The sequence below is a fragment of the Protopterus annectens genome, chromosome 7.part0 (assembly GCF_019279795.1).
Source record: "Protopterus annectens isolate FY-2018-M chromosome 7.part0, PAN1.0, whole genome shotgun sequence".
Classification (NCBI taxonomy): domain Eukaryota; kingdom Metazoa; phylum Chordata; order Ceratodontiformes; family Protopteridae; genus Protopterus; species Protopterus annectens.
The window spans coordinates 494,602,493-494,674,581 of NC_056739.1; the positions used below are offsets into that span (position 1 = coordinate 494,602,493).

The 72,089-nt window shown below is 39.9% G+C and overlaps 1 protein-coding gene across 1 annotated transcript; it reads left to right on the plus strand.

The window, feature by feature from the left end:
- The first annotated feature begins 28,993 nt into the window (after positions 1–28,993).
- On the plus strand, positions 28,994–50,508 carry LOC122806563 (profilin-1-like). Its single transcript, XM_044077099.1, has 3 exons — positions 28,994–29,271; positions 47,048–47,240; positions 50,255–50,508. Exons 1-3 carry the CDS (start codon positions 29,140–29,142, stop codon positions 50,350–50,352), a joined length of 423 nt encoding a protein of 140 aa, XP_043933034.1. The 5' UTR covers positions 28,994–29,139; the 3' UTR covers positions 50,353–50,508.
- Positions 50,509–72,089: the final 21,581 nt, after the last annotated feature.

The following is a 72,089-nucleotide window of genomic DNA, read 5'->3' on the forward strand; positions in this document are numbered from 1 at the left end:
AACTTATTTTTTTCCTCAAAAGAAGAAAATAAGGCTGATATTCCCCTTGTGATCATGTGAGGTTTTGCCAGATATGCTCAGAGAAATAGGGCAGTGGATTTGTAACATACACAGGCATAGCTAGCTGGAGATTTGTAAAGAATTATATGTCATTTGTTTATTAAACTGATTTGTTCAGGTGCTTGAATTGGAAAATGCATTTGTAAAACCCCTTGTGTTAAAAATGTATGAACATTGGGTACTGTTGGACAGAAAAGAAATAAACCTCTATGTCAGACTATATTATAACTGTTGAAATGAATATATTGTAACAGAGGATACTGGAAGAGAAGAGATTAATCTCAGTCCAGATAACTCTGAAAAAATAGTCTGAAATTAAATTACCTGGTTTAGGCCATAAAGATTGTATTTTACAATTCTGATTGCAGCCAGAGACAAAATGTCTGTGAAAACCAGGATTAGAAATACTATTGTATTGTCCTTAGGGGTGAACTAATTGCTACTCTGGATGGGTGGAAGTTTTTGGAATGGTCTTATAGCTTCCAGATACTATAACATGCTATAACACATCTTAGCAAAACTCTATGTATGTGTATTATGACACATATTTGCTAGATTCTGGTTCAGTTGCTAGTAAAGGGGGTAGTTTTGGATCCAGATGTCAGATGACCAGATGCATGTGATGTCATTCTGTAATCCAGCACTGAAATGATGTTTTAATACTAGATGAGACAGAAGTCTTGGGGAAGTCTGTTTTTAAAACCTGACAAAAAAGGATGACTCACCCACTTCAGTAAGTAACTAGGGAATAGTAATTATATAGATCAGTCAGGAAAACATATTGAGAATAGTTAAGTACTGTTTTTCTGTATCTGTGTGAATCTAGCCATCAGTGTTATTTTTAATATTTCCTGTGACTGAAACTCTGGTGTATATTGTAAATAGATATTTAGTATTTTCATGTTTTTTTAAGATTTATTATTAAATATATTTAAACTTTTCACTGTGGCTGGTCTTTTAGATAATATTTTAAACTTTGAGAGTACTTATATTTATTTGGTGACACTGTTGTGACTTCTGAAAGCCTTGCTGCATTGGTCAAACACTATCATTTGTATTAGTATTAATTTTACTAAGTATAATTGGATACCTTGGTAACAGCCTTAGAGAAGCTGGCTTTGGAGTGTTTTGGCAGCAGTATCTACCTTATACTCTGGCAAAGGGGGCACGGCTGGTAAATCTGTGCCAGCTTTTCCCAGGGCTGTGTGTGTGTGTGTGTGTGTGTGTGTGTGTGTGTGTGTGTGTGTGTGTGTGTGTGTGTGTGTGTGTGTGTGTGTATGTGTGTGAAAAATCAAACCTCAAAGAGTGTGTGTCAGCTACTTGGAGCAAGAACACACAGCTCTGGTTTCAAAGAGATGGTGGTAGAGGACTTGGCTTGGAACACTCGACTGAAGACTCAACTCTAACAGCTCTGGTCAGTGTGGAGTTTTATTTAGGACCTGGTAAGAGAGAGTGAAACTCAGCCCTGCGGGGTGTTCCCTGTGTGCTCTTAAGTGAAACTGCTTAGTGCAGAGAGCTGCATCTGAAAATATTGTGTGTATCTATCCAAGTGAACTTCCCTCACTGGTGTCTGTGGTGAGGCTTGAGACTTTCCTTGATTGCTGGCCCAGAGGAGGGGCATCACACCCCTTAACTACACTTTTTGTTCAAGTTGTCATTGGATCAAAAGGTTAGAAAATATGCTGTAAAATGTATCTCAGAGCATCTAGAACTTCAGAATTCTGGGAGCCAGAAGGCTTCCAGAACACTGGCTTAATTCCGTTATTTTCTCCATAGTTGATACAGTGAAGTATTGGCCATTTAAGGTGTGTTGAAAGAATGAAGGAAATTTAGAGAGGAAAAAGCTGAAGAGTAAAGACAAACTGTGAAAAAAAAACAAGAAAAAGGTATTTTGGATGGTGTGAGGAGGGCAGAATGGAGGCAAAGTTGAGGGCCTATGGGGTTCTGTGGACACATAGGCAGCCTTAAGGTCTTTTGCTAGGGCTCCAAGTCACTTAAGTCTGGACTTGCTCACAAATGTTATTTTAAGTAAAAGGGGGATGTGGGAGGTGAACCCCTGCATGGAGGTGGGGGACCCCTACCCCACCAGTATCACCACAAACTTCACCCATGGCTGCTATGTTATTAGAATTATTAGTAGTAGCAGTAGTAATAATGATAAAACTCAGCAAAATGGCACAACAGTGAAGCATTATTCCATACAGATACTACCCTACAGATATAGATGCATATTATATAACTAAGTGACTGAAAATGCTGGCAAGAATTTTTAATTATGTCTTCTTACAGGTGACATGACTGTGTATACTATGGCCCCAGTCCTTTCTGCATTCTTAAAATTAAAAGGTTTGCAGCTCTACGAACAAGATTACATTTGATATAAATACTTTGGATAAAATACTGTAACTGGCACTTTAACAAAGGAATGAAAGTCAAGATAATTGATGTTGTAGAATGAAACTCAGCTGGGCAATACTGCTTTCATGAGATCATAACAGTTGCAAGGCAAGTCAAGCAAGACCATTTGCCCATTTCCATTCCAGCCCTCAAGATGTGTCTCCCATTTCCAGAAGTGCAAAACTCATCAGTCCAGGGACAATACCTCTTAACTGTACAAAATTTTGCAGAAGGTCCCTGTCTTTTTCCTTATAGTTTTGTCCTGTCCCTCTTTTTTTCTGTTAAATGATTGAGATCTACAGTCAGTCAATAATGCCAGGCATTAGAAATGTGCACCTTTTATTGTTTAGAAAATGCATGCTGAAGCAAAACCTGCTGTTCTAGTAAATTTTATGTAAATTAAAATGCAGTAACATTTACAAATGTCTCTTACTTTGGGCCTTTGTCCTCTGATTATTTTTGGTTGTCCTTCAGATGAGACATTCAACTAAGAATCATAAGCAGTTTCCATTACAACATTAATATTTCTACTTAGTAAATAAAAAAGTGAATCAAGAAAGAAAGAAAGAAAACTTTAACCACCCATCATTTTTCCATAATCACTTCTTAATGTTGTTAATTAAGCTAGTTCATAATATATTTGGTTAAATAATAATTCTTGACATATCATATCCAAACAACCCATAATGCCTCAACAATCAGTTTATCAGTAGAATCTAATTTTTGTTCAAATGTTCATACAAGTCATAAAGAATAATATTCATATTTAAATTTGAATAAAACAACTTATCACATTCCAGAAAAAAAGTTCTCCTTTGTCTCTTCCTTTTTTTAATAAATTACAAATTCTGTCCATTTCTAGTTTATATTCCATTTTGCCTTTAACTGGAAGTTTTCCCAGCATAACTTTCCACCAATGGCATGCATTTGAATTTCACATAAATTTTGTAGCCAAAATGGAATCCTGCAACGTTGAGCAATAAACTGGAACTCTGGAAAATCAAGGTGTCTACTAACTTGATAAATGGAATAAAAAGTCAAATTGTTCAAATTAAAATACAAGATGCAAATAAAAGTTTGTCATTATGATTTCATACCAGCCTCATCTATTATCTATAGTACCATTCCACTGAATATGCCATATTTTTAATATGAGCTCAAACCACTCTTTTTTCATATTTTAATTTTTTGTTCATTTTTGTATTTCTTAAATCCTAAACAGTTTATATTTTCTCCACATGTTTTCTCCAATATAATCCTTATTTTCATTCTTTAGGTGCAAAGATGCTAGATTAACTATTGGGTTAATTAATTTTAGACCTTCATCTTGCTCTTTACAATTCACTACACTACTTTAATTAGAGAAAGTCTTAACCCCCATATGAAAGAAAAAAATATTCTCAAACAATTATTTGTCAAAAGCTATCAGGAAAGGAAAAACTGCTCCCAAATATCCTAATTAGTCTAAAATATTGGCATGAATCAAATAAACTTTTTTCTTAAAAGATAGGATAAATAACTTTCATATATTAGTAAAATTTCTGATTTTATCTAAGATGACTTTCTATTGATGTACTATGGTATGTCTTATTCCAAATTTTATTCCTAAAACATTAAATTCAGATCTGGAAAAATAAATGCCACCAAGCTGAGTGACAAACTCAAACCCTTTAAACGTATTTTTTTATTTATAAACCTATTTTCAGTAAACACTCTTCTATATTTATTAGAGCTTTTGTAATCCATCCTTTCCTATTTGCAACCACAATTAAATAATAAGTATAAGTCATATAAATTAGAATTCAGTATTATTTATCTTCACTACTCCACCCAAAATCTTTTCTTTAGCATTTAATATAACAATATTCATGAGCAGAGCAAGCAAGGTACCACTAAAGTATCCATTAATAATTACTCTATTAAATGGTAATGCATAAATAAATCTGATTACCCTCATTTTTCATGGAAACCACACTGTAAAAGAATTTCCAGCATTTTACAATGCTTATATTGTCATATACCTTTTCTATATCACAAGCAACTATTGTGCAATCACCGTTTTTACTTATCATACTACTGTTTTTTTACTGCAAGCAGCATACCTTTGGTGCATTCTCCCTGTTCCACAGATATAATCATCTATCATATTTCTTAAGCGCTTATTCTAGCTAGTACAATTTTCATATATATTATTCAGTGTTGATGAATGTCATATTCAGAAATCTTTTATATCATCTTTATATATATATATATATATATATATATATGTGTGTGTGTGTGTGTGTGTGTGGGGGGGGTAAAAATATCGGGTCTATGTTATATATTCGAATGTCCAAAATGTTGAATACCATATGGTTGAGACCATATGGTCGACATTCGGAAGTTCGAATATATAATAAAAAAAAAAAAAAAAAAAAAAACCACACACCTTAGTGCAAGCAGGGGAGAAAGCAAGCCTCCCTGCACCCCCACACCCCCCTACTTAAATATACCAACTCCAAGACCGCACTTCTGTGCAGAAAAGGGAAATTCTCCCATTCTGCACTGTACGGCGCCGTTAAAAGTCAATCTTCGAACACTTGAAATGTCGATCATATGGTCTTGACCATATGACGTTCGACATTACAGCGTTCAAAGATTTGACATAGTCCCTAAATACCATGGTACCTTCACATATGTTCTTTCATGCATTCTATGATCAAGCTACCAGTTTATTAACATAACAATTATATACATTTTTTTCCTCAAAGTTCTTTATAAAAATCATATCCCAAACCACTGGGACCTGACATACTTATTGTTTTAACTTGTTATGATATATTTTTAATTCATTCACATCTAATGTTAACAATATATTTTGCCAGAGATTTATCAAGTGTTTTAATATTCGAAAAATCAGTTGCTTCTTTTGTTGAATAACCCAATTATGTTGGATACACAGCTTTTGATTCTGTTACAAATACTATATTTGTCAAAAAGTTCAGTACCATCCTCTAAATGAATACTGTTAATTTTCCCATATCTTTTCAAATTTTAAATGTCTTTCCTAGAAAAGGTGGCACTTTCTCCCTTTTGCCTCACAACAAATATTTTCATGTATATAATAAAATATTTATTCCATCCATCCATCCACAACCCCTTTTTCCTATTTTTGCATGAGGTCGGGGTGTCACTTCAAGAGTGACAATCTAAATTGATCACTTTTCCTTTATTAAAAAAATCCTCTTCATTTCCTACCAAAACTCTTTTCATACTCCAATAGCATATGACTGTATCTTTTTTTCCTTCATCCAAAAGTATTTTCTAATCTAGTATATTATTTTTATACTTCTCTTTAAATATAATCTCCATTTTTCTATATTTTCTTAAAAATCAGTCATTGCAATATAATCCATCCATAACTTTTCCATCTATTTTTAAAATCTAATTATTTTACTAACTCACTATTTAAAGATGTTAGCCCCTTAGCATCTCTTAAATAATGTTTCATATTAGTAATTTCTGCCGTAAGAACACAATATGAAACCACACATCAAAAGAATCTTCACTACTGTCTTCTAAGCCTTCTTAAATAATAACATACTCTATTCCTGCTCTTAAATTTAATCTTTTTTTACATATATTTTCTTTCATTTCCTAATTTTAGTTATCCCATATTAATCATTTGTTTACATAGAAAGATACCTTTCCATATTTTCCTGACTTCTTCCTTAAATTTCAGTTAGAGTTGCCAATGAAAATTATATTCATCTTTGGCATAACAAATTTCTTAATTTCTTTAAATAAAGTTTTGTTTTTTCATCAAAGCATAAACATGAATACTAATTACTCTCTAGACTGAAAAAACATATTGTAAATCACACACCACCTCACTCACAGGCTGAAATACCATGAAATCCAACATTTTAATGTTGTTATTCATAATTAAAATTGCCACACAAGAAAGTACAGTTGTGTACCTACCATAAATGTAGATGTTCGAGTGTATTCACTGTTGCAGTCATTACACTTGGGTTATCCGGCTGGCAGGCTACCCGCAGTTAGCCAGAATTCCAAAGTCTTGGTCTGGCATCGGTTGCTGTCACCTCTTCCCTGACGTCAGTGCGCCAGGGGTATAAAAGATGCAGCCGATGCCATTTTCTTCAGTTTTTCTTGCCCCAGATGTCAGGTGCCCCCAAATGGAAGGCTAAAAATTATGCCAATAAATATGCATGCACTGAAGTAAACATTTCCTTCCTCTACAAGCAAATACACCACATGGGTTGTATAGGATAGAGAAGTACAGATAAATCCCAACAAAGAAAAGGGGGATGATGGGTGGGTAACCTGGACTGTAACAGTGAATACACTCGAACATCTACATTTATGGTAGGTACACAACTGTACTATGTTCATCGTGTTTCACTGTTGCAGTCATTAAACTTGGGTTGAATCCCAAAGCTGAGGTTGGGTTGCTGGGTCTAAATAGGATTAGGAGAGGCTATAAGGCCCTGCAGAACTGCAGTGGCAAAGCCTGCTCTGGATTTAGCGTAGAGAGCTAGGTGGTAGTGTTTGGTAAAAGTGTGCACTGAACTTCAAGTGGCAGCCTCTAAAATGTCTTTGGTTGGTACTCCTCTGAGGAAGGCTGCTGAAGCGGCTGCTGCTCTGGTTGAATGTGGCCTAATGCCCTTAGGCACTGATTTGCCATGTTGTGAATTGCAGGAATGAATGCAGTGGCCTATCCATTTTGAAATAGTCTGCTTTGAGATAGCTTTTCCTTGTGATCCTGCAGCATATGCCACTAAGAGTTGCTCAGTCTTTCTGAAAGCTTTAGTTCTGTCCAAGTAGAAGCGTAGCTGTCTGTGTATGTCCAAAGAATCCAGGAGTCTCTCACCCTTATTCTATGGGTTTGGATAAAAGTAGGCAAATGAATGGTTTGATTAAGGGCCACACTGGACACTACCTTAGGCATAAAAGTTGGGTTCATCCTCAGAGAAACCCTGTCTGGATGGAAAATGATAAAAGGTTCCACAGCCATGAGTGCCTGTAACTCTGAGACTCATTTTGCAGAGGTTATTGCTAGGAGCAAAGCTGTTTTCCATGATAAGAACTTTATATCAGCTGTAGTGGCTGGCTCAAAAGGTGGCAGTGTGAGTTTTTCCAAGACATAATTGAGGTCCCATGCAGGTACTGGTGCTCTCCTTGGAGGTCTTATGTTTTTGGCCCCACTGAGGTACTGCCTTAGCAGTGGATGAGAAAAAATAGGTGGTTCTGCATTGTAATGAGCTGAAATGGCAGAGGCATGGCTTTTAATGGATGAAAAGGATAGGCCTTTGTCCAGCATCTCAGTTAGGTATTGTAAAATCTGTCAAATCCTTGTGCCTGGTTCCAAGCACTGAATCTCTTCCATTTTTCTGCATAAGATTTTCTGGTACTGAGCCTCCTGGCCTCCAAAATAACATCCATCACTGCTTTAGAGAGAGGAGTGTTCTGAATAGCTACATTATCTGCCATGCTGCCAGATTTAGGGTATTGAGTTGGCTGTGCAGGATCTGATTGTTTCGTTGGGTCAGTAAGTGAGGAATTAGAGGTAATGTCCAGGCTGGGCCTTGAGACAAGCTCTTTAGGATTGGGTACCAGTGCTGGTGGGGTCAGTCTGGGGCGATCAGAATAATTTTTGGCTTCTCTTGTCTGACCTTTAGGAGTACCTTGGGGAGGAGAGGCAGAGGAGGAAAGGCATATACTGTTAGGGGTTTTCCAGCTGAATGATAGAGCATCCACTTTCCATGCTTGCTTGTGATAAGTCCTTGTGCAGAATCTCTGTAGTTGGCAGTTGTGAGGGGAGGCAAATAGATCTATGTCTGGGTGTCCCCATTTCTTTGTTATCATGCTGAAGACTTGTGGATCCAGTTTCCACTCATTGGGATCTGTAAGGTTTCTGCTTAGTTCGTCTGCCAGAGTATTTATCTTTCCTGGCAGGAATTGTTCTTGCAGGTGTACTTGATAAGTCAATGCTGTGTCCCACAAATTCATGGCTTGTCTGCAGAGGGGGTAGAAATGTGTGCCTCCCTGCTTATTTATGTACCACATGACTGTAGTATTGTCCGTCCTTATCAGTAGTTGTCCTGGATGAAGCAGATCCTTGAAAGCTGTCAGGGCATTCTGAACAGCTAGCATCTCTTTTTGATTGATATGCAGATACCTTTGGCTTGTGGGCCATGTGCCCTGAATTCATTTTCCTGCCATGTGGGCTCCCCAGGCATAATCTGTTGCATCTGTTGTTATTGACTCCCTGGCTATGGGTAGGCTGAAAGGCTGTCCCTTGTTGTGGTGACAGGCCTGTGCCCTCCATCGAAACTCCTGTTGCAGGCAAGGAATGAGGGTAATTAATGTTTCCAGGCTGTGGCAATGTTGAGTCCAAACACTTTTTAGATACCATTGTAGTTTCCTCATATGCAGTCTGGCATATGGAATTAGCAGAATGCAGGATGCCATGAAGCCCAAAGCCTGCAGAATTTTTCTTGCAGATAACTGGGTCTTTGTTGCCAACATTTTGAAGTAAGAAGTCAGTTGCCTTTGCTTGTCTGGTGTGAGATAAGCCATCTGGGCAGTTGTATTTAAGCTTGCACCCAGGAATATTATCTCTTGAGAGGGTACTAGTTTTGATTTATTTTCGTTTACTGTGTGCCCTAGGCAAATTAATAATCTTTTTACAAATGCCAGATGCTTTAGTAGAATGTCTTTGTTCTCTGCTTGAATAAGGCAGTCGTCCAAGTAAGGATATATTTGAATTCGTCTTTGTCTGCAAAATGCAATTACTGGTGCCAGGTATTTTGTGAAGACCCTGGGTGCAGTAGATAAGCCAAAGGGCAGTGCAGAAAATTGGTAGTGCATTGAGCCAGCTATGAATATGAGGTATCTTCTGCAAGATTGTTTGATTGGGACATGCAGGTATGCCTCTTTTAGGTCCAAAGTTACAAGCCAAGCCTTCTTGCCCAGCATGGACAGAAGCTGTTGCAGAGTCAACATTTTGAATTTTGGAATGTCCAGGAATGTATTTAGAATAGACAGGTCCAGTATTGGTCTCCAGGCTTTGTCCTTTCTGGGTACCAAGAAAGGTCTTGAGTAAAATCCTTGTCCCTGCTCTTGCTGTGGTACTTGCTGAATGGCCCTCATGTCCATGAGGGATGAAACTTGTTTTTGTGCCTCTGCCCATTGATTGTGTGGCAGGTCTGGCATACATTTTGCCCTTGGCAGGGTGTGAAAGTGGAACCTGTAGCCCTGGGACACTATATTCAAGGCCCATTTGTCCTGGGTGATCATGTGCCAATTTTGAGAAAAAAGTGCTAGTTTCCCCTCTAAGGGGGCTGCCAAAAGATAACTGCTTGGTGCTGGCAGAGGAAGGTCATTGGGACTGTTTCCTGTATGGCTGTGATTTGTCTTCTCCGCTTTTGGAGGTAGAAGTGCCCCACTGTTTAGGCCTGTATGAGCCCTGGGGCTGGGATCTGCCTCTGTGGCGTCTGTATCTGCCTCTTTGTGGCCTGTCTGACACTGGAAAGGACCAATTCTTTGTAGGCCAGTTCCTGCTAAATCTGAGAGGCTGTACCTGTAAGAAATCCTTTACTGTTTGCATAGATTTCGCTTTGCCCTCCATTTTCTTCAACACCTTCTCTGCTTTAACACCAAATAAAGTATCATGTTGTAATGGAGCATCTAATAATTTTGCTTTAATATGATCAGGCAGATTCTGTTCCTTTAACCAAGCATGCCTCCTAATGACAGAACCCGTAACTGCGGCCCTGCACGAGGCCTCCAGAGAATCAAAACCACATTGCAATGTATGTTTTCCCACTTGTTCAGTTGCATGCACTAAATCCTGCATTTCCTTATTTTCTGCACAATCAGAATTTGTCAACATTTTCTGTTTAAGCAGTGACATTAAGTATTGCTGATATATAAGCATATTAAATTGACAATTTAAAGCCCTCACAGTCAAAGTAGCAGAAGTGTAAACCTTTTTCCCCTATCTGTCTAGTGCCCTTGAATCCCTGTCAGAGGGGATATTTTTGAAGTGGAAGCCTTGTCCCCTTTGGGACCCTGAGAAATAGTTTCTGGGTCAGCAGCAGGGTTTTTATAAAGAAATGTATGTGAATCTGGAATCCTGTAGTATCTGTCTGGTTTAACAGGGGCAGTGGGTAAAGAGTCAGGGGAAAGGCCGGACTCTGAAAATATATCATCTAAAATGTCTAACACAGGAGGAATAGCAAGAGGTCTGTGCTGAGGTAGTAAAAGAAAATCCCTAAGCCTTTTCTTTGATTCTGAGTAGTCGTGGCTCTCCCAGTGGAAGTGCTCCCTCATGGTATGCAGGGTTTCCCCAAAAGAATAATGCTCAGGAGGAGAGGCTGAAGGGATAGATTCTTCAGCATCAGAATCCTCATAGGGAGGAAGAGAGTATTCCTGTTCAGAAGAGGAGTCAGAGGAAATGGAAACCTGATCTGAAGATTCATATTCTGTCTCTTGCCTAGGCCTCTTATCAGGAGGGGGTTGGGAACCCCTGATCAAGGTAATTAGATCTTCGGCCATTTTGACCATCTGAGGGAATAGTTTCTGAGTGTCCAATACCTTGAGTATCCAGAGGCCTAGTTGGCTCCACGTGGGAGTCGGCAGTGGCCTGTGGCTCTGAGGTAGCGGGCGTCAGGGGCTGCGAAAACGCCTCACTGAGAACTAGCGAACCGGCGACTGGTTTAGCCGGAGCCTCGTCGTCAGTTTTGGACCTCGGATGCCTGTCCTTTTCTTTTTCCTTGTGCTTTTTATAAACTCTGGTCATTGGCTGTTCCGACGGCATTATATAATTGAATCTTCGGCCAAAGTAATGAAAGGCAAAATCATACTGACGCTTAATAGTGCGTTGGTTAAATCTAGCACAAAACCGACAGCTAGCAATGTTGTGATCAGGGCCTAGGCAAGGAATACAGTAAGAGTGAAAATCCTTATAAGGTATTTGCTTCCCACAAGAAATACAATTGTTAACTTTTTCTGACATCGGTCTGGAGCAAGAAAAACGTTTCCCCAGTGGGGTACTTAGCTTTAATGAAGACTTCGGATCTAAAATTAGTTTTTTGAAAATCTCAGGAGTCGGCCGACTGGCATTTGCGAACTGCTTTTGCTTCGGGCACCGCACAGCAAGAAAGACTAAAGAAAATGGCATCGGCTGCATCTTTTCTACCCCTGGCGCACTGACGTCAGGAAAGAGGCGACAGCAACCGACGCCGGACCAAGACTTTGGAATTCAGGTTGACTGCGGGTAGCCTGCCAGCAGGATAACCCAAGTGTAATGACTGCAACAGTGATACACGATGAACATCAAAGATCTTACCCAAAACAACCTCTTATTTAATTTCTCCATCTTGCCTCTGCTTGTATTTTTTGTTCCAGGTTTAAAGTGCAGACACCCACCAAACAAAAAAAAAAATCAACATTTTCTTTTTGTCACCATAATAAATAATCTTCTTTTTTCATGTATAAGACTATCAACATTCAGAGATAACACTTTTAAACTAACTCATCTATTTATTTATTCATTTTGAACTTTATTATTTTTTAATTTTTATGAAACCACCCAGTGGTTCCATATCAGCATTATTTTCACCTTCATACATTTCTTCCTCATTTGGACTTAAATTACTACATATGTTTTTCACATTAACATTCTATGTCACAGTCTTTACTCTTTCCTTGAAAATGTGTGTGTTCCTTTCCTTCATTTATTACTTAATTTTCCATTATCTCATCTATATCGATATTGTCTATCCTTTTGCTAGTACTATCAGTTTTATTGTCTTCTATTTTATTTCCAGTGTCTATGCCATCATGTTCTGTACACTCAAATCACTCACACACACACACACACACACACACACACACACACACACACACACACACACACACACACACACACCTTAAATTTCAACTTACAATTATTTTTACCATGTCCCAAGTCACTATATTGTGCACATTTTATGTTTGGACACTCAGTAATTAAATGTGCTAATGAACCACACTGAAAGCAGGTTTTTGGCTAGTTCCAATACCTCAAGAAACCTTCATGTTCCCTTACAAAAATAATAATTGTAAAATGCATAATTTTTCCATCAACACAATTCAATACTACATTCAATTCTCATCCCCATTCCACAGTATCCCAATGTCATACTTTGTTAATATCATATACAGTTTTACATCTGCTTTCTATAAACATCTGTAGCTCAATATCCGATACTTCAGCAGTCCTAAACTGTAGTTTAAATTTTCTAAGTAACACATGCATGTCTTTTATTATATAGTTATTCCTTGACGTGCAAAAAGATTTTTCATCAAGCGCTGAAACAAATTGTTCTGCTGAGCTAAAAGTCTCAAAAGTCAATTCACAAAAAGATTCAGCACCAATATGAATGAATACACGTATATCTTCTGCATGGAAACCCAAAGAGCCAACAACATTATCTCATATGAAATATCTATCTAGTTCACTACTCTTAATTGTCAGTCTTAAATTGGGCCTGTATTTTTATGGCAAATCTAAATTGTTTGTACTGTATTAACTGTACCTGTGCTTATAACTGAGGCATAAAATTGTTTTGCTAAAACTTAGCTCCCATCTTCTGTCTCAACCATGTTACCAACAGAATTCTGCATATACTCCCTCTTCATATCTCTCAACTGTACAGATTTTTGCCTCATATTTTTGATCTGTTCCTCATAAAAATTGTGCTTTTTTGACCAATCACAGGGATGATTTAAGGACTGAAGTCAATAGATACTGACAATCATTTGAGTTTCAGACTTCATATCCTTCATAAAATGTATAGTAATACAAATCCTGCTATTCTTACAACTTTTTAAGTTTATAAGAGCAATATTTAAAATGAGGCCCTATTTTTGGTCCTTTGTTCCCCCTGTTTTGTCAGGCTTTGTCCATATTTCTTGCATTGTGAGGTTGAAAGATATGCCCCTCTTCACATGTAAATTGTCGGCTGCAGCTACTTCTTTGCCTTCTGATAAATATTCTGCCACAATGTCTGACCACATAACAGCTACAAAGACATCAAGTTCTACCTCTTCAATAAGGCAAATCAAACATTGTTTTCCAAACCACCTTTCTTAAACTCTTTCACCTTGAAATGTGGTGTACCATGATCTTCACAGGTTCATAGTTAAGTACTAGGCTACTGCTCGTGTGGGCCATTTTAAGCCTAGCCAATTTTCCTTTCAAAGGTGAGAATCAAATTCTGTACATTGTGCCTGCAAAATGGCACAAAATACACTGAACCCACTGACATTACCAAAATCCTGGCAGACAGGTCCAGTGCAAACTTTACCCCCCCCCCCCAAAAGGGCCAGTGTCTATCCCAGAAGAATGCAGTCCCCCAGACATCACAGACACACAGGTGAAAGCAGCCCTTTCCAAAGTAAAAAACACAGCATCAATGGAACCGGATGGTATCCCAGGCTGCATCTTACACAAGCTCCAAAAAGAACTAAACCCTCACATAAATTCACTGTTCCAACTCAGCCTTACTACAGGTTATGTACCCAAAGAATGGCGTACAGCAACAGTAATCCCACTCCACAAAGGTGGTGCCACAATGGATCCAGGGAACTATCGCCCTATAAGACTGACTAGCTTGGTCTGCAAGGCTATGGAGCGCATCATCATGGATCTCACAAACAAAGACATTGGGAACCACCAGACACTGGACCGTACCCAATTCAGCTTTGTTAAAGGCAGATCTTGCCTCTTAAACCTGATTGACTTCTTTGAAACAGTTACCAAAGCCATAGATGAGGGAAAGGTAGTCCACACAGCCTACCTGGACCTCACAAAGGCCTTCGACACAATACCCCACTCTGGCATCATAAATAAGCTTACCAGCTTAAATATCAACCCGTACGTCATGAGATGGGTTGCAAACTGGCTCAGGGATAGAACTCACATGGTCAGAGTTGCGGGTGCCATGTCTGACTCTAAACCGGTTACAAGTGGTGTCCCACAGGGCTCAGTCCTGGGACTCCTCTTGTTCAGTATATACTTCTCTGAGGTACAGGCGAGCACGGGAGGACTGTGGCTGACCATGTTCGCAGATGATTGCAAACTGGGAGCCATAATCGCCTTTCCGGCTGACACAAGCATCCTCCAGAAGGGTCTTACAGAGACAGATACCTGGTGTCAGAACCATGGCCTCAAGCTAAATGCCAAAAAGTGCATAGTCATCCCCTTTGGGAAAAACAAAGTGCCCACAAACTACTACATAGGAGTTAATCCACTAAGTACGGAAGAAGTAATTAGAGATCTGGGGACCCAAGTAGATAGTAACCTCTCCTTTGACAATCACATTGCCAAAGTGGTTAGAAAAACCTTCTATATAGCTCACCTAATCACAAAAGGGTTCACATCTAGATCAAGAGAGGTCATTGTGCCCCTCTACTCATCGTTCATCAGGCCAATAATTGAGTACAATGCCCCATTTGGGATGTACCTTACCCGACACCTGCAAAAGCTGGAGACACTTCAAAAGTACCTCACCAAGAGGATCATGGGCCTCAAACAGATGCCCTACGCAGCTCGACTAAAGAAACTCCAGCTCTACTCAGTTGCTTACTGCCTACTCAGAGGTGATCTCTGCCTGACGTACAAGGCCATATCTAACCCGGAATTAATGGATATGCTCCACCTCAAAAAAACCAAATCCATTAGAGCTACACGCTCCAGAGATTTAAACCTCAGCACAACAATAAATAGGACATGCTGGAGGGATAGATTCATATCCCAGAGGCTTCCCTCACTCTGGAATAGAATCCCAGTCCATGTTAGGCAGAACCCCTCGCTGACCCTATTCAAGAGAAATCTTGATGAGTGGATGGGAAATTGTAAATTTACTCCTGAGATCACCTCTATGGCCCTGCTGGACAGAGGCTCAGGAATCTAGTCTAAAGGGAGGCGAAAGCCAACACATTCTGGCTAGGCTTATAAATGCCCTAGGGCAGATAGCCTAGTACCTATCTATGAACCTATGAACCTATTATCTGGATTATTTGTAACATTTTCTACATTATCATGTACATTACCATGTACAATAATATGTTGCAAAACAACTCCCTTCCAAAAACAGCCCTCTGGTCCAGTCTTCCATAAAACAGTAAGTGAAGTTCCTGGATGCCCTGGCCAAATTTCCCCAAGTAGTATAAATACTACCGCAAGTCTCCTCTGAAAAGAGGCCACTAGCCTAGTAGGACTAACCTTGTCAGCAAACAAATAAATAAATACATTCTTGAGCAACTCCAGTGGTGTAGAGGAATAAAATCCTGACTAAGAGCTAGGTGGGCTCAGGCATTTGATGGGGTTGACTGGGAGTGTGATGGCTGTGCTGTTAAGAGAAAAAGTTTTAAAACATACTGTTATTTGTCTCTCTCCCATCTAACAAAATGAATATGCTATTTGCTGAAGTGTTGGTAAGAAAAGGTCATTGAACCATGTTTATTAAAGATGGGCTTTATCTATGATAGATGTAGTTTGCTTATGAACTTGAATAACATCTGTTTTCTATACTTCTGAATAAGAGTTAATTTACTGAGGCAGGCTGTGGAAAATTCCAGCTACCACTGTAGAACTAAGTATTCTGTACTAACTGTGATTTTGAGGTAAACATTCTACACTAACTGTGGTTTTGAGGTAAACATTCTACACTAGCTGTGGTTTTGAGGTAAAGCATTCTTTTCTAAGGTAATTTGTGATCCTAGATGTTTTTCATAGCCAACTGTCAACTGTTAGAAATGTAACAAAAGCTATTTTGGCTAGTGACAGGAAAGTATAAAAGTTGATGTCAGTAAACAAGCTGATCAGATTGAGATCATCTTGACCAACATGCTGCTGTAATCTGGTTAGCTGCAAATAAAGAAGTTTTTCATCACCTGAGGCAGATGTGACTCACTTGAATTTTTTCTTCTGACATTTTGGTCCTTCGGACCGGAAACCTCTACAAAGATACGGATCAGACCGACAGAGAGACCGAAAAACCTGCGCAGGTGAGGGTTTCTTATCTTAAGATTCCCTCGACGGAAAGCCCTCCGACTGGTTTGTCGTTGGAAAGAGGCCGGCCGCTCTCTGATCCCTATCTGAGGGACGGTTTCCGAACCAAAAGGGGAAACGGAGTCTCATCTGGTTCAGGTAGGATGAAAACAATTTTCTTTTAATTTAATTTAACCTTGTCGGCAGGGGGGTTTATTTTTAGTTAAGGGTGGGTAGGAATAATTGTTAAGATTATTTTGTTAGGATCCCCGTTAAGATAGCCCCATTTTGTAATAAACCCTGTAAAAATAATTTTGATGCAGTCCTAAAATATACAGTCCTAAAATAAGAAATCTAGGAAAACATGGGTTCAAGTTGCTGCAAGTGTGAGAGTGATGCCTGTTTAAATGTTGATGCTAAGTATATGAAAGTATAAACAAAAATAATGTGAAATTTTTGAGAAAGTGGAAGTTGAAATATGGTTTTGATGGTACACTAAATAAGAATGCCTGTGCAAAATTGGTTAGAGAGTTGAAAAAGGATGCAGGAACTAGAACTAAAAAGCAAAGACAATTGGGATTTCCCCAAGCACAAAAATGGTTAGAAGAAGCAAATAAATGAGCTATAAAAGAAAAACAGTGTCAGGAAAAAGAGAAAATAAATCAAAAGGGATCACTGGTACCAAGTGGAAAAGTAGCTTTATTTTTAGATAAGGAGGATGAGCACACAGTTTGTGCAGTACAAAGGCAGGCAACCGCCCCACCGTATGGTGAAATTGCTGCTGCCATACCGGGGGAACCTCCTCAATATCAGTCTGAAGATGTGGGATCTGTACTGCAGGGTGGGTTATTAGCTGCTCAAGGAAATGTTGTGACCCCTCCAATTTACCCACAAATTCCCGTAGTACCTAAAGTTGCTTTGCAACAGGTAGACCAACCTATGCAGTTAAGGTCAGGACCAGCAGGGCAAGGACGTTGGGCTATTAAACTTTCTAACCATTCAGAAGCTCTTCCCTTAATACAAGTTGCAAACCCACAAGTAGGAGATGTTGGACAAGAACCAACTATTTTAGTTTATCGTCCCTGGGCTAGAGAGGATATAAAATGAGCCACGGATGGTATTCCTCATCCCAAGGTTAATTTTCAAAAGTTTTCTGAGGACATAGTTGGTATGCGTTTAAGTTATCATCTAAATGGTTTAGAAGTAGAACAAGTAGTGCGACAAATCTTAGGTCCAGATTGGCACTTAGTTTGTGGTACTTGGACATGTAAGGCAGATGACGGCACTACATTAAAGCATAATTCTGGGGTGTTAGACACACGAGTCACTGATCTGTTAAAGAGAATTTCTGATAAGTGGCGTCCAAGAGCAGATTGGACAGTAATAAATCAGTGCGTCCAAAATGATGATGAATCTGTAGATCATTATATTGTAAGACTGACAGAAGTGTTCAATAACCATTGTGGAATGATGATTCCGCAGGATCAGACTAATTATAGTCCGTATGAACAGCAATTAAAAAATGCTTTCCTTAAAGGTTGTAAGTCTCCGATAAGTAGTTTTATTACTAAGCACATGGTAGATCACAGAACATGTAGACTGCAGCCTTTGTTTGAATATGCACGGCATGCTAAGTGACATTTTAATCTAAAAAAGAAAAATAAAGTACAAGTGTTAGCAGTAGGGGATGATGGTGGTATATTCTTAGTACAGGACCAAAGGGGGCAAGGGCGCCGTGGTTGCGTAAAAAAACGTGGGGGGCCCGCAATGGGACACATTAAATGAACCAGGTGGACATTCAGCCTATAGGGAAAGGTTAAAACGTGGAGAATGTTTTAAATGCGGTAGACGTGGGCACTTCGCTGCCGGCTGTGAAGAGTGGCAACATCCCCCACAGCTTACGAACAAGGGCTCCGCATGACTATATGATAGTAAAGAAAGGCGCCATCTTCATTATGGGAATAATGGAGACAGACACTCTCTACGATGAATGTCAGAACACTCTAATGGAAGGGCGGGATTGTGACTGTGAAGTCATAAACGTGGCAAATTTGGATATTGCTATGCATCTAGGTCAGAAACCCATGATAGAGTTTTTGGTTGAGGGACAGAAAGTGGAGTTTTTATGTGATTCAGGTGCATCGCTTACACTTTTGGGTCCAGCAGTTCTGCCTCCGAACTGCGAAACAGATGAGTTTGTCCTTGTAAAAGCGGCAAACGGGAAAATTTATAAGGAACCACTGTCTCATCCTCTACTGTTCACAGATCCGCAAACAAACCAAACTGTTAGGTGTAGGGTAATTATATCAAAAGTTTGTCCAGTTAATTTGCTAGGAAGAGATTTGATGCATGTGTTTGGAATAGCGGCAATTCCCACACCTAAAGGTATTGAGGCAAAAAGGTTAGCGGATGGCTTAGTAGTACAGGGAGTACAAGACTTGTTTTACTGGTATAGCCTAGACTTGATTTCAGACGGCCCGGGGAGGGTTGATACAGAGTTGATCAATCTAGCTCTAAGTAAATCTAGGAGCGGGTCACCGTGAGGTTATGCACACTTACATTGTACAATGTTCTATAAGGCCCTTGGTCCGGATAAAGAATTTGAAAAAGAATTCTTTAAGCACAAGTGTGCAAGGATAATTTTGAATGATATGTTTTGGGATACGCAAGGTAATACAGTAGTAACCTGTACTTTGACTAAGGAAATTAGTTCTTTATATCGCTCAAGTTATAGACCGCATGTTTCAGTTACTAAAGCAGTGGGGACACATTGGGTAGATTTGGCGAAAAAGGTAACGATTTGGGACACAATGTCTGAAAATCAGTTAAAAGATCAACAGATCCAGGTACAAAGATTAAATTGGGTGACTTGGGCATGACCAAGCGTGCACTTCAGGGATGACAAAACAGAAAAGGCATGACAAATCCTCCTAACTCAAGAGGAAGATAGTGCGTTAAGTGCCTTACCTGTAGATTTATGGTCAAACGGTAAAGGAAATGTGGGACTGATGAAAACAGCAGGTGAAGTTTGTATAACTGCAAAGTCAGGTTTTAGACCTCGTAAGCACCAATACCCATTAAGTAAACAAGCGGAGGAAGGAATTAAATCAGTTATTGAACAGCTAAAACAGGTAGGAATTCTTGTTGAATGCCCAAATTCACCCTGCAATACTCTGTTGTTTCCTGTAAAGAAACCGGATGGGTCATGGAGGTTGGTTCAGGATTTACAAGCAGTTAATTTAGCTGTGATCCCAAGAGCACCGGTGGTCCCTGACCCCTATACATTACTTAATGATTTACTACCTCAGCACAGATATTTTTCTGTCATAGATATAAGCAATGCCTTTTTCTCCGTACCACTACACAAGGAGAGTAGATTTTGGTTTGCATTCACTTTCCAAGGTAAAAGATACACATACACCAGATTGCCACAGGGTTATTGTGAGAGTCCGACAATATTCACACAAGAAATGGCTGCGAATTTAGCTCAGTTTGTTCCCCCAGAGGGAAGCCAGGTCCTGTTGTGCGTAGATGATATTTTATTGGCCTCACCCACGCAGGAAAGTTGTAAAGAGGATACCCTAGCCCTTCTTAGTTTTTTAGCTGAGCAAGGACATAAAGTAAATAAAGAGAAGTTACAATTGTGGAAAGCACAAGTAAAGTACTTGGGTTATTTAATCTCGCAGGAAGGTAGACAATTGGAAAATACAAGAAAACAAGCAATTCTTGAAGCACCTATGCCTACGACTAAGCGGGAGATGATATCATTTTTAGGTGTGACTAATTTTTGTAGAAGTTGGATTCCTAATTATGCTGAAGAAGTAGGGCCATTGACTGCACTGATCTATGACACTCCCATGGCAGCTAAAAGTAATATACAGTGGACAGATAAGGCAATACAAGCATTTAATAGAATTAAGCAATTGATAGCAGGATCCTCTGTTTTGGGTTTTCCGAACTATTCTAAGCAGTTTGTACAAATGGTTGATTGTAAGGGAGGATATATGACTTCGGTTCTGGTACAAGTACATGGGGATAAACAGAGACCGATAGCTTTTTATTCCTCCAGATTAGATCCTGTTGCAAGGGCATTGCCGCATTGTGTTCAAGCTGTAGTGGCAACCGCCATGGCAGTGCAAGCCTCAGCATCATTAGTTTTGTTCCACCCATTAAAATTGCGAGTTCCACATTCAGTAGCTACTATACTTTTGCAAGATAAGATAACCTTTTTATCTCCTAGTTGACATTTGTCATGTATGACAGTGCTGCTGACACAGCCACATATGACCATAGAAAGATGTACTACTCTTAATCCGGCGACACTTTTGCCGACTCCAGAAGAAGGTACTCCACACGTTTGTTTAGAGAGCATTCATGACAAAGTATTTCCCCGACCAGATTTAATGGATATTCCGTTGGTAGATTCTGATCTCGTTTTGTTTGTAGATGGATCAGCAAAGAAAAACACTGTAGGAAAAACACTAGTAGGGTATGCAGTCACCACAGAAACTGAAGTTTTGGAAGCAAAAGGATTGTCAAACATTTATTCTGCCCAAGCAGCTGAGTTAGTGGCTTTGACTCAAGCTTGTACCTTAGGGGAGGGTACAAAAGTGACAATTTATACAGATAGTCAATATGCTTTCTCTACTGTACATGTTTTCTCTCAACAATGGGAGAATAGGGGAATGGTTACTGCAACAGGCAAACCAATAAATCACAGAGATTTAATTTTACAGTTGTTAGATGCAGTGCAATTACCACTTCAGATAGAGATATGTAAATGCTCCGCACATACCAATAGAAAAGATCCTGTCTCCAGGGGAAATGCCCTTGCTGATATGGCTGCAAAAAAGGCAGCTCAAGAAAATGATTTGCTTTTACATGACAATGATTTAGAGCCCGGACACCTCTTAGACTTAGAGACACTAAAAGTAATGCAAACATTGACAACACAAAAGGAAAAATGTCTTGGGTGAAATATGGTATTACCCAACAGGATGGGCTGTATAGGGCATCAGATGGCAAAATGGTATTACCCTCAAACCTTTTTTAGGTATGCTGCATTGGTTAGCCATGGACCTGCCCATGTAGGTGTACAGACGATGGTTCAAATAGTGTCTAAGGTGTTTTGGTGTAAAGGATTTTCAACTTATGCAAAGCAATTCTGTTTATCTTGTTTATTATGTGCAAAGTATCATGCTCAGGGGGGAGTTAAGAAATCTCAGCAAGCATTCCCTACCCCTCCATATCCATTCCACACACTCTGTATGGACTTTATTGAGTTGACACCCTCAGAGGGAAAAAAGTTTTGTCTAGTCATAATTGATGCTTTTTCTAAGTGGGTAGAAGCTTTTCCAGTAAAGCATCCTGATGCACACACAGTAGCTAAGCTTTTAACAACAAAAATAACTCCCCGATTTGGCCTTCCAAGGTGCATTTGTAGTGATAATGGGTCTCATTTTGTAAATCAGATTGTGCAGAAGTTGGGTCAAGTGTTTCAAATTGATCTCAAGTACCATTGTGCTTACCATCCACAGTCAGCTGGACTGGTGGAGAGACACAATGGTGTCCTGAAGAGTAAACTCCGCAAACTGATGGGAGAAACGCATAGATCCTGGACTGCGTGCCTTCCATTGGCACTCCTGTACATGTGAATCTCACCCTCCTACAAAGGACTTACACCATTTGAACTTTTGTTTGGGAGACCATATTACGTCCTGCAGTGGCAAGGATTGTTGCCAGCGGAACGTGAGGGGGGTGAGGATCTGGCGGATTATATGAAGAAGCTGCTAAATGTCAAGTCTCTTGTAACCAATGACTCCTTTGCAGATTCCAGAGGTGAAGCCTTGTTAAGCGTGGCACCCGGAGACTGGGTGTGGATCCGAATTGTGAAGAGAAAGAACTGGTCATCCCCCAGGTGGGAAGGCCCATATCAAGTACTTATCTCAACACCTACGGCTGTAAAGATCACAGAGAGGACTTCGTGGATTCATATCACCCACTGTAAAAAACTTAAGACTTTTCCTTCTACCATTGATGTTGGTCAGACTCCACCGGACCCCTGAACGCAAAGTCTGACTACAAAGGAAGGATGGCCATGTTCAACTGGTACTTGAACTGTTACGTGATAATGATTTTGGTGGTGAAAGTAAATATGTCCATACGAGAAGGAACAGTTGTGAGAGAAAAAGGAATGGTGGTGCTGCAAGTGCAAACAGGTGTTACTACTGTGTTCAAGGTAAAACTTTGTGAAGGAATTTTGGACTGTGCTAAATGGAACAATAATGATTTCTTGACTCGTGTAAAATATTTGTGCAATAGAGACTGTGCGTCCTGGTCAAATGTTTGGTGGTCAACAGATGTGAATGGATGGGAAACAAGTGGTGCAGTGATACCGGAGAAAGATAAAAGTAGGCAACAAAGAATAAAAATTGCGCATTTCCAAGGTACTGAAGTGATTACTATAACCATCGTGTCACCACAAGAAAGTGATCCAGGAGTTTATGGAATCGGAGTGTCTCTTCCAATTGGAACTGATCCTTTGGGGACTTTCCAATTTAAAGTACAAAGCCTTAAAAATGCTACAAGTAAAGCAGATTTTGTCTTCACAGAAGAAGAACAATTGTTACTCGAGACGGGATTCATACACCATAATGAATGGTTATCTTGGGTTAGATATAGTACCCGAGAGGCACATCGTGAGAACTGTGTTTCTTGTGCTGAAGGTAAACAGCAATTAGCAACAGTCCCATTGATGCAAGCTGAAGGTAATCTGACATGTCTGTTAAAGTTATTCTTCAACAAAACCAAAGATAAATGCAAAGATGAAACCCAGCATTTTCCAGTCATAAGCAAAGTTGAGAAACCGCCTACAGCAATCTCTTATCCAGGTTCGTATATGTGCATTTCCAGAGATGGCACAGGAAAGAATTATGGCAATATGGGACAGAATTATTGCAATGTTACTGTGAATGGCAATGAAAATCCATTTCTGGAAAACCAAACTCATAGTTTGACAGACGTATGGTGGTTATGTGGAGACAACAAACTCAAATCAAGGCTTACGATTCCCTGGAAGGGAACTTGTGCACTTGTAAAGTTAATTCTGCCATTCTACATTTTCCCAGTTCCAGCAAGCAATGTAAGAGAACCTGAAATAAAGCTGAGGTGGTTGAATAAGAGAAAAAGAGAGGCACCGAAGCAATCCTTCGATAGCAGTGTCTACATCAATAGCATTGGCGTACCAAGAGGCGTGCCTGATGAATACAAAGCAATAAACCAAATAGCGGCTGGTTTTGCATCCATCTTTGTCTGGATTCAACCCAATACGAATGTGGACTGGATCAACTACATTTACTATAACCAGCAGCGTTTTGTGAACTATACCAAAGATGCATTAAAAGGTATTGCTGAACAACTGGAGGCCACTTCGCATGTGGCATGGCAGAATCGAATTGCGTTGGATTTGCTCCTGGCCAAAGAAGGAGGAGTTTGCAAGATGTTTGGGAGTTTTTGTTGTACGTACATCCCAAACAACACTGCCCCTGATGGGAGCATCACTCGAGCTTTGAAAGGTTTGGAAATGTTATCCGAAGAATTGGCAGAGAACTCTGGGGTAAATAATCCCTTCACAGACTTTCTACAAGCGTGGTTTGGAAAATGGAGTCATCTCATCAGCAGTTTCCTGGTGTCCATCAGAGTCGCTGTGGCTATCGTGGTGGTATGTGGTTGCTGTTGTATACCTTGTATCAGAGGTCTTCTACAAAGACTGGTTGATACTGCTGTTATGAAGACGATGTACCAGCAGTTACAACAGACTGGTGAAAGTGAATACATTGAAATGTGACTTTTGCAAATGTTTTGAAGTTTAAAAGTTTGTCTTGCAAATGAAGTAATGTATGCAAAGAAAAACTTAGTTTTTACCATATATTGCTGAGATAAAAAGACAAATAAAAGTGTTTTGAGGGGGGAAATGTTAAGAGAAAAAGTTTTAAAACATACTGTTATTTGTCTCTTTCTCCCATCTAGCAAAATGAATATGCTTTTTGCTGAAGTGTTGGTAAGAAAAGGTCATTGAACCATGTTTATTAAAGATGGGCTTTATCTATGATAGATGTAGTTTGCTTATGAACTTGAATAACATCTGTTTTCTATACTTCTGAATAAGAGTTAATTTACTGAAGCAGGCTGTGGAAAATTCCAGCTACCACTGTTGAACTAAGTATTCTGTACTAACTGTGGTTTTGAGGTAAACGTTCTACACTAACTGTGGTTTTGAGGTAAACATTCTACATTACCTGTGGTTTTGAGGTAAAGCATTCTTTTCTGAGGTAATTTGTGATCCTAGATGTTTTTCATAGCCAACTGTCAACTGTTAGAAATGTAACAAAAGCTATTTTGGCTAGTGACAGGAAAGTATAAAAGTTGATGTCAGTAAACAAGCTGATCAGATTGAGATCATCTTGGCCAACATGCTGCTGTAATCTGGTTAGCTGCAAATAAAGAAGTTTTCATCACCTGAGGCAGATGTGACTCGCTTGAATTTTTTCTTCTGACACATGCCCTGGCCCAGCAATTAAGGAGCCTCAATTCTTACCACTAACACCAGGGAGGGAGTCTCCTATAAGAGGAAAGGATAACAAATACACAGAGTAAAGTACAATTTCCCTTAAGGGCACACAGAGATCACAGTCAGTCTGGGGCTGGTTGCTCCCTTGCTCCCCAGGTCCCCAGTAAGACTCCCCACTGGCACAGCTATAGGGTCCAGATCTCAGCCTAGCTGGCAAGCTAATCTCCAGTACCATCTCTGTCCCACCAGTGCTTTGTGTCCCTGCCTAGGTAGCTGACACACCACACACACTTTAAGATAAGTATTTATACAACTTTACAGAGACTCCTGGGAAAGGCTGACACATATTCTCCAGCTGTGCCCCTTTACCCAGACTATACAGTAGCAATTACTGCCACCACCAGCTAATACTTATCAGCTACCCAAAGGCCCTTAAAAGGGTGTCCAATTATTACTGTGCAATATTATAATCCAATTGGTAAGTGTGACTAATCAGTCTAAGACTTATTAGAGTGGCCTTGTACAATAAACTCAAATTGAGATCATCTTGGCTAACATGCTGCTGTAATCTGGTTAGCTGCAAATAAAGAAGTTTTCATCACCTGAGGCAGATATGACTCGCTTGAATTTTTTCTTCTGACACATGCCCTGGCCCAGCAATCAAGGAGCCTCAATCCTTACCACTAACACCAGGGAGGGAGTCTCCTATAAGAGGAAAGGATAACAAATACACAGAGTAAAGTACAATTTCCCTTAAGGGCACACAGAGATCACAGTCAGTCTGGGGCTGGTTGCTCCCTTGCTCCCCAGGTCCCCAGTAAGACTCCCCACTGGCACAGCTATAGGGTCCAGATCTCAGCCTAGCTGGCAAGCTAATCTCCAGTACCCTCTCTGTCCCACCAGTGCTTTGTGTCCCTGTCCAGGTAGCTGACACACCACACACACTTTAAGATAAGTATTTATACAACTTTACAGACACTCCTGGGAAAGGCTGACACATATTCTCCAGCTGTGCCCCTTTACCCAGACTATATGGTAGTAATTACTGCCACCACCAGCTAATACTTATCAGCTACCCAAAGGCCCTTAAAAGGGTGTCCAATTATTACTGTGCAATATTATAATCCAATTGGTAAGTGTGACTAATCAGTCTAAGACTTATTAGAGTGGCCTTGTACAATAAACTCTATAAATATGCAATGTACTTTAGAGCTTAACCTAACTCTACACAAACCAGCCACAGGTAAAAGGTTTAAAAATATTTAATAATAAATAATAAAGACACAAGGCAATACTACTACAATACAATGCTACTCAAGAGTTCAGAGACCACACAGAAACTTAAAACAATACAGTAGGAAAGTTCTGATATACCAGAAAAACACAAGTCTAATCATTATAGTCCTAGCTATTTCTACAAGAAAACATACTACTAAGGTAACTTACTTTCATAGAGCAAGGCAGTGCTGAGGTGGGACATCAAGACAGAACGCTTACAGTCTCTCTCTCAGCAATAGTTTAAAATCACTAACACATTTCTGCTGGGACCTCCCAGATTACATCATTTTGACACTTAGGTTTTCCCAGTATACACATTACATCATTTTGACACTTAGTCTGGAGTTCCCAGGCCAACAGGCTACATTATTAAACAAGGTAACACCTGCTCAGGAAACTACAACAATAAAAGATATTTCACATGTACACTCTAGTAATTATTCCTTGTTAAACCAATAGAAATAATGTGTTCAGCTAGCCTCTTCAGCACCACTATCTAGATCAAAGGGTATACAAGACATCATTTTAACTTCAAAAGAACATTTGAAATGCTTGGCTTAGTTTTCTTTACAGCAGATGGCAATGTTGCTACAATCTTGAAGTTCACATTTTGCAGTGTTTTCTTTCATTTAATAAACAGGGCTGTAGTTTACATTTATACTTACAAATGATAGAATTATGTATCAAATTCTATTTGGCTAGGCTGGCAGCCTTCACCCCTTCTTCCCCAATCTTCACAGGGAGGATGGAGTGTTCTATCCTGGGGGAGGGTACATGCTGATACCCACCAATGATGTTCTAGCTAAGGCTGAAACCAGGAAGAATGGATGCCAGGTTGGGGAGCAGGAAAGATGGTTCAGAACATGTCCTTAGTGGCTAGGGTGGAGCACACTATAGTTTCCCATGCCCAGCCAGTCATAAAATGTTCTAGGCACACAGGAGAATAGAACTTTATTTATCAGGGTAGTGCACTGATCAATATTGAACAATTTCAGTCTCAGCCCAGCTGAAATACAAAACATTTCACAATCAACAAATACAAAAATGTAATCAATAACACAGTAGTTCTGATAATTCCATAGAAAAAAATTGCATATATACATTGTAGTGGACAAGCAGTGTGAGCACTACAATATATACATTAGTTTTTAAAGTGGTTCAATCTTCAGTTTATCTTGAGAAAGAAGATGAGATTCGGAAAAGAGATAGATTAGGCAATATGTCCTGCATTAAAGCAGGAGCATTTTGCTTGGATAAAGAAATGTTTTTAAGTTACATTCTGAATTTGGAATAAATGTTGCTTTAATGTTGGTGGTGAGTGCATGCCAAACAGTAAGCTCCTGAGAGGAGAAAGCATGTGCAGAGCTGCAGAGTTTCGTTATAGGGGCAATGGGAGCTGGTATGTCTTGTGAGTAGTGTCTCATGTTATATGAGGATGTTAATTCGTGAAGTCTAGCTGCAAGGGGAGTAAATGTGTGGACCTGGGAGTAGTTTGCAGAACTGGGATCCTAAAAGTAGGTCAGATCTTTGTTTTATGGGTAGACATTTGTCTTTTTTAGGGTGATACAGTGATACTCACAGACAGATGAGTTTGTCATGAATCTGCGGATGCTGTTAAACACAGCCTGGAATGTGGTAGCTTTTTTGGAGACAGAAGCAAACATCGGGAGCCCATATTCAAGTTGAGAAAGGAGAACTTGCCAATGGCTGCTCTGGATAGCTGGGACAGAAAAGGGGAGATCTGTTTGGCCCAGAAGAGGAAGGAGTTTATTTTGGCTCTCATTTTGTCTATTTTGAAATGGAAGTTCATTGACTTTTCAAGCCATAGTCCTACTTATTTGAAGGTAGGGGTTGTCTCTTAAAGCATTAATTGACAATAGGACTTCTGACACTCGGCCCACACATTCGCTGACTGAAGAAGAAGAATGCCCAAGTTGAGCCTAAGATGGAAGGTGGATGGGCTTACTGGCTGGGGAGGAATTGTAAAGATAAAGCAGGTACTGGATGATAAAAAGAGCAATAAATAAATAAATACACCCTTCAGAAGAGAAGTTGAGAGGTAGGCCAGGGATTAATTTGCAGGTACTATTACAATTATTTGTTTGTATGCAGAATTTTTTAATTATGTATTAATACAAGAAACATTTCTATTAATTACCTATATTTCGTCATTAATACAAGAAACATTTCTATTAATTACCTATATTTCGTCATATAAGTTTTTGTGTCCACTAAGACATGCTCATAAAAATTATGTCGTGGGGCTTACATTACTAACAATACCTAACCAGTGAGATTTATCTGGATTAGTGATTTAAACCGGTGTTATGCGAACATTTCGAAACATTAAGTGGTGTGATAACGTTATTGTCATCCCTAAAAGCATATATTCGTTACATAGACTTGTTTCCCAGTCCAAAACCTAGTGTTCAGAGTAACATCAGTGAAGCCATGTGAGGATGAAAAACAGCTGATTGGAATGTTCTCACAAGCCAATTATTTTCAGCAAAGAATAAGCAATAGCTAAACTTTCGGGAAGTTCACTGAATTATTGCGCATTCACTCTGGTTGGAGTGGTAGCCCCACCCAAACTAATATCTGCAGTTCTTCCTGTTTTCTTTCATTTTAGTAGGCGGCTGAGGTTTGACTGCTCCCTACTAAATTGTATTCACGGAGGCTTGTACCAGGAAACAGCTCATTCTCGAGGCCTTATTTTGCTAACAACTGCAAAAGTGTTGTGTGCTTTACGTTTTTCAACTTTTTTTTTTTATTCTTCCCTTCCGGTTTGAACATGTCCTGGCAGAGTTTCATTGATAATATGCTGGCATATGAAGGTGTTTCGGATGCAGTTATCGCTGGTTGCCAGGATGGAAGGTGGCATATTTGGGCTGCAGCTAAAGACCAGGAGTTGTGTAAAGTTACGGTAAGGGTTTGGGAAAGATGTTAAGACCCACGCATGAACTTCAAGATGTTTTAGTTTGGCGCTTACGTGGTAGTCATATTGCTGAAGCACGACCGAGCCTACGTGTAGTGTTAGAATAATTTACTATAACATTTGCTTCCGGTATGGTCGCTTCCCATAGCCATTTGGAAGTTCTAACACCGAAGATTATCAGCTGCACTGACTGAAAGGCCAAGCAAGGATTTTGATAGCAGATGCCCTCCTTGTTAAGTACACTTCCAAGTGTACGTTCTGCATAGTACTTTTTCGTGCCTTTATTCAAGGCAAGCCTTGAGGGTGGTTCAGGGAGGAACTGCTGTGACGGGAAGTGAAATTTTCTGGCCCCTCCCCGGTAGCGTAACCAACTAAATGTGGAAAGTTGTACAACAGCGTTTGGAATGGTGTGAAAATTTATTTCTCTTCTCGTTTTTGACAAGAGATTAGAATTTTTTTTAAAACTCTCTAATAAAAATGTCCCCGCCCTAAAAAGGCCAAAGTAATGTCGTGTATGACTTGCGTGGAATGAATCAAATTATTTTTTAGTAATTCGCCTGTCACGCGGCATCTGGGTCGATCCCCTAATATGCGATCCTTACTCTTAATTTTCTGTATGCTAACAGCGGATATCTTTAGGCATTACAGTCGTACATTAGCAGAGTTAGAAAGATTATTGTATAATCCATATGCGTTTAGTACTCATGGGTAGGATACTGGTGGCAAGTTTCTCAAAGAAAAGTGTTGTCCAGTAGTCTTAACAGGTTTAGTGCTACATACGCCTCAGCTGGCCCTGATTTGGGCTCAGATTTTTGATCTGATCTTTTCTTTTCAAACTTTTTTTTTTCTTTTTTTTTTGGGGGGGGGGGTACACTTTTTTATAACTTATTTGTTGGCATTAGTTATTGATTTCAAAAAATACTTGCTACTTATTCTGTGAACACTAAATTATTTTCGATGTGCCCTATTTCTGAATTTACTCCTGGTTATGGAGATGAGGTTGTGAGCTGTACAGTCTTTGAACACTTTTTTTCTTAAGCGTTTACTTTCGTCATTTGTAGCCCATGAATCATTATTTGTTTGATTACACCTTTGTAGATGGCAATGACTCACAGGTTGCAGTCAAACCCCACCTCTGAAGCTAGAACACTTCAAGAACTTGCACTTACTTGTAAATAGTTGGTGGAATGGACTCATTACTAAAGAGTTTAACACATTTGGTAGACCATCCTTTTAACCCCTCCCTCCAAAGTATGCAGCAAAGTTAATACCCCACTTCAGAATGAGAATAATGTTCAGGACTTGGCTGATAATGCAGTCTGGTTTCATCATAGTATAGCAGTAGTCAAAGTCCACCATTTAATTGCCAGTTTGCCTCATTCATCTCTAGAGGTTATCTCCTTTTCTTCAGCATTGGTTAGGCCAGTTAGAGTACAACACTCCCTTTGGGATAAACCTCACTAGACATGTCAAAACAACTAAAAAGACCACTCTGATTACTGGCCCAAAAGCCTAAACTACCAGAAAATTAGTAGTATTCTGTTTATTCAGTAGCATGTAGACTTCAGAGGTGAGATGTTTAACGTGGTCATATACCTTGTCTTAAGCCATGGGTTACTGATTAAAAAAGTATCTTGTACAGGTGGTGTGACTGACGTAAATGTCCATTGTGCCAGTAATGCATCTAATGCATGTTATTTTTGCAATATAGGTTCATAGGTAGGTACTAGGCTATCGGCCCAAGGGCCTGCATAAGTCTAGCCAGCAAGGTACCATAGCTTACGCCACCCAAGAAAGTTATTTTCCTGTGCCACTGTCCAGCAAAGACACAGAAGTGATCCCCAGGGTGGTATTTCCTGTGCCACTGTCCAGCAAAGACACAGAAGTGATCCCCAGGGTGTTATTTCCTATTTCCCATCCACTCCAAGATTTTTCTTGATGCTAATGAAGAACTTTGCTTGACATAGATGGGTAGCTTGTTCCAAAGTATAGGAAGTCTCTGGGACAGGAATCTATCCCTCCAGCGTGTCCTGTTTATTGTGGTGACAAGGTTTAGGTCCCTAGAGCGTGTAGCTTGGAGGGATTGGGATTTCTTTAGGTGTAGCATGTCAAACAGCTCTGGGTTTGACATAGCTTTATATGTTAGGCAGAGATCACCTCGGAGTAGGCGATATGCTACGGAGTAAAGCTGGAGTTTTTTGAGGTGGTCAGTGTAGGGCATTTGTTTGAGGCCAGTAATCCTCTTTGCGAGGTACTTCAGTGGCCTTTCCAGCTGCTCTTGTGAGTTACATTCCAAAAGGGGCATTGTACTCTATAATGGATCTGAGTGACGAGTAGAGGGGAACAATGACCTCTCCCCCCCCCCCCCCCCACCACCACCTCATTTGGGGACTTGACTATGGCTCCTAGTTTGCAGTCATCTGTGAACTTAGTCCGCCAGAGGCCTTCTGTGTTAGCCTGTACTTCAGAGAAATAGATACCAAACAGGAGAGGTCCAGGATGGAACTCTGTGGCACTTCACTTGTCACTGCCTTGAGGTCAGATTTGGAGTCTGCAATTTTTACAGTGTGGGTTCTGTCAGTGAGCCAGTTGGCAACCCATCTTGTGACATAGGAATTTATACCTAGTTTAGTGAGTTTAGCTATAATTCCAGAATGGGGGGTGGTGTCGAAAGCTTTGGCGAGGTCAAGATAGGCTGTGTGAACCACCTTACCCTCATCCACGGCTTTGGTGACTGCCTCAAAGAAGTCAGTCAGGTTCAGGAGGCATGATCTGCCTTTCACAAACCCGAACTGGGTGGGATCCAGAGTTTGGAGGTTACCAATGTGTTTGTTTATGAGTTCCATGATGATACGTTCCATGGCCTTGCAGACCAGGCTTGTCAGGCTAATAGGTTGATAGTTCCCGGGATCAATGGTGGCTTCCACTTTGTGGAGTGGGATAACTGTTGATATCTTTATTAAAATGTATGAAAACAGTTTGTGTGAGGAAAAATGAGGTTTGGTAAACAATATTTTTAAGACCACTTCCTTTAAATTAAAATGGCTTAGTTGCAGCAGTAGTACTGTTGGGTACTATTTTAAATACATTTTTAATATGTTCAGGAGACCATTAAGCAGCATAGCCCAATTTTACTAATTGTCCCAAAGTGGTGTCTGGTGGAATGACTTGCCCAACGTCACACAGTAAACAAATGAAGGCTGAAGGAATCAAAACCCAGTACCACAGGAAGCAGGTCCTAGCTTTAGTCCTCCGTGCTGCTAAACTATGATCGAGTCTTAATGTGTGCAAGGAAAAGGAAAAATAGTAGAAAGTCTCTTCCGTAGCTGAAGCATATCAGTGACATGCCTGTCTGGTAAGACTATGACTGCGGTGTCTTGTTGATGCTTCTCACTGGCACTTTAGGAAATGGTTCCTGTTATTGGAGATGTTAACACTTTCTTACGACTGTATTCCAGCTGCAGTTGCCTACAGTGACTTGAGAATCTGGGCCATGTTTTCCAGTTTTCTGAAAGCTTCAAAAATGTAGTGTTAACATGAATTTGTAAACCTTCTAGTATGTTGTCTTAACATTGTATGACTTTTTTTTTTCCAGCAGGTTTCATCTTCAGAATGCGCAAATGGATGAGGCAGTAGCAGATTATAATGGGACTTAACTTGCTTGCTTGTACTACTGCATTGTCTGTATTTGTGCAGAGTATGACCAAATATCTTCACAAACAGGCTTAATTTCAGTTTCAGCTTCATCTTCTCTCAAGTGTTCCCAGTTGCCAAAGATGTGTTGCTTATGGAAGATGAACATGTAGTTGTCCAAAAATCTTTGCCATTGTCTTAATCGGCTCAGCCATGAGGGGGCCCTTATTAATCTTATGTCAGCCCTAATGATGTGAATGAGTGGAACACTTTAGGTACAGAACTTGGAGAAACCTAACTGCGGTAGTGGAAAGTGTGAGAACACCACAGAGAACTGGCATTTCTTTTTAACCCCAAAATGGGGGGGGGGGGGGGACTGTGCAGACACGAAGTAATGCTCCATGACGCATGCCTTGTTATCCCACAAGTTTTCATAATTGCACCCGTACCTCTCCTCTTCCTTATTGAATTCTGTAAAATGTACAGTAATTGGGCTACAAAAGGACTGATCAGGGACATTTTACTCCCTTAGTTAATTGAGCAGTAGCATGTATGTCAGCATTTACAAGCTGATGTACAAGTTTATTGTACATCAGCATGAATTTCCAAAACAAGCTTGAAATTCTAATGTCTGACATTACTGACTGTAGTTAGTGGTTTACTGGAAAAGGTGTAGTGCTCCACTCTACGTCAGCACGTCAACTAGCAGCATTTTCTTCTGGTTGTGTGGCTTATAGCACCCAGAAATGGTGCATTTTTACTATTTTAAGATTTTATGTTCTGCTTTCTAGACCCTTTTGTGAATTCACAGTGGTTACTGGCAGGGCTTTGTATCAGATGATTGGAATAATACTTCTAAAAATGCCAGGCTAGTATGTAGAGGCAGCAGCATTTTGTGTAGACAGGATTTTACCTTCCTTAATGTAAGACAAGGAAAGAAAACTGGGAGAAACCTGATGCTATGCATTTGCCCACTTGGCAGGTAAGACCCAGCTGTTGGTACGATCAATAGATTTGTTTGATAGAGGCTGTGGCGTTAATGGTTTTGCCTTGCCACTATCAGCTGATAGAGCATTTCATATGTAGATTTTTATCCATAAGATAGTTTAACTTCTGCATAAGTGGGTGGTGGTGGAATTCTGGATCCTGAGTTTTGGAGGTAGAGTAGGACATCTGAGTTTGGCTGTCTATTAGTGAAACTTCATATTAGCATAGTCTTGCCCTTAGGTGCAGCACTTTCTGAAATATTTGCAGTCCCTTTTGTTGTGCATTTAAGCAAAAGTATATATTCTAACTTCTCAAACCAATAATTTCCATAAAAATGGTATAGCGATAATTGTCTTAACACTACAGGCTTATAGGTTCATGGGCAAGTACTAGGCTAGATTCCCTTGTGGGCCATTTTAAGCCTATCCATTTTCCATTTTATGCTCATTCAAATTGCAATCTATTTAATTGCAGATTGGCCTTCACATTCCATGGTCAGTAATTGCATGTTACTCCTAATCAGAATGACTGGGATCATATCATAGATAATTTGAGGGGACCATATCATAGATAATTTGAGGGGACTAAATAAAGGGGATAAAGCATTTAGGAGTGGTATCCATTTGTAGTACAAGGGGGTCAGTCCTGAAGTAAATTTTTGCCTTCCTATCCATAGATCAAAGGATTTAAGTTGCACTTAACTTTCAAACTTGCCTCACTTAACTCTACTTAATGTAAACCAAAGTGTTTTTTTTTCTCCCCACTTTCTCTACCCTCCCTAACATCCTAGTCGGTCACTGCGTAGCTACCAGCTATATCAAAGCTTTTTACTATTAGTCATAACTTCACAAAAGTTTACTTTCCACAAAGTCTACAACACCATAATCAACCCCCTCTTTCCCATGATAAAAACAGGGTTGGGGTGTCGTGTCAGCAGTTCACACTCCTACCTTCTTCGGCACTCATGTTTGGCTCTCGCAAGTTTTCTTTCTCACAGTCCATCCACCTCTGCTTTGCTGGATGCCCTCTTTTCCTCTTGCTTTCTTCGTGTCTGTCCCAAATCATCATCTGCTTTTCTGCACCTGTGCTGTAATCTGATCTTTGACTTTTTATGAAACTGGAGCTACTTTGGCTTCTGCTCTTGGAAGTTCTCATTTCTTTGTTTGTCCCAGAGTATGTCTCCTGCAATCCATCTTTGGCACTTCTCCAACCCCTTTAACTTCCTCAACTGCACTGCCTTTACTGTCTAGGTTTCTGTATCACTAAAATCAAGTCGAAGTAAACTTTGTCATTCAGACACAAGCACAGTGCAAGTTGAACAAAATTACTTTGCTTCGGTTCTAAGTGCATGCATCTTATACAACCACAGAGAATAACAAGTACATAAAACAGTACAGTAACATATACCAGACAAGACTGACAGGACCTGAGATATCTCTAACACTAGTAGCAGCCTTCATCAAATATTGAACATGTGGAAAAGCAGTTCTTGCACGGAGTATACAGAATATACTGAATAGCACTAGTAGAATGTTTAATTACTACTGATTGCACTTTTAAAGCACCTTGAAGTAGGTATTGCACAAGAAGATCATTGTACTACTGATTTGTTCTGGTCACCAGCTATTGATATGCTGTAGCTATTGATATGCTGTAAAGTTCATCAGTTTGATAGCATGTGGGAAGAAGCTCCTACTAAACTTGGAGAACTTGCAACACATACTACAGTATCGGCTTCCTGAAGATAAGTAGGAAAATGTGCAGGGTGAGTGTGGTCTTATTTTTCCGGCTGTGCCAATACATCATGCTTCATATAGGACCTGCAGTGCTGGAAGTGGATATCGGTGATCTCAGCTACCTTCACCACCTTGTAGGGCCTTTCGGTCTGAGGCTTTGCAGTTCCCAAATGAGACTGGAGTACTAGTCAAGGTATTTTCATTGGTACGCCTAGAATGTTTTGAGGATATATGAAGGGAGAAGAGCTTTCCTCAGCTTCTGCAAGAAGTGCAGGTGTGGTTAGTGTTTAAGCTCCTTAAGGTGGTGTTGCCTATGCTTACTTTTTGGGATCTAACAATGAGAAAGTCCAGGATTCAGTTGCATAAGCTGGTGTTAAACACTCAGCTGGGTAAGCTTCTCAATGAGGTGTTGAGGGTTGACTGTATTAAAGGTGGAGCTAAAATCAATGAACAGCATCCTTGCATGGTTTTTGTTAAGATGTGCCAAGGATTCATGAAGAGCAAATGAGATGGAATCAGAGCAGTTGGCCCTGTAGGCAAATTGAAGCGGGTCAGCCGTTCGAAGCACGTAATCACCGTTAAGGTTAGAGCAACTGGATGGTAGTCATCCCAAGTACTACTGACAGTTGAGCAGAGCGGTCTCAGAGCACTAATGTTATTTGGGCCAGCTGCTTTTCTGGGATTTGCCCTGCTTAGGATCCTTTGGACTTCCACTGGGTTAAAGCAGAGTACTTGCCCATTTTGTTTTGGTAGTTGATTTGCCACTGTGTTCCCCCTCATCAAATCTACTGAAGGAGTACATTCAGGAATTCAATGTAGTCACATTTTGAGGAAACAGGCTTGTAGTCTGCATAGCTTGTATCCCCTGCCACAGCCGTCTGGTAGTCCTGGTTGCACCACTGCATCCTTCTGTCATACACATCTGCTGATGCTCTGTGCCAGTTGGCTACAGGCCATCTAATTCTAGTTTTGACCTCCTCGATCAGACTTCTCTTTAGCCACTCCCCCTCCCAGGTCCTTGAAGCTGTTAACCTGTCCTACTACTTTCCTTTCTAACTCCATTTTTCACCTTCTTGTAATTTCTTCCATTTGTTGCCATTACAACACTTTTTTTTATTTGTATGCGTTCAGTGTTTCATTCTATTACCTTTAGTTTGCTGACTTTCTCAGAGTTTCCTGTAATGCCACATTGTCTATGTACAGCAATTTTGTTAATCTGTTTCCTCTGACCTGTTTGCTAATGTATGAATAGAGTTGAACCCTGAAGCACACCCACTCCCACTGAGAACCCTTCTCGGAGACTGAACATTGTTCATATTTGAGTCTTTGGAACTTTGCACCATTTCTACCAATGTTTCTGTGACTTCAGACCTCCACAGGACTACCCAAATCAGTTTTCTTGGGACCTTGTTGTATGCGTTCAACAAATCTAGGAATGTACACTTGGCTTCGTCTCTAGCTTCTTCTGAAGTATCTGGTTAGTTGTGCTGCATCTTGAACTGAATCTTAAGTGCTCGTCTCTTATCTTACTTTTTACTACTCTGCATGTTTGTCACCATCTCCAGTATTTTCATGCAGTTTGATACCTCTGTACTGCCCACAGTTTTGAATGTCTCCTTTGTTCTTGATCACTGGCATTAGTATGCTTGTTCTCCAGTCATCTGGGGTGCACCTTTCTTTCCATACTGCTATGACTACCATTGAGCCATTTCTCCCACATCTCACCCAACATCTTACATCTGCTGTGATGTCATCTGGGACAGCTGCTTTCCTTGACTTCACTTTCCTTGGTTCTTACTGCTTTCATGGTGGGTGGTGCCCTCTCTCATCATAGGGTGTATATGGGGCAGTATGTCTTCTGTGGGGCTTTCTTTATCCAAAAGCTGCTGGAGTACTCCTTTATCTTGTCGTGTGGGTTGAACAGGTAGTTGCTGGCATCCCTCACGCAAGGTCTCTGATCATAGTTGTCTTTCTCTTGCAACCTGAAATAGTCACTTTCCAGAAGCTGGTATAGTGTGTCTCATGCCTTGTACTTGCTATTTCAACACCTCTGTCTTTATTAGCCAACCCATATTCCTTCTTTGCCTGGTCTGTCTTTATCTCCAATTTTTTCCTGCACTTTTATTTTGTCTTCTGGACTATTCCACCACCAGCTTTCCTTATTTCAATTACCTGGCTTTGCCACGTCTTTTATGCAGTTTTCACACATGCTGCTTTGAGGCACTGTCATTCTTGTTCAATTGCACTTATTTCTTCCTCTCTTTGAGGTCCTTTTAACTGTTGTGCTTTCTCTCCAGTCAACTTTCTTGTCTTTAATTTAGTGTCTGACCTTAGAACCTTCTCTGACCATTGTTCACAGCTGATTGTGGCAACCAGTGACTTATGCTGTAGGCTACCCGTTCACTGGGGATGACTTCGGTGATTCTATTCCACCGCCCTTTCCTTACTAATAAGTCTGAGTTACAAGAGTGGCCAACATGCATGTGCCCGTGTGACACTTGCTGAACCATGTGTTGGTCACCATCAAACCATTTGCCAGAAGGCTAGAGTGGCCTCTCCTTTATTCCTGTTCCTCCATCCATGTGGACCTAGTCAATCCTCGTATCTTGTTCTCTATCCCTATATGTGCATTCTGGTCCTCCATTATCAACAACAGTTCATGTCTTGCTTTTTCTAGTAGGCTCTGTAACTGCTGTTTGAATGCACTCTTCCCCTCCCACACGCACTCAACCCAAATGTTGGTTATAGACAGATTATGAATACTACCCTGTTAATACACGAGTCTAATTGCCATGAGTCTCACTAATTCTGATGCCATCTCTCATTGTCTTGTGAAGCTTCTCTTACCACAATTCCCACAACATTTCTAGTCTGTCTTGGGTGGTAGAGTTTGGATCCCAAGCAAAGGGTCTTTACACTGCTAGTCTGTCTTGGGTGGTAGAGTTTGGATTCCAAGCAAAGTGTCTTTACACTGCATTTCCATCTTTTCTGTGGCTGAATAGGGTGTCTAGCCTCCTACTCATGTCATCCACTCCAAGCTGCGTCCTGTCAGTGAACCAGCATTAGTGTAGCAGTTAAATGAATAAACTTGCCAAACCTGAATTTGTCCACTGTTGGCATGGGTCCCTGGATTTGGGTATGAGTAGGCTGGATCCTCATCCCACTTATGATTGGCAAATACCCATTTGGTGACCTTAGTCAACACAACTGAATCTCCTAGAGCCATATTTTTTCGCCATCAAATGATTAGCCTGCCAGGGTGCTCAGTCTGTGATCTACAGCTATAATTTAAAATAATCAAGATGTATTGCCTCTTTGTGTTATAGCACTTCTGTATATTTTTGCCAGTTTTATATAACAATTTAAACTTCATGATCTCACAATACTACATAATGAATTAAAACCACTAGAGTGCCTTAACTATGCACACACTTACTTTATTCTGCCTACAGACTAGCTAATTGACACCTGTACCCATATTTACGTCACTATGGGGAGTGAACCTGTCCATAGTCCCTTCACAGATGTCCATTATTTGTAACCTTGGTCAAGGAATAAAGTTCTCCCAAAGTTTGAAACAAACTTACCCAACTACATGCCTTGGTAGCTGCTTATTCCCCAAGTGTATTCTCTGTATGGGAAACATTAGTAAAGCCCCACACAAAGGAAATGACGGCAGCAGGGTATGATCTGCTTAAACTAGAACAAATTTGGAAACGAGCAGCCCTAATTTTATATAAATGAAGTCTGCCATGCAGAAGTTAAAACAACCCACAAAGCAGAGCTCTGGTATCTAATGTTAAGAGATCCACATATATCCATTTACATCACCCAAACAGTAACTGCTATAGCTGAGGATGTACTGCCCACTAACTTCCATTATGACGTGACCTCAGTAATTGACCAAAAGACTTTTGAGCAGCTGTCCCAAGAATAAACCTATTAAACTTTGCACAACTAATTCAAATACCAGTAAGAATTAAACCTACCAGCAAAAGTACTTCAGACTGTATATTATCTAGCCTAGCCCCACTAAATGAATACGCCTTGACATACTACCCAGTCCCATTATTGATCACCACCTCACCTTCATAATATAGGGTAATTACTAAGGTAGACAGTAATATTCAATGTACCAAACAGAAATCTCACCAGATTTAATCTTCCAGTTTCACTCTGTGAAACCACCTAAAGCGTAACTGATTAGATAATGCAGTCCAGGTTTTTGACACAGCTTTCCTAAATGTACTAAATTCCGTAGTCAAATAGCAAATGAAAGGAAATCCAATTAATGGTCAACCCAGCAAATTAATAAAAAAAAAAATGCATGACTGGCAGAGCCTGTAGAAGTTAGTGCAAAAGCGAAACCAATAGCAAACAGCAGTGTTAAGTTAAATTTATCAACATTGAGAATCTATAAGTAAAATGCGACTAAAACCTGGAAAATGACATGAAGCCTAACTCCAGACTGAAGTAAATCTAGTAAAACCAGGGCAAAAATCACTCTTGACAAACACTGTAAGAGCTGCAACCCTTAAATTTAGAACCCAGTGGTCAGTCCCATAAAAAAACCCTTCCAATCGCATTTAGCATAACAGAACTGTCATGCTCGGCAAATGGTAACAACCCACTGCCTTTCTCGTTGATCTAGTCCATGTTCAGCACTCAAGTACTCCAAACATTTAACCAACCTCACTGGTTTCAGGTATCCCATCACAATTCTAATTGGCAGCTAATTCTGTGGCATACTGTGTAACAGTTCTCAAAAATCAGTCGCGTTTCACCAAAGTATATGAACAATGACCTCTCCCTTCAGAAAGGAAGAACATTACTTGAAAAAAGGGGCAATAATTAGATAATTCGTCATTTCTTAACTTGCTAAAGTTAAGGCAAGCAAGCTGCATACATAAATGGATTACTTCAGATAAGTACGTTATCCCCAATACATCACTGATATAGACATTGTGCTGATCTGCCCTGTTAACATTCCTAAACAGAATCATAGGTTCATACTAGGCTATCCGCCCAAGGGCATTTACAAGCCTAGCCCAGAGTTTTGTGGCTTTCGCCACCCCTTTAGTTTGAAGGATACTATGCCCATTATTTTGCTGTGCCTCTGTCAAGCAGTGACACTGAGGTAATCCCTGGGGTATATCTGCGATTTCCCATCCATTGGTCAAGATTTCTCTTTAACAAAGCCAGCGAGGTGCTCTGCCTCACATGTACCGGGATTTTGTTCCACAGCATAGGGAGTCTCTGGGTGATGAATCTGTCCCTCCAGCACGTCCTATTAATAAGTGTCAAGGTTTAAGTCTCCCGCCCTTGTAGTTCTGAGGGATCTAGATTTTTTGAGGTGAAGCATGTTCATCAATTCCAGGTTGTATGTCAGGCACAGGTCACCTCTGAGCAGACGGTAAGCGACTGAATAGAGCTGGAGTTCCTTCAGTCGGGCAGCATAAGACATATTTTTGAGACCCTTTATCCTTTTGGTGAGGAACTTTTGGGGCCTTTCCAGTTGCTGCAGGTGTCTGGTCAGATACATTCCGAATGGGGCATTGTACTCGATCATTGGTCTGATGAGTGAGGAGTACAGGGAGACGATGACCTCCCTTGATCTAGATGTGAATCCCTTCATGATCAGTTGGGCAATGTAGAAGGTCTTCCTAACTACTTTGGCAACGTGAGTGTCAAACGAAAGGTTACTGTCAACCTGGGTCCCCAGATCCCTGATGACCTCTTCTGTGCTTAGTGGATTGCCACCTATATGGTAGCTAGGGGTAACCTTGTTTTTCTCGAAGGGTATGACTATGCATTTTTTGGCGTTTAACTTTAGGCCATGGCTCTGGCACCAGTTATCCGTTTCTATAAGACCCTTCTGAAGGATATCTGTGTCAGATGTGTTCTCGACTATGTGTTCTCTACTATGGCGCCCAGTTTGCAGTCATCTGCAAACTTTGTCAGCCATAACCCTCCTGTGTGTTTGCTTGTACTTCTGAAAAGTAGATGCCGAACAAGAGTGGGCCCAGGACTGAGCCCTGTGGGACACCACTTGTGACAGGCTTTGAGTCTGACATGGCGCCAGCAACTCTGACCCTGTGGGTTCTGTCACTTAGCCAGTTTGCAACCCATCTTGTGACGTATGGGTTTACATTTAAGCTGATGAGTTTTTCAATGATACCTGAGTGGGTATTGTCGAAAGCCTTTGCCAGGTCGAGGTAGGCTGTGTGGACTGCCTTTCCCTCATCAATGGCCTTGGTGACTGTTTCGAAAAAGTAGTTTAAAAGGCATGATCTGCCTTTGACAAAGCCAAATTGGGTTGGATCCAAAGTCTGCAAGTCCCCTATGTCTTTATTTATGAGTTCCATTATGATCCTCTCCATAGCTTTGCAGATCAGGCTTGTCAAGCTGATGGGACGGTAATTTCCAGGGTCGGTGGAGGCACTGCCTTTGTGAAGTGGGACCACAGTTGCCATACGCCACTCCTTGGGTACGTATCCTGAGGTGAGGCTAAGATTAAACAGCTGCCCTAACTGCGGGTTTAATTCCTCATTGAGTTCATGATGCACACAACCGGGGACACCATCTGGTCCCATGGATGCTGTGTTTTTCGCCTTGGAGAGAGCAGTTCTCACCTGAGCGTTAGAGATGTTTGGGGGGCTACAATCCTCTGGTATAGATATCTCTCCTTTTGGGAGTTTGCACTGAACCTGTCAGCCAGTATGTTGGCAATGTCTGTAGGTTCAGTAATTTTTACATCATTTTGAACTAATTCTGAGCATATCTGGGAGTTTCCTCCCAGGTTTCTAACATAGCTAAAGAAGGCCTTATGATTGTCTTTTGAGTCCTTAGCGACTTTTCTCTCAAAATTTGCCTTGGATTATAATGATCAAAGGTGTCTTCCCTTTTAAGGATTTTGCTCTGTCTTGTAGTAGCTTCCTCCTTTTGTTGTAGAGCTTGTTTATGGCTGGGGTCCACCAGACTGGACGCTTGCCTTTGGTACAAAGAGTCTTTGTTTTGTTTGGGATTGCCTGATCCATGCAGTCCTGTAGGTGCTGGTAAGGCATTTGTAAGTGTTTCAGCGGCTTGAGTAATGGTTTCCGCAGGCTTGGGGGCCTTAAAAGAAACCACACTAGTCTTTAGAAGTGTGAAGTCTGCTTTTGAGAAGTTCTTCACTGTGGTCTTTTTTATCTCAGGTGGGGACGGGATGTGGACTTGAGATAAATGATCTGATCTCACCAGTGAGGGGTATACTTCCGGTGTTGAACATTGTGACCCCATGTTCGTGATGATGAGATCTAGTATGTTTTCTCCTCTTGTGGGGATGGTGACTAGTTGTTCCATGGCATTTGAGTTTATGAACTCTAGGAACCTTTGGGCTAGAGTGTTGGCTTGAGTAGTGATCCCAGTCTATATTCGGGTAGTTGAAGTCACCTAGTATGATGGTGTTTGGAGATACATTTATCCCCTCCAGTGTTTTTAGGAAAGCTATGTGAGATTCCTGAGTTTGAGAGGGTGGCCTGTAACATGCTACAAATTGCAGAGCAGTCTTGCCTATGGTTAATTGCACCTGGATGGTCTCCGATGCATCGTGCATTGCCACCAACCTTGAGGTGTGGGTGTCCTTGATGAATATGGACACCCCCCCTCCTTTCTTGGTGTTGTCCGGATTTTGGGGCCAGAACGCATGATATGAGGTAAAACCTGATAGTGCCGGGGTGCTCTCAGGAGCCTTGAACCAGGTTTCAGTCGCAGCACAGACATTGATGTTCTCCATATTGAGAAGGGCCTCGAGTGCGTGCATCTTGAGGTTGAGACTTCTGGCATTGAGCAGCATTACCCTTAGTTTTTTTTCCTTTTTTGTGTTCTAGGGTGGTAGGTTTAGAATTTGTGCCTTGCCTAAAAAAGGCACTATGGGGGTGGCAAGAGCCTTTGCCAATATCCGGAAGCCCAGGGGTGACAGGTGCAAGCCGTCCCTTGCGAAGCAGCGTGGCTTGTCCAGCATGTCATCCCATGCAGACAGACATTGGATCCCCTTTGACACCAGAGTGTAAGCCAATTATTAAAGCTGATCATCTTGTCTCTGTATTGTGGCATCATTCTTGGTGAAGGTAGGACTTGCTCAAGGTCAGGGTCATACCTGCCTGGGCTACATAATCGGAGAGCTCCTCTGTATCTCTTCATGTAGTCCAAGGAGGTACGCCTCGGGTCGTTCACACCAGCGTGGACAATGACTGAGTCGTACTTGTACCTGCTGTTGAGAGACCTGAGTGCTTGCGTTATGTGGCGGATTCTAGCGCCTGACAGGCAGCTTACTGTGACCTTCTCCTTACTCAATCTGGTGAGCGGGACGTCAGTGTGTCTGACTATGGAGTCACCAATGACGAGTGTGTCTGGCATTGTGTTTGGCCTTAAGGGCTGTGACTGTTTGGCACACAGTATGTGGTCTATGTGTTGTGTCCTGAGGTGGCAGTTGTTTGGGTGTCTGCTTTGGTGGCCTCTGCTGTTTTGGTAGATTTTTGATCAGAGCTTCCGAGTATGTCTTTGTGTGTTTGTGTATGATTTGAAGTTGTGATAGTACTATGTGAGACTGGGTTTGTGGTGTGTGTGGTTACCTTCTCCTCCTGTCTGGTCTTGCCAGTCCTATGTTGAGAGAGCTCAGCCTCCAGTTTGGCTATATAGTTGCATCTCTCGCATGTATTTGTGTTTTGTGGGAGAAGGAGAGGGTTGTCTGTGTACATGAGGCAATTGTAACATTGCCTCAATATTCCCAGATTTACCAGCTGAGCAGGAGAGGACACTAGCAACTGATCCCTCGACATGCTAGAAGGAATAGACAAAAACTTTAAAAAGACTCCGGGGGATGTGGGTGATCGAAAAAGGGGTTTTAGGCTGGTGGGGTACTATGTATAATAAAAGTGCTATATCAAAGTAAAAAAATACTTTAGGAGCAAGTGCTAGGCTTTACAGATAGAGAATAGTCTACTTATTCTATTTTACTTAATTTACTTAATCCATTATACAGCAACAAAGTTGTAAGTTGTCCTGTAGTATCTGTCTATAGCATTTGGTGCAGTTTCACACAGTCATGAAGGCAAAACTTTAAATTATGAAGACAGCATGTAATGGTTCAGCTGTCTGACCCCAAAGACTCCAGTATTTGAAACTGACACACCAGTCCTACCTGTAAGAGTTCCCCAAGGCTTTCTTACGAAGCCTATTACTACAACATATTGACTTTCATTAAGCAAGCCACCAAAGTCAAATATGCCATAGACTCCATAATAACCTATACAGAAACTACCCACAACTCCAGTCTAACCAAGCAATCCTTCACAAAGAATTGGAATCTTCAGATACTTTTTAACCAAACAAAAATGGTATTGTTTATATTCTAAAAACAAAGCACAAAACTTCTCTATATGAGCTAAAACTGTAAACTGAATTTAATCAGTATATCTAAAAAGTCACCATAATAATAATAAAAAAAAAATGATTACTGTACAGAGCAAAACCACTGAACCCCCTCAAGGATGGAATGGCATAGCTCATACTTCTGATTCCAAGCTTCCTTTTCAAGTCATCCTTTTCAAGTCATAACCAGACTTCACTATGGGAAGTAACCCTAAATATGGTACCTTCACAAATACCCATTCTCTCCAGACTGGAAAAGGGCTACAATAAAATTGAAAAATTTGCCTCTTTGCCACAATAGCATCCACCACTGCATGGCACTGTAACAAATTAAATGGCTTGAAGTTTCCAATAGCCTTTATATTGTCAAATTGCATACAAAATTATTTGCTTTCCAGAAAATAATCTCTTGCCCTCCCCCATTTATCCTTGTATTGACCTTGTTAGTCACACTACACGAGTAGACTCTTTAGGGAAGATAGAGTGCTTTTTTTTTTAAACTTGTGAGGGGAAATTTGGTCAAGGCATCTGGGAACTACCCCTGCTCTTTTTGACAGGTTGCATGGGAACTTTTACATCCATCTGGGCTACCACTAACTTTGGCAGATGGGGCCTTTGAACAGGTTGTGCAAAGAATGACACTGAGTGCATCACCTCCCACTTGTGCAAAGGATGACACTAGTGCATCACCTCCCACCCCAATCCTAGCGCTGCTCTGGAATGTTTGCAGCCCTTCTGTCTGATGTGGGAATAGAGCCCACAGTCTTCACTTTACTATACTGTTGCAAACCTGCTCAACAGCTGTGCTCCACCAGTCAAAATGTTTAGCACAGAAATTAACAGCTCTTATGGTGAAACTTTCTACTTAGGCCATGTAGCTGAATGCTATACTAAGATTTTTTTCAAAAAAATTGCTCTTCCAAGGACTGTAAATACTACTTGCACCTACTACCATAACAACAAATTGTGGTTTCTGCTGTACAGCCACTGGGTAACTTCAACTCTCAAGTTACCGGTCAATACATAAAACTTGCATTAGACACCAATTACTTTCAAGAACTGTTCCCAACCTTTTAGGTATTACTGCTTTTAGTTTAACAGAAGCACTAATTTTGCTGTTCTCATTAGTAGCATCAGCAGACAGAAGTACATCCTAATAATATAACTCCTTGTATATGATAGACACACTAGCCAAAGTTGTTGACCTGCATTTGTCGTACCTTGTTGTCAATATTCTTTTATCTGAATGAGCATCAAATACTTCCACTGAAATTTACTTACTTCCACTGAAATTTACTTTAGCTATGTAAAAAAATCAGTGACATGCCCCGCCCCCCCCCCCCCCCCCCCAAGACTGCTGAAAAGAGGCACTGTCCATCATTTGAACACCTCTGTATAAGTCTTAAAAGATGAGCTGCTTGTAGAAGTTTGTCTGACACTGTATTGGGTTCTTCTGGCTTTTTCAACTTTCCGTCAAATGTTTAATTTAGCTGCATGTTCTGTAATACTGTTTGAACTCTTGACCACATCTGAGTACATTGCTAGATCTGGAGTCTTTAGGTCAGCAATACTTTGAAACATGATGGCTTGGCTAATCTCCCCACTGCTTTAACTGTGCTTTTTTGACTGTATTGATTAATGATCAGATTGTGTAATAGTGGTGGTACTTCATCTTCCTGGTGACTACCAGATAAAAATGTGAATGGTGTCTTCTCCTTTCCAGTAAAAGCGGATGTGAATAGTTGAGTGTGTGCAATTTTGATACAGCTGTCTTGATAGCCAGCTGGACAAGAGTTGTTCATTTGCAGCATGAAAGCATTATTTTAGCATTTGTACCACATAAGTGGAAGCTGATAACAGGATGACACACACACACCTCGAAGGACTAGAGTAATGTGTGCTACAAGTATTGGTAGTTTGTATGTCTAACCCATTTTTATTCTATAGGTTTGAAGTCCAAAATTTTGAGCACCTAAAACACTTGTTTTCTTTTCTAGCATGATGAATTAAGTAATCTGGTGAGCACCAATCGTGAACAGTTGTTTAGTAATGGTTTAAAACTTGGTGGCGTAAAATACTTTATGCTTAGAGATGCAATGTTTAGCGGAGAAGAGTGTTGCTATGTCGATGCCAGGGAAAAGGGAGCCGAATCACAGACATCTCCTCTAACAGCAGCCAAAGGGAATACAGGTAATTCAACTTGCATTTAAAGATTTCAAAAGCTATAGTCCGAGTGACTCGGTGAAAGTGTGTAGTTGACTTCCCAGCTTGTGTGGAATGTATGTGGGTGTTCTTTATTGGTGAGAAACATGCAATTTGAGTGCAAACATCTGGATAGCAAACTTTGGAAGACTAAGGGCCAAGATTTAACTGTTCAAAAGATGTCCTGTAGGTGTATGAATTGATGAATATTGGCAGTGCAGATGTACAGCAAGTACCCCATACTGCTCTAGTATGTGCTTCAGTGAGCACTTTTCAAGCAAGTGAAAGCTGCATGCTGTTAAGTGGCAATGTTGGGGATACTCATTTGTAAGTAAGCAAGACTGGAAGACGGTGGTGAGGGCAGTAGGAAAAAAATTGGTTGCCCCTGGACTTGTTTCATGGCTGGTGGTATAGGCAGTGTTGTCATCACGAAGCTGCTTGAAAGCCACCTTCGGGTATGGAGACTCTCTTGAAAAATTCACTAAAATGTTGAATCTGTAATGGGAGGTTAGGAAGTATGGTCTTCCCTGGACCACCTGCCTTGTGTAGAGCTAGAAATGGATGGATTGTGGCCTTGTGGCGAGAACATGACTAGTGGGTGCAGCAACTTGTGAAAAGTACAGGGGCTTTGACAGGTTGTCCAACCAGTTGTTGCTGCACCTTGAAATAAGGGGAAGTCCCCCCCACCCCATAAGGGATTTAGAGCGGGCTTACAATTTTTGTAATAAATTGGACTGATTTTGTGCACATTAACCATGTGTACTTATGATAGTGAGTTGCTGTGAACTAAGTAGTTAGTTTCATGGATTTTGGATTATCAACACCATACAGGAGTGTTAAGGGGGTTGCTACTGGAGTGGAAAAGGCTATCACCTAGCAGGTTGGTAATGGGTTCTACTAATGCATTCTGATGCTGCCATTAAAGGCAGCTCTGAAAGACTGAGGTAGGTAGTGGTGGGTTGTAGGTTAGTGCATTGTGACGGAATATTATGGTAAGGGTAGAGGACGTGCTTGACCTAGAGGATGTTAAGGATAGCTAGTTATACTGATGGAGCAGAGAACCCTGGAGGTGGATTACTTGCTGCATCAGTATAACTAGCTATCCTTAACATCCTCTGTCAAGCACATCCTCTACCCTTACCATAATCCATCACAATGCACTCTAACCTACAACCCAACACTACCTACCTCAGTCTTTCAGAGCTGCCATTAATGGCAGCATCAGAATGCAATTGTAGAACCATTACCAACCTGCTAGATGATGGTGGATGTTAAGGATAGTTAGTTATACTGATGGAGCAGAGAACCCTGGAGGTGGATTACTGCACTTTTCTATACATCTAGTAAAATGTCTTACACTTGCTGCCTAAAAAGGCTCTACAATAGTCCCTGTGAAATTTGCATTGATAATGTGCAGTCATTTTCATCAGTTTTGAACTGGGGGAAGAATTCTTTATGGAATAAAATTTCAGTTTGAGTGATATATGTGGTCTGCTGGTTAAATCTTTTGCTGATTCTGTAGGAAATAGAGTTTACTTAAAAATTGTGTGGCATTAACATAGTGTACGCTATAGGACCCTCTTCATAAGAAGCAAAGGGTTGTGATATTTATGGGTGCTAATCTCCTGTGTGTGGGTGTACCATGGCCTTATATAAGTGGCCTTAGTACGGTATGTTTTGAGTGTCAGGAATTAAATGTGGCTTGTCTGACTTGTTCAGCTGCTGGAGTTTTAGTAGAAGTACCTTTGGCTGTATGAAAAGTCCAGTTAGTAACTTGCTGCTGTTTGTATATATGTACATGTGTGGACGTGTATATAATTGTATAGTTGTATGTAAACCAGAGGTTGGTTCTGCAGTACAAGTAGACTTAAGGTGTATATGCATAATTAAAGTCTCTACAGGTATTGACCATTTTGAAGCTGAACATATTTGGTAATGAGTAACCTAAGTGCCTGGAGTTTTGTATATTGACTGTGTCTAGAATTGTAATCAGACTTGAAATTTAGCTCCAACATGGATTAGAATGAAATACAGAAGTGGAGGTGGTGAAATGCATCTTGTGTAGAGAATCTGTTCTGAAGCACTTAGAGACCAGTTTGTATACATGCTGTGCATAAGGTTCACTTAACCAGGATGTAGGTGGGACCCAAAACTGTTCAGGATTTGTGTAGCAGACAGTAGTTACCATGCTCACTATAGGAAAGATGCCAGAGTTACACCAGTAGCCCTTCAGGGTATTGCTGAAAGACACCCTTATGTTGTAGGTGCCAGGTTTTGTGGTACGAGGTTGTGCTGTTCAGTATTCTGCTGTTACTAGTCTTCTGCTTTGGGTAACTTGGTTAGCTACACTACATTTCTGCCATCAGTTATGACCAATTTATCTTGCTCTGTATTGGCAGGTTGGTGCAGTAAACGAGAGAGACAATGCTGTGCACAGAGTGTTTGCATATGACACCTTTGTAGCGGTGTGAAAAGCTCAGCACAGCTTTGTTTGTAGACATAAGCCACTCCTTATCTGTGCCATACTTGACATTCCTCCTAACATACCATAGTTATAACTTCTGGTGGCTCCCCACATGTTGGTGCCAGCATTAACTGGAATTTCCTGTTGGTTTAATATTTTTTTTTCATTGTGGTAACAGTAAGATTGGACATAAGCTTTTTCTGGAAATGAGGCAGGGCATGCCTGACTTTACCCTAAGAATGGGGAAGCCATTCCTGCAAAGTAGCATATTCTGCCTGCCAGGTGAGGTTTGCATTTGAGATGTAGTTCAACTTATGTTCTCCTTTTGAGTCCCTTTGGTATGCACCAGACCTGGCTGTAGGTAAACCATGAGATACCATAAAGATTGCATATTGTAGGTGTTGCATAAATGCGTAATGGTAAACAAATTGTGATCCTTCCTAGCTTGCAGACTCGTATTGGGAAGATTTTAATGATTAGTTGAGCTGCGAGAAATGTCTTTATGACTAGACTGACTTTTTTCTTTCTCTTCCCACAGTATTAGTCATAGTAAAGGGTAAACCTGGTGTACATGGAAGCAAAGCAAACGTGCCAGCTACAAACACTGCACTACACCTGAAAAGATGCAACTATTGATTTCTGCAAGAATGCTAAAGGCTGTATCGAGATCATTACGGATTTGGCCATGCACATACCTTAACACTAATTTGATTACACTAATTTTGATCTGGAGGCTGAATTGGGCATTTATTTGGTTTCTTTTCTATTTCTGAATAAAAAATTACTGCCATATGACTTTGTCCGCTTGTTTCTGACTTGGACTGCTGCTATATGATATCTCTATTTCTGACATAAATATAATCCTGTGCTGCCTGTTGAAAGTTGACTACATGTTTACAGCTGTACAGAATGAGAATAAACCTGGTTTATCAGTGGCATTTGAGTATGTGTACTCACTGTAAATGCTCTGCTCCAGATTTAGTGATAAAACAAATTTGAACCCAAGTAAGCATTTTGCTTTGGAGGCAGCATATTTTAATTTGTACTGCATCTGAGAATTTGCTTTTAGATGGGCATTTGTGTAGTTTTACCTAGTTTAAACTTACTCTTAAGTCTTTGAAGGCTATCCCCTTGTATCTTTGCTAGTTTGCTATTAGTCGAGGTCAGAGGGGTGTAAAAGGAGCAACGTTTGCATGCCTATGTAGATGTAATTGTATTGCCTCTGTTTGCAGATATGAGACTTCTGTGGGTTGCAGAGAGACTGTAGAAGAGGCCTATTGGGATGGAGAATGAAGGAGTCTAAATACTAGAATACAAAGGTTAATGTATTGAAAATTGCCAAACAAGACCAACGGTTGTCATGAAGGTGGTTTATATGTCAAGTTGTTGACTGTTCGTAGAGAGACACTAGCAATTTGGTAAGCAACTAAAATTAATGTTTGTCATACCAGGGATGTACCACATTATTCATAGACCTTGTACCGTTTTTAAGCTCCCTATCAAAATTTAACTCCATCCTTCTGAAGTAATTTTCCAGAGAGATTTTCCAGAGAAGAAACTTGTAAATCTAGGTTCTACAAGATCAAGGGAGTGATGTACTGAAACTACAAGTAGTATATGAAGTAGCTGATGTTATGGGTACAGTTCTGATTTGGACAGCTCTTTCAAAAGTACTTGCTGTAGGTGTGATTTCACAGAACTTTGAGCCATAAAAAGTGGTGCATATTTGTCTATTGACATTCCTCGTGGTAGGGAAAGTGCTGTTTAGTACTTCATGTACCACATACTATGGTGCAAAGTTGAAAGGGAATGTATTATTTCTCATTATTTCCCAAATACCCTTATGATGCATCTTCTGTCTTATTGCAGTGACCATATCTACTCTCCATATTCTCCTGTGTTTTATTTGTGCCCCAGCTGTGCTAATTGTGGGAGAGGGTTGTTGCTCCTAGCTCTTCCTCCCATAGTGTCCCCAGCATCATGATCGCATGTATTTCAGTGGAAGGAACAGCTTCTTTGCAGTAAGCTGCTAAAATGCTTTCATGGTGCAGATGAACTTTGGAAACTTTGTGCTTGCAGTTGTTATTCAAAGCATCCAGTGTATTGCATGTCAAGCTGTCCATCAGTCCAGTAATTGTAATGGTTACAGTTGGGTTATTTGTCATGGTGCCAGCTTTTACTAGAGACCCATTTTTAACCCATGCTGAGGTGCTGAACAGGTGCATGATCAGGTGCAGAAAGTGTACAATGTTAGTATAAGAAATAGCATAAGTAAGTGGAAATTGGCAGAGCTGGCATCTCCCTCTAGGATTTTAAGGTATTCCGGTAGCATAACACTTGAGTTCAGTAAGGACAAGGGCTTAGTCCAAGAGAACTCTCAGCGTAATTCAAATCTGCAGGCAGGGATCAATTGGGGTAATTGCAGTAGTACCATTTAAAATGCAAAACAGAACCAGAGTTCTGCATCCCTAATATTGTAATAGGACCTGAGTGGTCAGCTAATGTCATGCAACTTGTGCCCACAGGCAGCTGAAATTAACCAGTCTTTGTGCTCTTAGCAGTCCTGGGAGCAGCAGGCTGGCTTTCGGGGATGGCTTGTTATCCAGGTATATGCTTTAATGCAGTTATTGTTTGGTGGTAGCCGTACACACTGCTTGTAGCAAAATTTGGTTATTACAGAGATTAGGATGAGAAGTTTGTAACAGCAAGTTGAAATAAATTGATATGGCCATTATACCACTTCAGGTAATAAGTGGTTTGGTGTTGGGGCAGTCTGTGTGAAAGCAAAGGCTCCTTACATTAAAGTAGTCCAAGCCTTGGCTTGAAGGACAGGGTATACAGTTCATCAGGTTGGAAATTTGTGGCCTTTGTTTCTCCTGTCATAGTTCATGGTTGGTACAAGGAAGGTAGATGGCTATCTTTTGGGAGTAGCACAGGGCAGCTATCTAGGGGCTATAATGAAAAAGTTGAACTTCATTAGACGCCACAGTCTGACCATAATCTCAAAAATAACACAAGATTTAAAAGATTGTAGTTGTATGATCAGTGCTAAAATAAATTTGGTTCTTTTTGTGTGTGTGTGTATTATGTGCTCAATTTCCTCAGCAACAGAGATGGACACGAGGCTATCTATGGAAAGTACAGAGTAGTTATTTGATCTGTGAGATGCATGGTTTATTGGAGGGGCAGTCTGGCTGATGGACTGTTGGAATAATTTGCTTTGACCTTACAAGATCAGAATAGCACAGAAATGTAACTTTTATGTGAGGGGAGCAGGCTGTAAATGAAAGTTGAGAAGTTTTAAAGGATCATTGTTGAATGCAATAGAACAACATGGCAGTGTTAAGATGGTGTACCCTCTAAGAAGGGACATCCTGTGTGGCATTTGCCAAAAAAATTAAGCTAATGGAGTGAACACTAAAGATGCAGCCTGCTTTGGCTTTCCAAGTTGCATAAATTCACAGCCTTCCTAATGCAGAAGCAAATTACATTTGCAGCTAATGTGCCCATCATTATAAGGGTCCTATACACATGGTAAAGCTTTTTTACAGCATAAGATTGTAAAGTTTTTTTTTTCCTAGAAGTGATGAATTTTTAGCATACTAAAACGATAGAGCATTACTAGGAATTGTGACTATAAATTTAACATGCAGCTGTTCTGTGCGATTTCTGTCCAAAGGAATAACCTAATATTTGAACAGAATCCACATCCAAAATGTAGAAATATATTTGGAGGGGGAGACATCAGATGTAGGAAGGGGCAGCTTGTGGATAGTGCTCAGTCTGATAGTTCTTCTGTTACAGATAAAGTGCTGCTGTAGCAGACCTATACAGATGCAAAGATTAAAAGCACCTGTTTTAATTATTTACCAGTCTGGTACCCTGGAACAAAGGGTTACAGCCCTGATGTTTAACCCAGACTGTCTGGTGCAGTCCGGGCAGTGGAGGATGAGAGCAAGTGGCTAGAGCTCTCTCTCTGTCTCTCTGTCTCTCTCTGTCTCTCTCTGTCTCTCTGTCTCTCTGTCTCTCTGTCTCTCTGTCTCTCTGTGTCTCTGTGTCTCCTGGGCAGAAGACTACACCACTGATAGGCTGCACGACTGGCAAGTCTGCAGAAGTGCATTATGTAACATGGTGGTTTGTGGAAATACTTTTACTCCCACTTTATTGAATACTAGCAAGAGACAACTTTGTTGTGTAGAGAAAATGGATTTTGATGCATAAAGCTACCAGGGAGAGACCTACTAGAGCCAGAGAGAAAAAAATTTGTCCAGAAGGGGCCTGCACAAATTATCACAAGCTTATTGCTTGTGACTGTATAGGCTGGCCACGGTGGTGCAGTGGTTGGCATTGTCGCCTCACAGCAAGAGGTTCTCCAGTTCGATCCTTGGGGTGCCTTCTGTGCAGAGTCTGCATGTCCTCCCTGTGGTCGCGTGGGTTTCCTCCGGGTGCTCTGGTGATCTTTGGGGTGCCTTCTGTGCAGAGTCTGCATGTCCTCCCTGTGGTCGGGTGGGTTTCCTCCGGGTGCTCCGGTTTCCTCCCACATCCCAAAGATATGCAGTAGGTGGATTGGACACTCTAAATTGGCCCTAGGTGTGGGTGTGTGCATATGTGTGCCTTCTGTGGAAGGTTGGGTGCCGGGCTGGCAACTCAACACTATAAACTCCACTGCCAATCCTGAGCGGACAGGTGATCCGCTGTGGCAACCCCTAACCAGGAAAAGCCGAAAGAAGAAGAATTGCTTGTGACTGTATAGACAAGAATGTTTTCCTCTGGTGGGGGTAATGGCCCTACTCATGGGAAGAAGGCAGTTCTCTCTTCCTTGTAGCATGTGCCAAGTATTGGATGGGGTGTTGTGTAGTCTTGGCCATAACAATTGTGCTTAAATAGTTGACACTGACAGTAACTTGGAAATTGTTAAAGTACATAATGCCATGCCTCGAGTCTCCACAGCAGAAAACAGTGTGTATCCCATTACATGCCTCTCTAAGGACTGATTGTGCCACAGCTTCTTGATACTACTTTGTAATGTAGAGAGGGCCTGTTTTGTGGACTGGTTTTCTGAGCTGCTGCCATGAGAGGGTATGATACAATCATCCTTGATGAAGGCAGTCATCCCTAATCGGGAGGTTGTCCTTTGGTACCTTCCAAGTGCCAGTCACTTTTTTAATGTCTACTTGAATGCGTTGAGACTTTTCATGAATGCAGTTTGGATGGGGGGGAGGGTTTACTTCACAAAAAATATCAAGTTCATATTTGTCAACATTTTGGCTTGGAAACAATTTGAATAAAAGGTGGTTAAGATACATAAAGTAGGGGTGAATATGGTAGATCCTAAGTATGTATTGTATCTGGATGGCACCCTAACAAATTGTAAAAATACTTGTCCTCTTGATATTTGAGCAACTACCAAAAAAAAAAAAAAAAAAAAAATAAGCAGTACTTTTAACGTTGTATGATCACCTCTTCCTGGTCAATGTAATGCTTGATAAGGGTGCTGTTGTACTGCTGTAGACTACTGTCTCCTATAAATAGTTCTACCAATTAATGGTCTGTCCTCCCAAGAAGTGCAAAGTACTTGCATTTCTTGTCACTTTGCTCTGATTCTCACTTTCCCTGCATTGTCCAGTGTTGAAAGGTACTTTTCCTGGTGATTAGGACTTTGACATTTCTGCTATCTTAGAACACCCAGGTCCTTTACTTTTGCACCAGCCACCCCACCTTGAACTTTGTGGAACATGATTGCATTGTAGATGTGCCTAATTTTTCTTTAATGTCCAGTATGCTTCGAGTTTTGTGGATTATATCAACAAATTCTCTTTCAATCCACTGCCTTCCTCTGTACTACTTTTTTTTTTATATATATATTATTAAAAAATAAATAAATAAAATAAAAACACTTCAGCAAAGTTTCTTCCTTGTTTTGCTGCCTTTGGAGACTTGTATTACTCCAGATGTGCTACCAATAAGATTACATAATTGTGGATGGTGTCACCATGTTTTGTGTATTACATCACTAGTGTAACCTTCCAATGTAGATCAATACATTTTTGTATGCCTTACTTTTCTGTGGTTAAAACCACTTGCCACATAAAGCATCTACTGTTTGCTAGGACTTTAAGTAATACACTGAACAATGCAATTTGATTACTGTCTACTGGGATGTATGGAGTCCATCAAGATTCATCCAAACAGGCTGTTGGGCAACATTAACTAGCCATCCATTGACTCGCCTCTTTCCACACATTCTGAACACAAGGTGAAGGCATGAAAATTGCAGGAGGTAGTGTTGCATGATGCATTACAGATAAATAACACCTCCAGATTGGTGCAATAGTAGAATTGCCTCAAGATAGTTCAGGTGCAATTAAGTGTTGGTAGGACACCTAATCAAGTAAATGGCAGATACAGGACCGCCTCCATGAATTCAGACACTCACTCTATTGGGATGTACTGAGTCCATCAAGATTCATCCAAACAGGCTGTTGGGCAACATTAACTAACCATGGTGTAATTCACTTGCCCAAGAGGGACTCTTTCGAAGCACTCCTCAAAATGGAGAATATCGACATTTGTGCTGTAATGGAGACCTGGTTTAAAGCAGCATAAAGCACTCCTGTGCAACCAGGCTATAACTCATTCCACACCTTTCGGCCCCGAAACATGGACCAAAGCTCCAAAGGTGGTGTTTCCATATTCATAAAGGATATGCACACCTCCAGACTAGTAGCCCAGCATAACACATTGGAAATATTTCTGGCACAACTAACAGTGGGTAAGATGACGATCCAGGTCATAGCCTGCTATAGGTCCCCAACCATGTCCCTAGACTCTCACGCCATGTTCCTAAGCACCTTAGAATCTGTCAAGGTCCAACCCAGCACTCAACTCGTACTAGGAGACGTTAACTACCCCTCCAACTGGGAAAACTACTCCAGCACCAATGCACTGGCCCAACGCTTCCTGGAATTCATCAATTGCAATGCCAGTCATGTTATTCTCCTACTAATGTGAATTAGGGTAATACTTAAAAGTTATACCTGATTTGGATGTGGTGCTAGTTATGCAAAAAACATGGCACAACTATAAACTGAATGCATCATTAATACTTCTTCCTACAACATATACTCCAAATTCAATATTTGACATAAACGATGAAAGAGAATTTAAATAATGTCATACGTTAAAACATGCACTAACCTGTAGCATCATTCAGTAGGCTTGTAAGCATGTACCAGAATGATTCACTGGAGCCATGTTGTGTGCAGCAGACTTTCAATTGAGCCAGTAGGGAAAACTACCCAGTATCTGAGCAATAAAGCATAGCCATAATCACTGTCACATACATTTATTTCCAGTTGGGTGACCGTGGAGGTCCACTGGTCTCAAAGAGCCCGTTTTCAGTGGAGGACTAGGGAGAAAAGCTCCATAGTAGAAAGTATAAACTACATAATTCAGAATACATAGTACAAAGTAACCGCTGCCACGGTGGAGCAGCGGTTAGCGTTGCCACCTCACAGCAAGAGGTTCTCCGGTTCGATCCTCGGCTGGGGTGCCTTCTGTGCGGAGTCTGCATGTCCTCCCTGTGGTCCTGTGGGTTTCCTCCCACATCCCAAAGCCATGCTGTATGTTGATTGGACACTCTAAATTGGCCCAAGGTGCGAGTGTGTGCATGTGTGTGCCTTCTGTGGAAGGTTGGGCTGGCAACTCGACACCATAAAAACTCCACTGCCAATCATGAGCGGACAAGGTGATCTGCTGTGGCGACCCCTAACTGGGGAAAAAGCCGAAAGAAGAAGAAACTGGAGTGTTTGAAGAGCATGTCTTTAGGTCATAAGTAGCATGGCTATTTCACGTGAAACTCAAGTTGAGTTTGAAAAAATCCTTGTCAGCTTGAGTGGGGCAAAAGTTTACTTGGACAGTAAGTGAAGCTAATTGAAACTATGGATAGGAAAGCTTTTTGTGCATAATGACGGAAGACTGAATTTTCTTAGCTCCTACAGTTTATATTTCTTTTTGACACCATAGCACCTTGTGGTATAAGGGCATTCTTTAGAGCTGGCTACCTTAACTAACCAGCCACTAGCATCCTTTCAGAGGCAGCAACAAAAGACATTGGCCTTTGCCACTTCCTCATATTTTTGTGAGTTAAATATTAAAGGGTGTTTGTGTGCATCACAAAGGTGCAACACTGCCAGAAGTGGTTTAAGCTATCAGCTGAGCTTTTGAGGTTGTTTGTAAAACTGCCACTGGCTACCTCGTTTGAGGAATATTCATCTATGTATACTTGCTAAACAACCCTTTTCTTGGAGTCCTTATTTAAAATAGCCTCACTGGCAAAAGTGATGATGCTGTCTAGCTTTCTATGTTTTAGAAAGTTTGTAAATTATAAAGTAAACTGAGGCATGTGCGTTGCTGTTATATGTACATTTTTCTAAATCTACTGCAGAGGTTGAGTAGTAGTGGTACATTGCATTTATTAGTAAATGACCACTCTGGGTAAAAATGAAGCCATTCATGAGGTTTTACACAGACTAAACCTGATTTCACTGGAAAAATCAATACTGCCAATCTCCTCCATGAGGATGTTCAGAGTCAGACATCCTGATGAGGTTTTACTTTCTTGGGAAAGTAAATCCCACCCCTCAAATGTAGGGTACTTTGAGGCATAGTTGAGATTAGAGAGCTCCCTACCATGACAGACCAATTTCTTCCACTTGCATTAATGGAAAAGTACTGAAGTTTTGAGAGCTCTCTGTGGTAGTATAATTTACGTCTGCAGTGATTCCAGGTGTATCAACAAATTGCTGAGTTAACTTGTATAAAGGCTATTTATCTTCAGATAGTTTCATTTCCTTCTAAGTCATACAGTATATCACATTTATCACCTCTGCATGACAGAATCCTTCAGATGTTGATGTGATTGTTGTGACATTGTGTTCCCACACTTTCCTAACTCCTATTGTCTGAAAAGTACATTCACCATGTCACAAAATACATTTCAGTACTGAGTACACAAGTCTTGTGTATTCATTAAAATGTGTCCCTGTAAGATATGCAGACTGAAATGCATAGTTCTCACAAACATGGATATATTTGCATAGTGGTAATCTTGGAGTCAAATGAATTGTTTTATTTCATACAAAGCTTCATGTAATGTGCTCTGAGTGCTACCCTAGATAGGCTTCCAGTGTTACCTTCTTACTAGTGCTTTTGCTTGCATATATTATGCTTCTTTAGAGGATACTCATTTCTTTCATAGTACAATGCTGTAGCAGCTTTCACTGTCATTATTTTCATGCGTACTTTTGCCTAGTAGTGCTTCACGATGTACATTGATGTGACCATTTAAATTCACTGTTATCTAAATTTTTTAAAGTTACAAAGGTAAAATGGTTTCATATCACAGGTAGTATGTTACACTCCAGTCATTTAGGATCATTTGCACTTAACTGTGCAACAGTTTGAATGGAGCCCGTTTGAAATCTGTTAATCATGCCTTAGAGTACCAGTTTGTAATTTAAATTCCACAAACAGTAACTCAGACTTGTTAAAAAATTATTTCAAAAGCATCATAAACAAAACAATGTCATTGCTTTGACATGCCTCTGTTAGACTTGTACAGTTTAGATTGTATGGTTTATTTGTTAAAAAAAAAAAAAAAAAAACAAAAGGCATCTTACCATTTCCATGTAATTGGCATTGATTCTTCTACCTGTAATACACCTGTATTAGTAGCTTTCCATAGTATTACACTTCCACCTTAATTTAATCATTTAAGGCCTACTTGGCTCCCTGTTACTAATATAATTACATCCCTTTTTAACTTACCTCATCCACCTTTCAGCCATGTAAATTTTGATAATTTGTTTGCTTTTCCTTAAATTGATTATCAATGTAAATCAAATAAGTTTACCATATTGTTATAAAACATAATACTTTTAGGTACAGATGCAATGGCAGCACTGCACAATGACTGAGGAGTGCCAGAAATATATATATTTTTTAATAATCCCCTATCATGTGGAAGAAACAACAACTTTTACAGACTGAAATGGTGCTTGTAATTATTATGGTAAAACAAGAAATTAAGATTATAGTACAAATTACATATTTGACCTGGGTAAAAATCTGAAAATATGCATGTTTTATAGCGATTCTGAAGCCATTTGCTTTACAGAGGTGACAACAAAAGAGAGCTTTAACAGTAAAGTACTGAGTTATGTCAACTCACTTTTGTTTCTGCAACTATAACAAAAACACTGTACCCCTTGTCATAGGGTGCATCATCTTTGTGAAGATGTTATGACCACAAAAATATATTTGTGCTAGCTTCTGTCCAACTTCCAAAGATATACAGCCTCTTGCAAACCATATCATTTATTTAATGAGTCATGTAACTGCCTAACAGTCTTCATCCACAAAAAAGACACATGCTGTAACTTCTGTCTCTTAGCCACATTTGTTACTGTCAGACATGCACTCCCATGATAAGCCATATGAGTGGTATTTAAATTACCCTGTGCTTTCATAGATGGCATGCCTTGTAACCAGTGTGTACATGCATAAAAATATGAAAAAAAATGACTATAGTAATGTATTTGAATTAGTTGATCATACATTGCATCATGTCAGTGGCATAACATGAAACATACTTGCTTTTGATGCTGGAGGATCAGAGTATAGTGGGTTCTATTACAACTCCACATGTCTGTATTAATTTTTCTGTTACTAGTACTGCAGTGCACCACTTCTGAGTGCACTGCCCTTTGGTAGAGACATTAAACCAAGGTCACATCTACCAGGATTTGGTGGTAGATTAGGTCAATGTAGAAGATCTCACAGCACTTAAAGTAAGTTCCTGCATGCCTTGGCTAGTCATTAAGAATAGTACCTAGTATCTGTACTAAAAAGGTAATTCGGCTAATGGGACTGACCTGATCAAAAAATATATATTTCAGCATGCAGCTTCCACACTCATGACAAACATGTTCTGTTTGACCCTATATTTTATCATTAGAAAGGTGGAAGAAGAAACATCTACAGTCTTGTATTCCAAATTTATGCTATAGTTACCCCACCACTGCTACTTTGGATTCCAGCCTCTGTGCTATTGAAAGCAGGTAATAAAATAGTTGACTGGATTGTAATTTCCTCATTGGGCAAGAGGAGGTAATCTACAGGGTCATGTGAGGTGAAAGTAGAATTCAGGCTTGTACCCAAAAACAATTTAGTAATAGTAATACTATTTCCAAACAAGAATCCATAACAGTTCTTGAAGTCTAAATGCATTTGGGATTTCCAAAAGTCACTTTTTTGCAATTCTTCTTGACTCATCATCTTTCGGCTGTTCCCGTTAGGGGTCGCCACAGCGGATCATCTGTTTCCATTTCTTCCTGTCCTCTGCATCTTTCTCTGTCACACCAACCACCTGCATGTCCTCTCTCACAACATCCATAAACCTTATCTTAGGCCTTCCTCTTTTCCTGTTACCTGGTAGCTTCATCCTTAGCATCTTTTTCCCAATATACTCAGCATCCCTCCTCAGCACGTCCACACCAACGTAATCTTGCCTCTCTGGCTTTGTCTCCAAACCTTCCAACCTGGGCTGACCCTCTAATAAATCCTGTCCACCCTCGTCATACCCAGTGCAAATCTTAACATCTTTAACTCTGCCATATCCAGCTCTAACTCCTGCCTTTTTGTCACTGCCACTCTCTCTAACCCATATAACATAGCTGGTCTCATTACCCTCTTGTAGACCTTCCCTTTCACTCTTACTGGTACTCGTCTGTCACAAATCACTCCTGACACTCTTCTCCACCCAATCCATCCTGCCTGTACTCTCTTCTTCACCTCTCTTCCATACACACCTTTACTCTGAACTACTGATCCCAAGTATTTAAACTCATCCACCTTCGCCACCTCTGCTCCTTGCATCCTCACCATTCGTCTATCCTCCCTCTCATTCACACACACATATTCTGTCTTAGTCCTGCTGACCTTCATTCCTCTTCTCACTAGAGTATATCTCCATCTCTCCAGGGTCTCCTCCACGTGTTCCCTACTCCCACTACAGATCACAATGTCATCTGCAAACATCATAGTCCACAGGGACTCCTGTCTGATCTCGTCTGTCAACCTGTCCATCACCATTGCAAATAAGAAAGGGCTCAGAGCTGATCCTTGATGTAATCCCACCTCCACCTTAAATGCATCCGTCACTCCCACCGCTGTCACACTACCCTCGTACATATCCTGTGCCACTCTTACATACTTCTCTGACACTCCCGACTTCATCATACAATACCACAACTCCTCTCTAGGCACCCTGTCATATGCTTTCTCTAAGTCTACAAAAACACAATGCAACTCCTTCTGACCTTCTCTGTACTTCTCCATCAACACTTTCATAGCAAACATCGCATGTGTAGTGCTCTTTCCCGGCATGAAACCATACTGCTGATTACTAATCATCACGTCCCTTCTTAACCTAGCTTCCACTACTCTTTCCCATAACTCCATGCTGTGACTGATCAATTTAATCCCTCTGTAGTTATTACAGCTCTGCATATCACCCTTATTCTTCTTGACCTGATAATGATTAAAACAGTCAAGGATCATGAAAGCAATCATACACAAGGGGTCTGAATGGAGAGATGATAAATCAGCAAACAAAGGAGAGTATATTGCTGGAAATGAATGTATTCTCATGTCTTGGTTAGTACCTTCATGAGGTAGACCCTGTTTTTCATAAAATCGCACCAAGATGACACAGATCTATAGACTGTATTTCATATAGCATATAATCATAGAAGTTGGTTAGAAAAAAAACAACAAAAAACAAAAAGCTGAGTGCACAAGACCCAGGATGAAAAAGTGCCCAGTCCTGGTATTTGCATTGGTGCCAGGACTGAAAAAAACGACAGTGTAGAATCCTCAACACAGAGAAACATTCCTACAATGGAATTAGGCCAGACTTGGGGAGGATGCCCTGCCCCCATTATAGGAGGAAGTAGTAGTCCACAAAAACTGATGGGCCAAAAAAAAGAGTGTCTCATAAACACAATAGAGTCGACAATATCTTTTAAACAAGAACCATCTTTATTAAATTCTCACTTATGACATAGGCAAGCATACATTTATATACATGAAAACAAACCATATTGCAACCCTAGCTGCAAGCATTTTACATCACAAACCATATTGACACAATTTTAGCTGCAAATGTTATACATCATGTATAGTCTACCCAACCACTCTGTCAAAAATCACATAGCTCATTCAAGTCCTACCTTTTTTTAAACCTCATTCTCCTCTGTATGTATTGTTCCCACAATTCCCACTTTTTCCTATGTAATTTGTCCTTACCCTTTATAAAGATCCTAATTCCAGTTGCTTTATCCCAGATAACTATATTCACTACTTCTAGTACAGTTGGTTTAGAATTTGATTTCCATTTTCTAGTAATTGCTTTTTGGCAACCACCATAGTTAGACTCAACAAGGGCTTACTATGTCTAGGCAATTCTGATGCTGTGTCATATATCAGGAAAATAATTTCCCTAGTTACACTAATTTGCTCACCCAGCATCTCTGACAGAGCAGTTTGCAGGGAATATCAGTCTGCCAACTCATTACACTCTCAGAAAATAGGTTTCCAATTACTTCATTCTTCCCCATCACACCTCCAATATTTGCTGTCCACCTGAGAAAAAAAATCTGTGGAATCTTCTTGTGGTATTAAAATATGTAAACATTTCCAAACAAAAATCCTAAATCTTCTATATTTTGTTGCATATTTTGGAGACATGCCTATATCCTCCATAGTTTCTTTGTGAATTGTTTTTCCAATCTCTCTTCTCAATCCTTTCTAGCCTACTCTGATTGATTCTTAACATGGAATATTTTATATGCCCTACTAATTATTCCTTTTTTAAGAGCAGCTTCTGTTCTAGATTCTACTAAAAATTCTACCAGAGCTGGAGTTTAGTTTAGGACCCCCTATTTTTTTCTCTTTGTCTATACTCTTGATATCAATCCGTAATAGGGAAGGCAATCTCTAACCTGCAGTGCAAAGAAATTTGCGGCATCTTCCATTCTCTTACCTTTACTTCTCTAGTTGTTTGCTCCCAATCTCTATTCCAGCCCCCTCTTGCCTGTTGTTTGTATCCTAATTGTAGTCATCCCTATCAGCTGAATCTTCTTTCTCCATTCCCATGTTGGCTTAGTTATTAGAATACGTTCTGCTACTTTATGAATATAATATTCTGTATGATTATTGTTATTCTCCTTAAACGTCTGCATCCAAAATCCCAGTCTCTGCTTGTTTCCTGTGCTTCCCCTCTATTTCATCATCATCCCTTTCCACTTTGAATTATAATTTTATGCTTCTGCTATGTATAGGAGTCTTAACTGTGTAGCTCTGAAATACCCCCTTAAAATCAGGTAATCCCAATCAGTCTAGTACTGTTGGAAGAATTAGCTTATCCCATTTGACTCTTGCCATCTTCCCCTCCTGATAAAATCCTTTAGCTCTTTATTAATTGCTAACCATAACTACTCCTCTGGTTGATAAAAATATGCCTGATCTGTGTATAAGACAAAAGGGACTAAAAACATTTTAGCTGCTTGTATCTTACTATCTATATCCATATAACAGTGCTTCCACGTTCTCAATGTTTGTATTATTTTTTTTGTTTTGTCTCTTTCCACATATCCTTAGCTGCCACACCAGTAATTTTTATCCATACTCCTTAATGCTACATTTTATCACATTCCCATAAATATTGATATTGCTGAACCAATCCATGTGTGGGTACATAATTTGCAACTATTGCCTTTGTTTTAGCGTCTTTAATTTTGTATCTCGAAAAGGTTTGAAACTCTCTCAAAATGTTCCACAACTGTGTAATGTCCTTTTCTGATTTTCTCCAGTATAAAATAGCATCTGCAAATAGAGCCAGCTTTTCTTGACTGCCATACCAATTATATCCTTGAATTTCTGAGTCCCTTATTTTCTTTGCCAGTAATTCTAAATATAATGCAAGTAACAAAAAGGAAAGAGGACATCCCTGCCTGGTTCTTCTACTCATGCAGAACTTATCAGAGAAGACTTCACCCACTTTAATATTCACCTCCAATCCCTCATACATCTTCCTAATCAGCCTTATAATTTTATCAGGGAATGCAAATACTTCTATTGCCCAGCTGATGAAGTTCATAGATCAGTACTAAGCTAACTGCCCTTGCGAGCCATTTTAAGCCTAGCCAATTATCCCCTTGTGAGACTCAAACCCCACACCTTATGTTTGTAAGGCAAACACCTTAACCATTAGGCCACCCTCCCAGCTTACTCTGTCAAATGCTTTCTATGCATCAAGACCCAACAACAACAGTGGTATTTTCTTACATTCTGTTTCCCTCTGGATCACCAATGTTCTGTTAATGTTGTCACATGTTTGCCTCCCCTCCACAAAACCACACTGATCCATAGCTATCAATTTTGGCATCACCTTTGCCATTATTTTTGCCTTTAATAGATATAAACACTATCATGATTTAATATTGAAATGGGCCTATAGAAAACTGGATCTGATGTACCTTTACCCTCTTAAGGTATTACAGCTACCACCCCTTTCTTCCATGGTGTTGGTACTTCTTTCCTCTTAAAATACTGTTAAAACCTTCCAGATCTTTATCGGTTTTCCCTCCTAGCTTCCAAACTTCAAAAGAAATACCATGTATTCCTGTGGAGTACATTAGTTGTACAGCACCATTTTTATTTTATCCTAATTGAGCCTCATCTACCTCTAACCTTGGCATATTTAATTCTTCCATAAACATTTCCATTTGTACCTTTTCTTGATTTCCATATTTCTGTGGTTTATACTGACTAATATTTCTAATACCTCTACAGGATCTCTTGTTACCTTCCTTGTTATAGGCTCCCTAAGCTTGGCAACAGCCCTTTCTACTGCCTGTTGCCTGATTTACTGTGCTAAAAGTTTTTGTGCTGTAGAGTTATTATCAAAACAGTTGCTTAACAGCAATCTTTCAAAACTTATGCATATTATCAAGGTAATCCCGTCTTTTCTGTGACCTTTTTCCAGTTGCTCCCCTTCTTGTTCTGTGAGATTCTCCCTATTCTACAATACTTTAACATATGTTAATCCCTGTAAATAATTCTTGTTACTTCTTAACCATATCTCCCTTTCTTTTATTTCCACCCTATTTTTAGACTCCACTTTAATTTTATCCCACTCCCTAGCTATATTTTCAGAAGAAATTTCTATAGTTTCTAATAGCTCCTGAATAATTTCCACTACCTATTCCTTAAAATTCCTCTCTCTTCAACAGATGGGAAAGCACCAATGTCTCATTTTTACTTCATTACCCTTTGTTTTTATTTTAGTTATTATTGGCACATGATCTGAAATAGTTATTGAGTGAGAATCAAGACCTTCAATTAAATGAACATATTCATGTAAAATGTAAAGTCTGTCTTGCCTAGTGCTGTTTTTCTATCTTGGGAAATAATATGTAAATTCACTTTGAACTCCTAGCACTGAATTCACATTTTCATACCAAATATTTTCATAAATTTCTTAAAAAGTCTACCCTCCTTTGTTATACTTTCCGTTCTGGGCCCATCAGACACATCTTTACTGCTGTAAATAAAATTCCAGTCCATACGTATAAGTAATATTCCTTGCTGAAAGCTGATTATTTCTCCCAGAATTTTCTTAAGCTGCATAATAGCATTTTAGATGAAATATAAATACATGCCAGTGTAATCCTCCTCCCTTGCTAGTAGCTCCTTAGTACTACCCATCTACCACTGCTATCTTTTTTAGCCTCTTCTATCACTGTTGGAGCTCCTCTTGCAAGTACTCATTTTTCCTTTGCCCAAGGCATTCGCTGAATAACTGTTCTGAAAACCTTTCTTTATCAAATTCACATTTTCAATTCTTTCCAAGCACATCTTCTGTAGCATAGCTATTTGCACTTTACATATTTTAATATAGTTGATTACTCTCTTTTTTATATTTATCTGCAAGACCATTGACATTTAAAGAGACTACAGAAAGCATCATTGTATTAAAGTTATTATTCTCACCTTTTATGTATAACAGCTTTTTTGTTAAATGTCTAGTTCTAGCATTATGTTACATAAATACAGTGTTTGGCAGGTTGAACTTTTGTACAGTTGTTTCCTGTCATAACTGTTTGAGCCTATGTCATATCTTACAAAACTTTTTGATTTATTGAAAGCCCTCAAAAATACCCCCATTACCCCCTAAAACTATAAACTCAATACAAATCACACAGAACTATGTAGATCTTCAAATATTGAAGTTATACCCTCTTAATAGGAAGAAATGTCCCAAACTGACAGCCACACTGGCCAATGTTGCTTTTTTCTAGCCAGTTTCTCCTTATCAGATTGCCTTCATGGAGACACGAGGACCAGATACAGAATTACTACTAAACATACATTTATTAGAAAAACACATCTTATAATATTCAATATTCTTTTTCATTTACCTGCTTTCTCTTGAAACTTGTTACTAGGTCAAGCTAAGGGCTTTAATCCAGTCATTCCCCCATGGAAGAGTGAGAAAAAATACATTGATTTTTCTTTTGTCTTTTAATCAGACTTTTCTTTTTTTTTTAATTGCAGTGCCTTCATTTCTTAAAACTGAACAAGGAGAAATAGAGAAACAGGAGAAAGAAAAAGAAACATGAGCAGCTGTTTACAATAGTATCCCCATTACACTAAAAATAACTGAGAAAACTTTACTTTATAGCATACAAAGAAAATCATGCAGTATAAAAATAGTACTGTTAAGAAAAAAAATGTTTTACTTACAGTTAAATTTCTCCCTTCTCTTCCCCTCCCCTAAGTATTTTTCCAAATATTAATGACATGAGGTAGGACAAATGCTTTAGAGTCCCCCACAAATCCAACAGAGTCCAAAAATACCCAATATTTACATATTTTCTTGTGCTGTCATATTTCACAAATATTATTGTTTTGTAATCCCACATTTGTCAATTTCCAAGTTACTGGTTTTATTACTGTTTATCTCCATCTCCCAGATCCTGTCTTTGCTTCATTTCCAATGTACTCTTGATTCTTCTAGTCAGCTCAATATTTCCTTCATTCTCTCCAGTATTTTCTGTTGAAATATTGGAAAAGGTTTCACTGGCACAGTCTCTCTGTGGTCTTTATTATCAGAAGAAGCAGAATTTCCTTCTTTTTCGCAGCTCACTTTTTGTTGGACAAACTTTTGTATTTGCCCTTAGCATGTTGTACTTCATCAAAAAATGATTTTGCCCTTCCAGAGAAGAATATTTTGAAGACAGCTGGGTATAACAGTTTGAATCTCAAACCTGCTTCTCAACATTTCCTGAATAGTGGGATATATTTACTCTTCTTCTGGCAAGTGTACAGTGAGTAATCATTCTCCACAAACACTCTGCTGTGTCCCACCTATAGTACTTTCTCCTTCTGTTACAGTTTTGTCAGAATCAATGCCATCTGCTGTAGGACTGCATCTTTACTATTAAAGGTCTAGGTTGCTTTCTCACAGCCAGGTTTGGAGCATACACACGATGGGCCCTTTCAATTAACTATTCTTGTTGTGGAATACCCATCCAGTTGCGTATTTGTGCTTTTATAAAATTAATACAGTCTGTTCCTTCCAGCTTCTCTGGTGCAGCTGAAAATCTCAGGTTTTCCCTATGTTCTCTGTCCTCTAATTCTGTTATTTTTTGAAACATGTCTTCTTGAGCAGTTTCATATTCAGCCATCCTTTTCTTCATTTTGACCTCTGATTTGTGCAGTTTTATCACCTCATCTGACTATCTGTTTAAAGCTTCTTCCATTTTTCTCCAGCCTTTTGTTATTTGAGTTGATATACTACATCAGTATTTCATTTATTTTCACCAGGTCTGTGTGCAGTTGTCTTATACATTCCTCTAGATTACTGGAAGTCATGTCTGCAGCCTGCACTGCTTTTTGCTGAACAGCGGCAGCGCTTTTCCCTGTCAGTGTTTTTCCCTCACCTTTTGTAGCTGATTTTCTTTTAGGTCCTCTGTATTTCTTTTTTTCCTGGCATCCAGGCAGTGCACTTACTAACCAGTTACTGAAATTTACCCCAAAACATAGAAGTCCACTGGCCTTCTCTGCTGAGTTTCTGTTTTTACACTGGGAGACCTAGAATTAAGCTGTTACTCAATGTACAGCCATTTTGGAAGTCTGATAGAGTGGACTGTTGAGGACAAGAAAGAAATTATATATTGTTACTGTTATGCAAGATGCCCAGAATTTCTAGACAGAAAGTATACAAAAAGATTGAGACAAATTAGAGGAAAGAAAGATACTTGCATAAAAAACTGTCAGAAGCTTCAGATAAAAAATTGTGTTCATTATTACAACAGATTTATGAAAAACATTACAAACCCAGAAACCTTTGGCTGTTTGGAGAAAGAAGCGATTGAGGAAGTACGAAAATATAAAGAATGAAATCTAGAGATTTTTTGAAAGGTATAAAAAAGAAATATGGACATGGGAAAGAAAGAGGGATCTGATATGGTGCAATATTTATGCAGAGGTGAAAGGCAAATTAATCAATAAAAAAACTGCAAAAATATTCAAAGAGAAATACAGGCAAAGATATCCAAATTTGGAAATTTTCACGATACAAAAATAAGATCACAAAGAGGGAGTGTAGAACAAAAAAATTGGTAAAGTAGAAGTTAAAGAAATAGAAGCCGAAGTTTTGCAATATCTGTGAGGTGAAGGATTTAGTGTAGAAAGTCTAGCAAAGGTTAAATCACAGCATGAAAGAACAATGAGTCCCCCAAGTAAAGAGAAACAGGAGAAGAAGGAGACATCTGAAGAAGAATTATAGACATGGCAAAGAAAAGGAGATTTAATTTGGTGCAATAGTTATGCAAATGAGAAAGCAAACTAATTAATGCAAAAAGAGCAGCACAAAGATATTTGAAGAGAAATATAGGCAAAAGCATCCATATATAAAAAAAATACAATACAAAAAAAAAAAAATAAGAAAACAAAGAGGAAAAGTAGAAAAGATGATTAGTAATGGAGAAGTTAAAGAAATAGACATTGAGGTTATGGGCTACCTTAGAAGTGAAGGATATAGTGTAGAAGATCTAACTCTGATAACATCACAGCAGGATGGAGCAGTGGATCCCCAAATTAAGGAGAAACCAATGGAGTGGGAAACATCTGATCAGTTGCCATATGAAGATAATTTGGAGCCTTCCACAGAATACAAAAATTCAGGTGGAGTTGTACAGCAACAGAAGGAGCAGGAAACTGTGGCAACTCTGCTGTAGTCAATGTTGTGGAGTGATATGTCAGTGAGTTCACATATGAAAGAACAAGAGATGACGCAGGATGAAACTGAAGAGAATGGTGTTCTGGAACTTTCTGTAGAATGCCTGCAGGAAATGGAAAAAGAAGAATGTGCCCTCAGTTTAGAAGAAAATTATCTAAGAGAAGAGTTGCGTGATTTAATAGAGATGGATAGACATATTAAGATCAATGAAAGAAATAGACTACAGAAAGTCAATACAACCCAAAAAGTTAGAAGTTTGATAAAACAAGTGAACAAATGTAATCAAGACTTTTCATAGAAATGCATGTGATATAACAAAAATAAGTATGATTTATTACTGAGCAACTAAATTAATAAAATATAAAGTTTTATCACAAAAACCCAGGGCAGTAAGGGAAAGGAAGGGGAGAAATCAAATGCTGTCATGGAATTATTGAATAAAGAAAATTGTAAAGCAATTAACGCAAGGCTTTTGAGGGGAGGTCTATGCCTGGCATACAGGGCATTGTCAGACCCCACTCTGCTAGACCTCCTGCATATCCACAAAACAAACAACACCAGAATTACCCATTCCAAAGACTCAAACCTTGCCTGTGATATAAATAAGACCTGCTGGAGAGATAGGTATGTATCCCAGAGACTACCCCGTCTATGAAACAAGCTTCCCATCCATGTAAAGCAGAGTTCCTCCCTAACCCAATTTAAGTGCAACTTGGACAATTGAACAGGATACCGGAAATTCATCCCTGGTTTTGGCACCTGTGTCTCTAATGGACACAGGCAACCTGTAAATGGTTCATCTCCTAGCCCCGTGCTTTCACTTATCAAGGGTATCAGAACTTGTCAGAGATTTGGGATGCATGGCTAGGCTTAAAAAAGCCCTTGTGGTTGTTAGCCTAGTAAACACTTATGAACAAGAAGTGACTGTTAGAAGAGTATGGCATTTAGTTTTAGTCAGTGGCTCTGGCACAGACAAACAACTGGTGTCAGAGCCATGGACTAAAACTACATTTTATTTTATTTATTTATTTTATTTTACATTTGTTGACCGGGCTAGTCTGGCTGGATACATGTCCATTTTCAGCAGAGGCCCGAGGAGAAAAGCTCCACTATATACTAGAAGGTAACATAAAAATAGTACAACGGGATGCAAAATTATAAGCATGATAAGAAAATGAGTCTAATGTAGTATAGTAAAGATACTAAAGCAAATTGACAATAGCTATAATTAGCAAACTTAAATGAAACTATAATTAGCAAACTTAATAAAGCTATAGTTATAACATAGAGAGATTATTTATATTTGCAAATTCTTTGCTGTAGTAGGAATAGTACAGCCATAAAAGAAAGAAAGTAGTAAATTACATAAGAGTCTTTAGGTATTTGCAGTATTAACAATTGTTATAATGGTTTTGTGCCAGGGCAATATATTAAGAGGCAGATTAGCATAGCTGGGAGCAACCTATAAATTTGGGGGGGATAACAGGTTGCAGAGGTAAAGTAGTATCCAAGTAGATAGTAGATAGTTGCAGAAGAGTGGAAGTATTAGTGATAGGGACAAGCATAGAGGTAAATGGAGAGAAATGAGAAGAGGGTTGGATGCTCAGGTCAGTCAGGGTTTGAGCAGGGGCATAGCCAGTGAGACACAAAATAGTTCCTCAGTTGTTTCCTGAAAAGTTGGGAAGAGCCTAGAGAGGTCAGTTCTATGGGAAGTTTATTCCAGTATGAGCCAATGGCGTTTGTAAACAAGGAGTCACCAGCTTTGTTGTGTGATTTGAGAGTGGCAACTAGTAGTTTGTTGGCTGAACGAAGGGAAGTAAGATTCCTGTAAGGGACAACAAGGTTATTTAGTATGGGTGTATTAGAAGGGTAGTTGAGGATTTTATAGGTGATGACTAATTGATGTAGGAGAATAAGATTTTGGAGTTCGAGCCAGTCAAGCTTTTTGAGGTAAACACAATGATGGGTGTGAAATGGGGAGCCTTTGGCAAACCTGGCAATGCTA

Coding starts and splice junctions, on each gene's coding strand:
- LOC122806563 (XM_044077099.1), top strand. CDS start 29,140: ATGTCCTGGCAGAGTTTCATTGATAATATGCTGGCATATGAAGGTGTT. Junction 29,272..47,047: donor AGGAGTTGTGTAAAGTTACG/GTAAGGGTTTGG, acceptor TTTCTTTTCTAG/CATGATGAATTAAGTAATCT. Junction 47,241..50,254: donor AGCAGCCAAAGGGAATACAG/GTAATTCAACTT, acceptor CTCTTCCCACAG/TATTAGTCATAGTAAAGGGT.